This window comes from Dryobates pubescens, chromosome 3, assembly GCF_014839835.1.
Source record: "Dryobates pubescens isolate bDryPub1 chromosome 3, bDryPub1.pri, whole genome shotgun sequence".
NCBI lineage: Eukaryota > Metazoa > Chordata > Aves > Piciformes > Picidae > Dryobates > Dryobates pubescens.
In genome coordinates, this window is record NC_071614.1 from 28,603,054 (window position 1) to 28,674,585 (window position 71,532).

Here is a 71,532-nt window from a genome sequence, read left to right on the forward strand (position 1 = left end):
AGCCTCCTCTTCTCCAGGCTAAGCAACCCCAGTTCCCTCAGCCTCTCCTCATAGGGCTTGTTTTCCAAACCCCTCACCAGCTTTGTTGCCCTTCTCTGGACATATTCCAGCAACTCAACATCTTTCCTAAGCTGAGGGGCCCAGAATTGGACACAGGACTCAAGGTGTGGCCTAACCAGTGCAGTGTACAGGGGCAGAATGACTTCCCTGCTCCTGCTGGTGACGCTGTTCCTGATACAGGCCAGGATGCCATTGGCCTTCTTGGCTGCCTGGGCACACTGGTGGCTCATGTTCAGCCTACTGTCAACCAGTACCCCCAGGTCCCTTTCTGCCTGGCTGCTCTCCAGCCACTCTGTCCCCAGCCTGTAGTGCTGCATGGGGTTGTTGTGGCCAATGTTACTGATCATGCCCAAAGAGCTAAAATGTCCCCAATGATCTTGCCAAAATGTACACTGTTAATCAAATTGTGACCTCTTCTGATTTTAATTTCATCAAGTGAACATTTACTAGCTGAAACCCCAGTCCTGCACATTTTTGTGTTTGTAACTAATGTAACACATGTAAGCAACCTTTCCCCTCTCACTCCACTTCTTTATTGGCATAAATATTTGCAAGATCAGAACACTGACACCTAACTAATGTGTTTTAGGGGGCGGGGAGGGGGAAATAGCAAAAACTCATATACAAGTCTCTGCCATTACTGAATAGTTCTATAAAGTACCTGAAGTTCCTCCACGCTGCGCTGCAGGGAGTAACACATCTGCCTTTAACAATTCCATGGACTTGTTGGCTTATACTCAGCCAAGGGGAAAAAAAAGGTGAACAAAAAAAGTTATAGCAAATTCCTCAAATATTTACCAGGCTAGACATCAAAAACAAGACCTTAAAAGGGCTCTTAATGCCACGGTGAGGAATTTAAACAGCAGTTTGAGTTTCAAAAACGCTGGACAACAGCATTGTTTATTGACATCTTTTCTGAAGGTCAAACCACAAATTTAGGATCTTACTACAGATCAAACCCCTATATTTTGGCATTAATTGGGGAAATTTTCATTGCTGCTTCCCTCATGTGACATTTCATCCTTATGTTTGAGTAGAGGATACCCATCTAATTAGCACAAATGCTTTGCAACACCCAGCTATTGTGTCCTCATTAATTCCCTAACCTCCTTGGTTTTATAAAACATAGGCAACCACTGCACTGAATATGTACTGGGGACCTAGACAATGACAGTCCATTGTTACAGAGCAGAAGTGTATTTAAAAGTCTCTTTTGCATTTCCCATATTTTGCAACCACTGCCTTTTCCTCTTAAGTCATAATCTCTGCAGAGAGCTCTGTGATGAAACACTTGGCACAGTTAAGCTAAAGGATTCATTGTGATCCATTCAGAATAGGGATAACTGTATGGAATTAAGTTACAACCAGAAGGCCTTTCCCTACCATAGGCTTTTGTCAAAAATCAGACATTGCCACCCCACTTGCCTCAGGGTTCCTGAGAGATGTAAACCTAATGGATAAGTGTGGACCCAATTTCAGGTATCTCTAAATCAGTGAGAGACTGGGGTTGAACCCAAACAAAACACAGGAGTTCACTTTTTGGCCCTGATCCTGGAAAAATGAGGGCAGGAAAGAGTCTAAAGGATGAGGAAGTCCAAGATGCTGCATTGTAGTCACCACATTATGCAATTTTCCTTGTAAATGTATTCATTTTCATGTTAAGATCAACTAGTTTTTGCCCCTGCAGTCATACTGGCACACTACAAGAAAGTGTAAGGATGGCTTCACCAACCACAGCAGGTCAGACATCTACCCAGTGCAGTGTCCCATAGCTGTCGCTGTCCCTGTCCCTGTCTGGTCTAGGCAGGCAAGGTGATCAGGGCAAACATTCAGCCACATTGCAACACTGTGCTCTCCTAGCTCCTCTTGTTCGTGGCATGCGGTGTCCTGCTCCAGAGGTAGTGACTTTGAATTTACTCCTCACTGTGGACTTCTTTCTTGTATGAATTGGTTTGGCTACTTTTTGGGAATCACGTGAAGGCTTAGCATCCATAACGACCCAAGCGAAAGGGATCTTTTTGGCCTAAAGGCACCTTGTTCAATTACCTGCTGAGAGGCCCCTTCAACTTCTGCAGTGTTTCTGGAGAAAATCAAGAGACCTCTTCTTGTGGATTCCAAAGGGGATTTTTTTTTTTTGAAGTTTCAAGACATGATTTGTACATTTATGAGCCCAATGGAAAAGGTAAAAATAATCCAAAAAGTATTGAAGGAGAGTGCAGAGCACTGTAAGAAGCATGCTGGATCACACGATCACAGGATGTTAGGAGTTGGAAGGGACCTCCAGAGATCATCGAATCCAAACCCCCTGCCAGAGCAGGACCATAGAATCCAACACAGGTTGCACAGGAATGCATCCAGATGGGTCTTGAAAGTCTCCACATGCTGTCACATGAAGCTGCCAGGAGCTCATGGAAGAGTAGACACCATTCAGGTCACCCATTCAGGTGAGCTGGTGCTGGCAGATGTGCTGTGCCAGCCCAGTCAGCTGCTCAGAGAAAGGTGAGACCTGCCAGACAGCCAGCAACAGCAGAGCTTCTCAAATGGAGCAAATAAAAGGCTTGGAGAGGTCAGGAGGCATTATTTGTGCTGAGGGGTAATGTTAGCTGGAGAATAATTGCTTTCAGACTACTTTTGGACAGTTGCTTATTGACTGCTCTTAAACTGTTGCTTTTAGCTTGACCTGTCTGGGTTCATCTGGTGCTGTTCTGCCTCTTTATTAGTTACTATTAGTAATTGTAGCCTGCGGCTATGGGGCAAAGGAGCACAGGGGAGTAATAAAACACAGGAAGAGGTAAGAGGAAAGGGCTCTTCTCAGGAGGCTCTGCTGCAAGATGGCCACTACTGAAACATGGTTCATTCCCTCTCTGCAGAGCAAAGACATTGTAGACTTATCTGTGGTTGTGCCCACAGCTGTGACCACTGTGACTGGCAGGAGATGATGCAGGTTCACCCTGAGCCACCATGAGTAAACCAAGATGGTGGAGGCAGTTTAGAAGAGCAAATGGCAGCTTTGGAGAGCTCAGAGGACTCAGAGCTGTAGAAGCAGCAGCTGAGAGCCTTCTGCGGTTGCTTCTGTGGAGGTAGAGGAAAAGCTCTGGTGCCTCTACTAGGGCCAGGCAGTAGACTGGACATTCTCCACTTGTTTTCAACCCTCATTGCATGCATATTGGTAAGTGCCAATCACCACCAAGATGGATATGTCATTTCATTTCCCAGGTGTCTGCCTATCTGTATAAGGAAGCTCTAGGCAGTTGAGTTCCTGCCAGGAGAATTTCATCATGTTGAGTTAGTTTGATGTGCTGATGTGCCGCACTGTTTCAATTCAGCTCTTTCTGGTTCAGCAATGAAATCATAGACACAAGCTCCTGTTGCAAGCAGCTCTGCCATGAGACACTGGTACAGTCACCAATGCTTTGCACTGCTCTGCTGCCAGAAGTCATGTCTTCTGCTGGGCTACTGGCACATATTGTCCCCTGACTTCCCCAAATAGGTGGGCTTGGAGACAGACTGGTATCATGAACTGGTGTGGCCAGTTTTGCTGGAAAGGGGCCAGGAAGATCTCACATGTTTCCCCAGGGGATGACATGGGGCCATCCAATGAGACAGGGACTCTAGAGGGCTCCTAACCTCATTATGGAAGGAGACACACTGGAGGTCTGCAAAGCCATGCACAGCTTATGGGGCAGGCAGGAATGGATAGATGGCAGTGTCTTCAAGCCCAAGCAGGACACCTAATCCACAGGAGCCAGGTTCAACACAGGTGAAAAGAGACTATTTTTGGACTCGCAGAATAGCAGTTATGTGGTGTCTCATGCCAAAACTTACTGTGGAATCAAGAAGTTTGCAGGGCTTCATGGAGAGTCTTGAAAAAGAGCTTTGATGAGCAAGCTCAGAAAAAAAAACGGATTTTGGAGTAGCTGGAGGCTGGGAAAGTATGTGGAGAAGAGCTGTAGATATCTAGTCTTCGCTCTATCCTAGCTGTTTGCTTGAGACCACCATTCTTGTTTTTAATTATGCAAAGAGAAAAGTGAGAAGACATCAATTGAAAGGTGCTTAGGATATCTCATCACGCTCCCTCGTTGCTAGCTAGAGGCAGCAGGGGATAGTGTTTGCCTCTGTATGGGAAGAAGAGATCTAGTGTAATTCCTAGAGGGGCTTGCTTTTCATTACTCCTTCAATTTACCTAAAAAACACCCCTAGTCTCCTTAATGCAAGCTGCAAGCACTGCCACTATAAATACAAGTGACACTAATTCTGCTACAGGAGCAGTGCCTTAGCATTGCACTGCTCCGGCATGCAATACATGCACTGTTTTAACACCATGCCAAAGCATGACTCCTAAGCAAAGCAGTCTCCATTTTCTAAGTGTGGGTTCCTGGAGCTGCAGCAGATTAATTAGGGTGTGTGCACAGCTGTGTATTTCTGTGCATGCACACATGGGGCTCTAAAATCTATTTTTATATCTTCCTATATGAAAAAAGATAAATTTATTTTTGTGTCTGGATGGGGGAAAAAAAAAAAAACCAAGAGGTCATTTATTTAGTGAACTTTTAACAGCTGTAGTTCCCAGGGAGATGAGCATGGACAGACACTCTTCAGAGAACTGCTGCATCAAATTGTTTAGCTGATATTTTTTTTAATGCTTGGTAATTGCTCTGTGCAGCTGTTTTTATTTAAGAGGTTAGCATTTTGAAAGTTGAAATGAGGACATATTGCAAACTTTTCCCCCACAGTGCATTGTGCCATAGACTACACACAGCAGCTCAGACATCTAATCATAGGTGAGGGTTAAAAATTATGAACTGTTGCAACTGCAGAGAGACGTATGAGGATATGGCCAGACAGAGCAGTTTAGAGCTATAAACAAGGTTACTGGCCCAATGAAGGACATGTCTCTTGTGAAACGTGTTAGCTCAGTGCATTGTTTGGCACTGTGGTAAGTAAGGAATACTTGTAAAAGTACTGGTGCAGGTAAGGAAACTCTCTAATGCTGTCAAGACTATGTGCTTAACTTCTCTGTCTGGAGGAAGATCTGGACAGGCTCATCATGCAGGGTCAGGAGTACACAACCCTCAACCTTCTCAAGCCTGTTTCCAGGCAGTGATCCTGTCCCAGTAAATATATTGCATGTGTAGGCGCTCCCTGCAGCACAGAGGTGTCTAAACAGCTGAGAGATGGCCTGTGCTCCAGGAGGGGGTGCTTAACAGTTCAAATATAATCCAAACAACATGAATACATACACTTCCCTGAGAAACAAATAGGAAATTGCCTTTCCAACTTTGGTTTATGGATCAGATGGCACCAAATGCCAGATATTTTGGGGTTTGTATTCCTATGACTCCTGTTATTTCTGGTAAATGCATTCAACAGACAAGTCATTCAGCAACGGTAAAGTTCTGGTGCAGCTTTCCTTCTCTTCATTACACCCCCTCCTTCCCACCCACTTTTGGAAACTGAGCTAATGCATTGACGGATTGCAGAGTTAAAACAAAAATAAACAATTTGTTCCTCCTCAAGACAGTTCATATTGTAGATGATATAGGTGTGGTACAATAAGGCTGCTACAGGACAGCCAAAATCCATGACAATTTCACCAGTTCATCCAGTTGTGCTTGCTCATATCGAAGGTGGCAGCGTTTCTACAGCTTGCAAACAGGCTGCTTCTTCACCTTTGGGAAAATGGTAGAGCAGGGGGACCAAGGGTGTGTAGCCACATTCCTGCTCTGCTTAGCAGCATCCAAGGAGCTGGTAATGGCAAAGGAATGAAAGGAATCAGTGTCTTCTGGTAGTATGAATCCCTTGAGGATTTCTAGTCTGTAAGCAAGGTCTGGCTGGGCCATGTAGGAGGCAAATGCAAGTGGTTAGCTGCGAGGAATGAAACTTTTTGTTTAAAATGTTTATAAATATGTAAAGGGTGAGTCCTGAGAGGATGGAGCCAGGCTCTTCTCAGGGGTACCCAATGAGAGGACAAGGGGCAATGGGTGGAAGCTGAGGCACAAGATGTTTCACGTAAATGTGAGGAAGATTTTTTTCACTGTGAGGGTGACAGAGCACTGGAACAGGCTGCCCAGGGAGGTTGTGGAGTCTCCCTCTCGGGAGATATTCAAAACTTGCCTGGATGTGTTCCTGTGTAATCTGATGTAGGCGATCCTGGCAGGGAAGTTGGACTAGATGATCTTTCGAGGTCCCTTCCAGCCCCTGAAATTCTGTGAAATTAAATGAAAAAAAAAGAAAAGAAAAGAAAAGAGAAGAGAAGAAAAAAAGAAAAGAAAAGAAAAGAAAAGAAAAGAAAAGAAAAGAAAAGAAAAGAAAAGAAAAGAAAAGAAAAGAAAAGAGAAGAAAAGAAAAGAAAAGAAAAGAAAAGAAAAGATGAAAAGAAAGGAAATGAAAAGAAAAGAAAAGAGGAAAAGAAAGGAAATGAAAAGAAAAGAGAAGAAAAGAAAAGAGAAAAGAAAAGAAAAGAGAAGAAAAGAAAAGAAAAGAGAAAGGAAAAGAAAGGAAAAGAAAGGAAAGGAAAAGAAAGGAAAAGAAAAGAAAAGAAAGGAAAAGAAAAGAAAAGAAAAGAAAAGAAAAGAAAAGAAAAGAAAAGAAAAGAAAAGAAAAAAGAAAAGAAAAGAAAAGAAAAGAAAAGAAAAGAAAAGAAAAGAAAAGAAAAGAAAAGAAAAGAAAAGAAAAGAAAAGAAAAGAAAAGAAAAGAAAGAAAAAGCTTATTTCATTTTGTTTACTTGCAAACAGAAAAACAAAAGCCAAAAATATGAAAAGGAAAAAAAGATATTTACCTTGGTAATTTAAACCAAGCTTCAGCTACGTATTGAAGTATGACATTTTTTATTCTAGTCTCAAGAGCCTGAAAGATTATGTTCAGTATCTAGACCTCCTTCACCAAATGTGTTTCACACTGTTTTCAGTCAAAATGTGATATAATCAAAACCAGATTTTTCTAAGGAAAAAAAAGTACAAATCACATTTTTCACCTGAGGAGAATTGGCTTGAGGGGAAGTTGTTGCTACTGCATTTGCTAGTAAATTACATTGTCAAAAAATCTTGTTAGCAGACGTGGGGGAAGGTTACATGTACTTACAATCTAGCCTGGGAAATAATTTGGTAGCAAAAAGGCTGACAGTCTTCTCTCCTGCTGAAAGCTACAGGGGAGAAAATTGCTGATGATTGCTACTCTTCAGAGCAGGAACGTGGGATAAAGGACCTTGCAAAGGCTCTTGCTGGCCTCTTAACAGGGAGGTCAACTGGCTCAATTCTGAGATGTGTTAAGGGACATCCTGATGAAGAGCTGCTGCCTCTTAACCTTTTCCAACATTAAAAATATTTTTCCAATTAACATCATTATCATCCTCCAGTGGTGGACACTTTACATATATTCACGGAAGTGTCTCTTGAATCACAGCTTGAAAAGTCCTTCTGCCTTCTGGAGAAAATCAGATAAATATCAAACCTTGGATCTTGACCTACTTCTCATTTCCTTACCGTGTTTCATGCCTCGCTGTCAGCAACAATCTCAACAGAAACAATCCTCCTCTTTCCCAAGGGGTGGAGCAGTACCACCTCAACCTCATGAAGTGATGATGCTGGCTCTTGATTACACCAGTGTAACACTCAGAGGTTATACCCTTGATTTTAGAGGGGTTTGACAGAGGAGGTAGGGGTCATTGTTCCCTCCTGGTCCATCTGCAGAATCAGGGGGGGGGGAAGGTTTCTGCCCCATTCTTCACTTAGTTTAACCCTCTCAAATCACTCCTAAACCTGACTCTCTAGAGTGGCTTGTTCTGATGCTGTGGGGACATGGTTTAGTATCAGATTTGGCAGAGTCAGATAATGTCTGGATCTTAAAGGTCTTTGCCAACCAAAATGATTCTGTGCAGATGACACCAAGCTGGGGGAAGGTGTTGATCTGTTAGAAGATAGGAGAGCTCTGCAGAGGGACCTTGACAGGCTGGACAGATGGGCACAGTCCAATGGCATGAGATTTAAAACATCCAAGTGCCGCACATCCAAGTTCTACACATTGGCCACAACAACCCCATGCAGTGCTACAAGCTGGGGTCAGAGTGGCTGGAGAGATGCCAGGCAGAAAGGGACGTGGGGGTGCTGGTTGATAGTAGGCTGAACATGAGCCTGCAGTATGCCCAGGCAGCAAAGAAAGCCAATGGCATCCTGGCCTGTATCAGGAACAGTGTGGCCAGCAGGAGCAGGGAGGTCATTCTCCCCCTATACTCAGCACTGGTTAGGCCATACCTTGAGTCCTGTGTCCAGTTCTGGGCCCCTCAGTTTAGGAAAGATGTTGAGTTACTGAAATGTGTCCAGAGAAGAGCAACAAAGCTGGTGAGGGGTTTGGAGTACAAGCCCTATGAGGAGAGGCTGAGGGAGCTGGGGTTGCTTAGCCTGGAGGAGAGGAGGCTCAGGGGAGACATTATTGCTGTCTACAACTGCCTCAAGGGAGGTTGTAGCTAGGTGGAGGTTGGTCTCTTCTCCCAGGCAAGCAGCACCAGAACAAGAGGACACAGTTTCAAGCTGCACCAGGGGAGGTTTAGCTGGATATTGGGAAGAAGTTCTTCATAGAGAGAGTGATTGCCCATTGGAATGGGCTGCCTGGGGAGGTGGTGTAGTCACCATCACTGGAGGTGTTTAGGAAGAGACTGGATGGGGTGCTTATTGCCATGGTTTAGTTGATTAGATAGTGTTGGATGATAGGTTGGACTCAATGATCTCAAAGGTCTCTTCCAACCTGCTTAATTCCATTCCATTCCATTCCATTCCATTCCATTCCATTCCATTCCATTCCATTCCATTCCATTCCTCCCATCTTTCACACTCTGGGTATTCACAAAGGCCCATGAATGAAGCATTGTGTCTGCAAGGCTGACTCCAGACTCCAAAACATGTTTAGCATGATTTATGACCACTAAAAGCAAAAAGACACCTTAGGCATTATGGGGGTTTTTGTTATTGGCAGGTTGGTTGGTTGGTTTCTTTTTTACCCCAACAACACATTTGGGACTGTAACAGGTGTTAAATCAGCAGCAGGACTGCTCTCTTCCTTCAGTGGAAACCTTTTTAGTTATAGGTAAAACATTAATTCAGGAAATCAAATGCAAGGGCTAGGCAGTTCAAACAAAGCCCGCTTCCTGGTTCAAAGCCTAGTTCAGACCTTGATCTATAAACCTCCAGAATCTCTTAAAAGAGTTATGACTGGATGTTGTAATAAAAGTATTGGTGGAGTGTTTTGAATAAATGTTGAGCATTTTCAGGTAGCAAAGGTGTTTGTTGCTAAAAAGCAGGGATCTCTCTGACATACATCAGAAGACTTTCTGATCAAAATCTTGAGCATGTGAAATGCTGCTCCACTACAATATATCATTTATTTTGTTAAACATTAAGAATAAAAACAACCAGGCACTCTTCTCTAGAATACAACGAGGCAGGGTTAAATTCCGCTCTGAGATATATGGGTTTAAATCCAATGACACTTGCTGATAGGGTTATTCCAAATTTGGACTGGTACAACTTGAGACTGATGGATTTGAAACATTTGAAGTAAACGTATCCCAGTGATTTCAAAAACCATTTAGCAGTCAGTTATACAAACTACCATCAGCAGAGCACAGACATGCTAATTTGGCTTGAAAAAAACCCAAACCCATTACATTAAAATAATAAAACATAAGAGGGAGATTAATTGGAGGTCAGGTACATATTCTCAGTGCCCCTCACCCAATCTACAGATATAAATCTCTTTCTGTACATCAGACTTCACATACTTCATGCTCTCCTCTGAGAAACAAGGAGAGTTTCCTATAATTATACTCATTAGTAGCTGACTTTTTAAAACGCTTCCAATTTTATAGACGCAATGTATGAAGCATGAGTTGGATGATGTCATTTCTATCATAAAATCTACATTAAGAGCCTGCCTAATCAAGCACTGTTTGTTGTATATTAGCAGTCTCGTCTTTGTAGCCACGAGAATCAGGAGTATCTGCAGAGAGAATTTCAGGGAGAGGCAGTAGCTTTTACTAAAACCCCCACATACCTCGTTGGAAGAGAAGTTTTCAAGACAAAAATATGACCTAAAGAAGAGCTTGTGTGCATGAAAGCCTGTCAGCTGTTTCCATGTTTATCTCTGGGTCTTATAAAAGATTACCTCTCCCCACAAAACTTACCCCAATTATTTACTAAACAAGTGCTTTGATTGGCTAGAATCTTATGGTTTATGCAGATGCTTAACAGGAAAAGGCATTAATATTATGATAATATAGCAAAGATGGACAAGAAAGGTTTGTCCCCAAAATTTTGTGTCCTAATGAAAACCCATCACCATTATGCTGAGGATGAACAGGCTCTGCAGGAGTGTCAGTGTTTATTTCTTGGTTTTATGAGAGGAAGGCATTTGAAGCTGGCTGTAAAAGTGGATGGTGTTTTGTGGTGGGTTGATGTTTCCCCCCATCATTAACTTTGGCAGACTAACTCAGTTAGAAGCAAATGAAGCTGTATTTACAAGCAAAATCTACACTTTACAATGGAATGCAATGAATATGTACAAAATATCCAGTATTTACAATATTATACAGATATTTACAATTAACAAAAAATACAAACCACCCCCCCTAGTCAAAAAGACCAGGAAAGTCGCTCCACTGCCCTCCACCCCCTGTCCCAAAAGAGAGAGGAGCACAGAGAGAAGCAGTGGGTTAGATTTAGCCAAGGTCAGAGGAAGCACATTATCTCTCCCGAGCAAAGCAAAACAGCCAGACATCAGAAGAGAAGAGAAAAGGGAAGAATTGTATGGTACAGCTCCTCTTATTCCAGATATTTACCCAATGAATTTGTTTAGAATAAACTTTTGTTTTCCTTTTTACACCCAATAGTGATTTGTTTATATTTTTCTACTTTTCTGCTCAAAATCTGCAGCTAAATTTTGAAAGCATAGCCTAAAACCACCACACGTGTCAATAAATGAGCTAAGTGATTAGTCTTGTGAAAAAGCTGAGAAGAAGGAGCAAAATTTCTCCCCTTTACTCTGGTGTCATGATCTAAACTTTGCAAGTCGATGCTTTAGAGCAACAGTAGAGCTCTTTGTCTGTCTTAGCTGAGTCATACAATTATCTCAATAACAGTGAGTACCTAGCAACGGCCTCAATAAACACCCATTTATTTGATTAATCAGCCATTCTGAAACAGGTCTGGTAAACATTGCCCTTTCACTTTTGGAATACAAAGCTGCCCACTGAAGCTGCACCCCACGCTATGAATAACCACATGAAACCACAGATGTCCTGCCCAGCTTGGGTAGGTGGGCTGAGCTTAACTTGACACTTCTTGCCCATGTTAAAGCACAGAAGACAGGTAGGGATCAATATAGTACTTATCCTGGGTTTTCTAATAATGGGCTCACAATGAAACTGTTGATGTTAATGTGTGCTATCAATAACTGCACAAGAATTTGGCACTTGTGAGACCAAGATGGGAAGGAAGAAATAGAAACTTAGTTTCCAGAAATGTAAACATTTGCATGTGATATTTAAGGATAACTTACAGTGTCTGGTATGTACTTTCAGTACTTAAAGGGGTTTGAGTACTCAAAGATTATGAGAAGTGTTTGCAGTGGATTGGGATCTGGGAACAAATGGAATTTTTTGTTATCATAAAAGATATCAAGATTATTCAGGTAACCTTTGATGGACTCCTCTGAAAGGGAGGATGTAAAGTCTGGTTAGAGAGCATATATATACATATAAATACATATTTACATATATGTGTGTGTGTGTATATATATATATATGGATTGGAGGTACACTCTTCATGGGAATGCTGAGGTGGCAGCTGTTTACTGCTTTCCCCGAGCTCTCCAACCAGCTCTGTGCCTGCCCCTTTTGCAGTGATGAGGGAAATGTCCCTCTTCAGGGAACAGGGAAACTTCTTTCACAGTTATCTTCTGCTCAGATAAGTGCACCACCAGCCTATGCAGTTGGAATGACCCTCCCTCAATGCTTCTGGCTGAAACTGTGCTCTTATCTGTTCAATATTAAGTGTAGATCTCTACTTGAATAGAGAATAACAAATGAATAATTATATAGCCGTGTTCTCACTCAGCATTTCTTTTCATCTGCTGTCATAATGCCACATATATATAACCTGTTTCATTGATATACCTATATTACCCTCAATATTAAAATACTACATGGCATCAAAATTTACTCCCTTTTCTGCTGATTTTTAATGTACAAATAAATAAATTCTTTTTATAACCGTGTTCAAAGCTCAAGATTGTGCCTGTCATTAAAGCGACGACAGGCACATGTCTACATTCAGATAAGATCTAAATCTAACCTTGCTCAGCAGAGGAAAAGAAGAAGAAATAGACCTCTCTCCTACAAAATATCACCCATCTGCTGGGTGGGGGTGAAGTTCTTAGGTGCCTCCTAATCTCCTAGTTTATCTCAGCCACTCATCACACCTCTTCATGTTTTTCATGCACTTACCTTTATGCATCAACAGAGAACAATACAACACAGTTTGGTAAAGGCACAGTAGCAATAATTTAAAGTAACCTCCCCCCATTATACCAGAAATGCACACTTAGTGGCAATGAGAGTTAATTAATTACATCTTTTCTAAATATTTCTCTGGAATCATTTCATCATCATCATTTTTCCTACAAAACTCACAGCCTGGAAGGTATTGTGGCCTGCCATCCAAACATGCCTGCACAAACCCTCTGAGCAATCTCATCAAACTCTTGTTAGCCCTGCTCTGAGCAGAAGGCTAGACACTTCCACAGCTTTCTTCCAATATTTGTTTTTTCTATAATTTCCTGAAAATCTGTTTACAAAACTGACATCTGATACACAATAGAAGACAACGTTCATGCTACGATGTACAGTGTGCTCTGTTATAGCACAAAGACCCTTGAATACTTTTAAATTGTTTAGTTCCCTTAAAAGGGGAAGAAAAGCGTTTTGGCCTGTGAGTTGTGTCTATTACACCTGTATTCTTGTAAAGCTCAGTGTAACGCATGAGGAAGGACAAACAGTAGTGTTTTACCTCCCCTGGGTGTGATTACTCATTTATAGGCATTTTTATTATTTGCAGTAGACTGTACAGGAGGAACAAGTGTAATTATTTGCCCATCATGTTGGTTTTTATTTTCTTTTTTATTTTCATGTGCATCATGTCTGGTGAGCACAAATTACCCAGCTTCTTCCATGCTGATAAGTTAAAGTTCTTCACCTTCCATACAGGATTCAAGAGGTATTACAGAAGGCTGAGTGCAACAGAAAGCGAGAATAAGTCACAGAATCACAGAATGACCAAGAGACCTCAAAGATCGTCCAGTCCAACCTGTCACCACAGACCCCATGACTAAACCATGCCCCTAAGTGCCACGTCCAATCCCTTCTCAAACACCTCCAGTGATGGTGACTCCACCACCTCCTTGGGCAGCCCATTCCAATGGCTAACGACTCTCTCAGTGAAGAACTTTCTCCTCACCTCAAGCCAAAACTTCCCCTGGTACAACTTGAGACTGTGTCCTCTTGTTCTGGCTGCTTGGGAGAAGAGACCAACCCCCTCCTGGCTACAACCACCCTTCAGGTAGTTGTAGTCAGTAATAAGGTCTCCCCTCAGCCTCCCCTTCTCCTAGCTAAACAATCCCAGCTCCCTCAGCCTCTCCTTGTAGGGCTTGTGCTCGAGGCCTCTCACCAGCCTTGTTGCCCTTCTCTGGACACATTCAAGTGTCTCAATGTCCTTCTTAAACTGAGGGGCTCAGAACTGGACACAGTACTCAAGTACTCAAATGCCACAGCTTTTAGAGATGCATTTAGATAATCCATGTGAATGTGGATTTCACTCTGAAGAGTGAAAACGTTTCCCTGGGAAGGGTGTTTCTGTGGACAACATGCCACTACCTGAATAAACACACACACTACCACAGCACATACAGGAAAATAAATGTGTGCAGATACATTCTGGTTGAGACAAAGCACAAACCAAAAGCGACCATGGTGCAGGAATCTACTTGTTTCTTTTGTTCCCCCCTGCAGAGGATGTTTGCAAGCAGGCAGTCAGAGAGATCTATGGAAATAGAAAGAGGGGGGATGAGTACGTGATCTGTTCTCCTAAAAGCAGCCAAAGGTCTCTAACAGATATTTTTAAAATAAATTGAAGAGATAAAGAAAGACAAAAAAAAGGTTTCCTTTTCTTGAACACACATCTCAGTAGAGAAATAGAGCGCATTTTAACAGCTCCCTCATGAAAAGTGGTTGTTCAATTCATAGAGTAGGTTATGCAAGTCAGGACAGATGTGAAGTGCTTTGAGAAGCAACGCTTTGGAGTTACACTTTCACAAGCTGATTTCCTCATTAAAAAAAACCAAAAAAAACAAAACAGTGCCACATTGAAATAAATCTTCTACTTTTGTTCTATTCAAAGAAACTTAATAGGATCCAGATTAAGGAAAACTTCAAATGAAGTCCTCCCAGGAAGCTTGGAAACAAGATATCAAAATTGCAGGGTGAAAAGTTTCTAGATCATAGGAACTAGCCAGAACCTGTCATGTTCCTGACTGATAAACACAAAGTTCAGCTGGTCTTTCATGGAGAAAATATAGTAAATTTATCTTCTGGAGATTCTATTTACCTTCTCAGGTTGCATTATTGCCCACTGTAATGTATTTAACTTCCATTCATGAGTCACTCTGACATTATACTGCTTATCAGCTATGCAAATAATAGAGAAACTGTTCCTGGCCACAAATAAGGAAGGAGTTTTGAAAATAATGGTTTTTATCAAAGAAGTGTATTGACACTTGACTATACTAATGTCAATCATGTTTCCATTGAATTGAAAAGGAACAAGAGGAGACCAATATTTGATGATCATTTTCACCAATGCACTGCATGATCTCTGAAGACCAGGCCCTAAGAGACATCGAACACAGGCAATTCTACCAATTTGCACCAACTACAAATTTGGAGCCTATGTAATAATTGGTCATGATACATATTCCATTGTAAAATGTGTACTCTGTTTCATTAAAACACAGGATGAAGTTGAGCATGGTATATGGGAGTGTAATATATACAACTTATTAAAAATGTTTCACCATTATTTAAAGTCAGACATAAAACAGTCATGTAATGATTATTTATACTACAGACTCAGTATTATAACCCACCCAGACACAATCCTGTGCAACCTGCTTTAGCAGGGCAAATTGGACTAGGTGATCTCCATAGGTTCCTTCCCATCCTTACGATTTTGTGACAAGCAATAACTATTTTCTTAAAGTTGAAGCAACAAACAAGTGTAGCACATTAAACAGGGAATTAAATTGAGGTACATTTGTATACAGCAGAGCTAGGATTTGGGTTTGGGAGTAGCAAACTCCCATTGTTGATTTCCTACTCCATTAGGTAGGCATTGAAGTCTTTAAAAAACATGTCATTCAGATACACAGTCCTGGGTTTGTGAGAATTCCTGAGATAATAGTAGATTCTGTCTGAATTTGGAGCTTGATTGCCAGAATAGTGTGTGATGTGGTGTCACCTTTGCTCCTGCAAAAGATCCCAGCCTTTCTACTAGACTCTGTAGCTTTGATAGTCATATGCACCAAGTGGCTCCACACCTGGACTCAGCACAGATCTCCTTGGTGAATGATTCTTGAGGAAAATATCTGCTTGATTTCATCAAAACCTAACCAAGTAAATCTGGCTTCACAAAACTCTAGGGAGCAATTTGGCTTTGTCACTAATGAACACATGAAGCATGAAAATGCACTGTTTTGCCAAAGGGAAAGTTTTAGGAATGGATAATGAAAATCACACTCAGGTGCTGTGGTCGTAGGAACACCTATGCTTACTTTTTGCACTGGGAGGACTATCTTGAGCTTCCTGCCTGATGCCCAGATGGGTCATTGCATGCTGCATGCTTTGTTCCTCCTGCAGTTACAGGCAAATGAGATGTTTATTACTTTTCTCCTGAACTGCTGGGAGCCTGATTATGCACTGCTGAAGTTTCTATTTAATTTTTTAAATTATTATTATTTTAAGATTTGGCTGCATTCCAGAAAGAGATTCTGTTTCTTAATGGTTAAAATTATTTCTGTGGTCAGTCTTTATAGGCAGCTAGAAACAATGCAGCAGTGAGGTACATATTTCTTGATGTGAAAATGAGATGATGAGTTTGGAAGATCCTACTCAATCCTGCCTCCACACATACCATCAAATACAGTATCTTTTACATCCTGTTACATGGTATATAAAATAATGCAGTCCATACATTGACAGAATGCAATGAGTTATATACCTAGCATTGTTTACTCTCTGAGGTCTTTGAAAAAAATCAGAGTAAACCTGTGCTAACCAAAAATCACTGACCAAATCTGTTCTCTCATTATCACACTATCTCAGACAAACAGAAGGTTAGCAATAAATATGTAATAAATATCAGGCTGTTATTTGCTGTTTTGACACTGGACAGCATTTCTAAGGGGCATTCATTCACTTAGTGCTGTGCTCAGGACATTAAACAAGAGGTGGACTTTCCCTCTGCTCTGCCTTTGAGGGCCAAGTCAAGGAGCCCTCCAGGGAACTGTGAGGCTGCTTCAGGCTGCATGGTTGTCTGGGCTGGCGGTGGTGGCGCAGTGAGATAATAGCCCATAGACTATGAAGTTTTGTGCAGAGGGGTTTTGTGTGATTTACTCTCAGGAATTGACATACCCTCAGTGAGAACTCACCAGTGACTGCAAAAGGAGCAGATTTAAGGATGGAGATGAGCACTCCACAAAATCCCATCTGTTAATCCACTCATGGATTGTCTCCAAAAGCCTTTTAAGGAAGCATTTGGGCTGCCTTGGGCCTGGGTACGCACCTGTCTTCTCAGACAGGTTTTGCAGCTTCCTAGGAACAAAACTCTGCCAAGGCTAGAAGCCCTTTGGGCTGTATTTGTGCAGACAGTCTTGGCTGCAGCACAAGCACCCCAGGAGCCTGAATCCCACCACAGTCAAATATCTATGATTTGGGACAGCAAATAGTACAAGATATGGCACCCCAAGGTTATCTCAGATCTGCAATCTCCCTCCTTTCTGCTTTGAAACCCCAGCCTGGACTTTTTCACAAATATTCCTGTGTACTGATGCCTCTATGTTCCAGGCTTCACTACCTCCCATGTAGTAATCCATAGGGCCCATTGCCTGTCCCAAGCCTTCCTGCTCCTCACTGCATGGAACACGGAAACCCCTTTGGGAAACTAGCTTCTCCCCTTCCACCTGGAGGCACTACCCTGTCCTCATGGCTAAGCTCTCAGCAAAAGGTGGAAAGGTGGTCTGAGGAAACTGTTCCTCACTAGGGCACAATTCAAGCAGGTGCTGCAGAGAGGGAATTGTGGAGGAATAGGTGGAAGTGCATGAGAAAAAAAGAATAAATCATTTTATTTTCTTTTCCCTGCATCAGTAAAATTGCCTGGGCTAAAGTTTCATCCCTCGGGCCTTTTGTCACTCCTTTTCTGATGTTCTTAGTCTTCCCACCTGCCAAAAACCTATCTGCTGGCATATTGCAGACTGCTCACACATCTTTTTATAGCAGCTCATACTAAGGAAAAAAACTTCGTTTGTTGAAAGGTGCTTAACTGAAAGATTTTGAACTGAGTTTTGTGAAAGAAAACCCTCTTCTGAACAATGCTTCTGGAAAGATGAGCCTTGCATTTATTATAGAAGATATAACAGCAGATAAGCAGGCCCAGCATGTTTTTTCATCCTGGCTACCATATTAAAATATGATGAAAAAGCCCCTCAACAGGCCCTGCAAAAGCCAGTGGACAATCTTTTTGTAAAAAGGAAAATATAACATCACATTAAAAATTCACTTAATGCTCCCTTGCTCACACTGGCTTCAGGTTGGCTGATGAAGCTAGCAATTCCCCTGAATTCCTGGGCTCAGGTGTATGTGTCCTGGAAACATCCGTGTTTCCACAGGAAGAATGGGCAGTGGAGACTCCACTGAGGAGCGGTGTTACCATCCAGCTCTTTGCCCTATCATCACTGCAGGAGACAAGGACACTTAAGTGCACTGCACTCTGTTCCAGCAGGTTGCACATCTTTCATGAAGTCAGTCACAAAATAAAAGGATGACTGGAGCTTTGCATTCTTAACTCTGCTTGTCCTCTGCCAAAAGGTGTGCACAAGTGTGTACACTCTGGTTCCTTCATCAGGTCTATAGGGCAGAAATAATTTACACTTAGTATTTTTTAAATACCCATTTCACATTTACAAATTACTTCGATTTTATAATCACTTAACAGACTGCATTCAGTTTTAGTTTATCTCTTCAATCTTCTGATTGCCCATTGGAATGGGCTGCCCGGGGAGCTGGTGGAGTTGCCATCATTGGAGGTGTTTAGGAGGAGACTTGATGGGGTGCTTGGTGCCATGGTTTAGTTGATTAGATGGTGTTGGATGATGGGTTGGACGTGATGATCTTGAAGGTCTCTTCCAACTTGGTTTATTCTATTCTATTCTGTCCTATTCTATTCTATTCTATTCTAAATAGACCAGGGAACATTTGACAGCCCTGAGGCAAAGTGGCACAGCACAGCTCACACACATACAGCTGAGCTCTCTTTCTGCCCCTGTACACGGTGGTTGAGTGAAAACTAACCACTGAGAGCAGTCGCTGGCCGGTGGTGTAACCCAGATGGTGCCAGGGTGTTGTTGGGACTGTGCTGGCTGGTACAAGCCAACAATAATGGGGAGCATGTTAGTAACTGAACATGCCTGCAATTGCGTGCCCACGGCTGGCCACCCACTCCAGCCTCTTTTTTTTTTCACTAATATGGATGTAGATAGTGAGAATTACTTTGTTTAGTTTTAGTTCTCTGAATCCTGCCACACTGTAGATACTTGCAGTATGTGTTCCTAAGTAACATGGATTGATTTTTTTTTTTTTTTAACTTAATTTATGTCATGATTTATCTGGTTAATTCTCAACTTCATAGCTATGCTCAATAAAGGTGCCAAGTTCTGCCAGCTTTGCCTGGAAAAGCTTAAGAACTGCATCTGCAAAGGTGAGAAAGATCAGAAAAAATACATAGGCAGATGGCATAGGGGGCAGAGCACACTCTGAGTACAAGGTCAAAGAAAACCTGACCAAGGAAATTTAACACCCACACAGACAATGATACTTTTGCCCTGTAGAATCATAAACTGTGTTTGTAAACTTTGATCAAGGACCTTGTCAGCATCTTCAAGCACAAGAAAGCTAATCAGCATCCTCCAATGGTCAAGGACCAGAAAGGTTTCTTTAATAGGATTAAATGAGCTTGATACATTGTCAGGAAGACATAAAGCCCACAGAGACCATTATTCTTGCATTTATTCTTCACTAAACACCTTCACATCTTAGATAGCTTCAACCTTGGTGTGAATGTGGATGTGGGCAGGTGACATTAGCCAGGTTTTGCCAGACAGCCCCAGAGAGCTGAAGCCCGTGGGCAGGTTCCTGTGGTGATTGAGCATGGTAAGGCTTTTTGCTTGGCTCTTATGAAGCACTTAGCAAAGCAGGAATGAAATTCTATTCTTCTTAAGATGTTTTTTCCAGAGGATTTATTGACCTGTAGCCTGGCAAGCAATTAACAGGCTGCAATTCTCCTGAGGCAAGCGATAGATACTTCAAGTGTTAAGTGTATCTCTATTAGTTATTAGTTGTAACCATTTTTTAGGACTCAGGAATCACTGGGGCTGGAAGCCTGGAGATGTGTTATCTGTCATGACTTTCATAATACTCATTCACCAAAAGGAAAAAGTGCCTCATTGAATCGACACGTTTATAATATGGCTGGCATCCCACAGAGCTAATGGGTTACACACTGGCAGCAGAAGCAGGTTTAAAAGCAGTTTGTTTATTTAATTGGTAAAAGGAATGAAAAGACAGATTACAAGTCATGTAATTCACAGCCTACACCACTGATTTCTGAGCATCCCATACAAAGCCCTCCCTGTGTTAATGAAAAATAGGAGCATCTCTAGCCTGGTCACACTATCTTCAGCTGCAGGATGTCACAATTTTAGTCTCAGAAATCAGCTTTTAAACTTCTTCTGTATTAGCTAAAATGTCATCTACCACAGCTGCCAGAAGAGCTCAAAGTTAAGCTGCCCCTCCATTGTGGGTTCCCCAGGAGTTGCATCCCCTGTTGAGCTCCTCTTTTCCCTACCATACAGGTGGTCGTAAAACAGCCGGGAGCTTCAGGAGCTCTGTGTGCTGCCATACTCTGCCATAAACACAGTCACTGCTCACTGATGTCAGAGACCAGTTCACCTGCGGTGCAAAACAGTGTAGAACTTAGCTGGGACCATGTGCATTGATTGATACTGGCCATCAGTAGGTCAGCAACAGGGCTCTGTCTGCTGGTAGAGTCTAACCTTCTTGCTGGTTTTATCGGATAATTTACAAATAATTCCAGTCTCTCTGTTTTAGAGGTCTTCTGAGCATTGACAGGAAAAACAAGTCATCCTGTGAGCACTGGGGTTCATTGGTCTTGTCCTGCGTTTGAAGAATTCATTACAAAATTCTTTCCCTCTTCATTAAGTTATCTAATATAGGCTGATCTCTGATTGTGGCCTTTCCCTCAGTACAGGCACTAATGGGCTCTGCTTTCTTTTCCTATTGCTATGAAACCTTTGCAACTGCTACCTACCGCTGGCTCCTAACTGTCCATCCAAATGCAGGGGTTTGTGTAGCTATTGTGCTTGACTCCGCTTATCAACACTAGGATACCACAACAGTCAGGGTATATTCCCTAGGAAGGCAGTATTTCTTAATGATGTCAATTTAATCTACTTTGTTGTACTTCTAGTCAGAGTCAGTGTAGGAGGACTTCTCAAAGTGCTCCTGTACATGAGAAGCATGCTAAGCCTTCATCTGATGTTGTGAGCCAGGAATATAGAAGAGCTGCTAAACCATACCAGAATTCTGAAATGGTTACAATGCCACTGCAAATCAATGCCACTGAGATCTGGTAGTGCAAGTAATAAAAGAATACACCCTGTTCTCCAGATGCTCAGAGTCTAACTGGTTCTTCCACCTGGCCTGGCTTTCTAGCAGGAAGGAAAGAAGGAAGACATGCATAAGGCTCCATTAGCCAGGTTTTGACTCCAGAGACAAAACCAAGGGTTTCAGCAATCAAGACATGCAGTGCTGGTGGTGTATTTCATCATGATTCTTGCTCCAGAAGAATCTGGACAACCTTTTGGCCTTCCCCCCTTGCATAACCAGAGCCATGCAAGAATTATAGGAGCATGATAACCTGCAGAGGACAGGCTCCATCCGCCTCAGCTCTCTGAACTTCAAAAGCCATGTGCTACACAGAAACCACAGGGCAGACAGACGGGAAATGTGTGGTGGTTGCTGGCATGGGGTTGCTGTTCGGCCCCCTCAGCAGATTCCTTCCTGCCTTCTTCATTCACAGGTGATGCACACAGAGTGCATGAAACAGCACAAGACTCCAACCAAACAAGACAAAGGAAAAGACTGCAATCAGAGCATGACTGGTCTGAGGTTTTGCATTCCTTTCTCTTGGTTATGGCTCATTGCGATCATTTGCTTATTGCTCAAGAAAACAAAATGGCGCTTGGTCCAGGTTCAGTAAGTTGCATGAAACTTTTGTCCTGGTGTGCTGTCCTGGTTTGAGCTAGAATAGAACTAATTCTGTTCAGTGATTTCACTTTTCAGTTCAGCCTCCTCTAAGTAACTGCAATTTCTGAAATTAATGTCATATTTTAGCAGAAAGTGCCTGCTTCTAAAAGTGACAAAGCTTGATGCTAATAGTTGGTTCCAAGGACTGGAATGCAGAAAGGCTCTTTCTTATACTCACTCCTGTGCAGACCAGGGTGACTGCTAAATCTTGTATACCACGTTGGAGGTACAGTAAGGGGCCACACCTGCAGGGAGGAGTGGACAATTCAGGTGACCTTAAGCTGACCCAAAAGGTATTGCATTCCATGGACATCACATTCAGTATAAAATCACGACTATAATCTCTCTTCTTCAATGGTCATCATCCAAGGAGGATTTAATCCATTCTGCCTATGATCTTGATCCATGCACTCCCAAATACAGTTTCAAAATCTGGTTCCTATCTGCTGCTGAGTCCAGTCTGAGACTTTCCCAGCACCTGTTCACATCATCAGTGGTGATATAATTGTCATCAGGAAGGTTCTGTTCAATATTGGTTTTGTATATATTTGTATATATTTTGGTTTATAGCTATTATCTTCATTAAAGCTGGTTTAGTTTCCTTTTCCAATCCATAAGACTCTCTCTCTTATTCTCTTTCTGTTCTGTTTTGGGAGGGTAGAGGGATTAATAGAGAGCATATGTCAGTTGCCTAGTGGCTGCCCTAACCCTTGACATGTGGGTACTTCCATCTGTCTATTTATAGCATCTTGGGGTTTTGGTGGTTTTGTTTTGTTTTTTTACTTCAAAAGAGGTATGATATTCAAGCCCCTTAGAAACTTTCATGTTCTGAAGACACACAGGTGTCTGTGAGTTGCCCCACTCTGGCCAAAGCCAGCCACCTCCAGGGATGACCAAGCACCTCAGCTCTGTTGTTGACAGGAGAGACAGGGCAGGAAGATGACTTCAACAAAATGCAGATGTTGGTTTCACAGAGAACATAGATGTGAGAGTGGTAACTAAATAATAGTCCTTGTAGGAACAGGTGCTTATCCACTTTTTTACTTCAGCAGTGAAGTCAACTGCTGAGACTGTATTGAAGACTGAGCGCAGATTCTTTCAAACAAATGCCTTCTCTCAACTATATGCTTATAAAGACTTTCACTATGTGTTAATAAAACTTTTTGAGCCCAGTCTGTACTCTTAAATCATTACTGTAAGGCACAGATCTTTTTTCCCTGAGTAGGGAAAGGTCTCACATGTGCGGATTATGACACTGGTGGAGAACAGCATTGCCACATGTGAGATCCAATGTGGAGTAGTCTGTACTGCCCACAGAAGATATCTGCCTGATCCACATTACAAATCACAGATTCTATTAAATATGTTCAGTTGATTACTAACTAGATGAGCCCTAAAGCTCTTTTAAGATGTGGGATGACTGGACCATTAGACTGCATGCATATTTAAATTTACTGGTGATGTGAGTTTTAAACATTGGAGTTTTACAAAGGCCTGATTTTTACTGGAAGGGAAACCCAGAATGTGGTTGTGGAGTTTTGCACAACATCACCAAACTTTTAATGTCTCTGCTGGGCAGGAAGGCTCTGCTGTCATTATACTCTGCTCCAAACTGGTTAACAAATATGCTTTTGGAAACAGTAATAGCCACTGACTTCTTGAGTAGAGGAGCTTAAAGTCTGATTATTAGGAAAAGGCACTGTTGAGTTACTTCATATTGTCCCTTAGCTAATTATGTTTATGCACATCTCTAGACTTCAGGGTGTCAGACATGACTAGCTTCCTTTGACCATGTTCCATAAATAACCTAAATCTCTACTGAAACCTATTTGATCTTGAATTTGTTGTATTGTGTATTTACAGACCTGTTAAGGAACAGAATACTCCATTTAGACTTTTTTACAAGAGAAGAAACAGGGCTGTAAACAGCTCATGTTTTGTAAATTCCTCTTGCTAGGCCTGAAAACTGATTTATAACATGACTGAAGTTCCTTTGAAACAGAACTGGGCACTGTGCAATTAGCTGTTTAAAGCAGAGCATCCAGTGCACAAAGCATATACTCACTACTTTATGGTACTTCTTGCAGAATCACACAGCTCTTCTGTTTCCTCTTTTTCACTTAGGAACTTGCCAGAATTTGGCCTGGGTTTGGCTAGGATGGGGCTAATTTTCACCATAAGCTGGGAGGAGGCACAGCCAGGATAGCAGAACTAACCTACCCAGGGGATATTGAATCCTGTAGCGACATCATGCCCAGTATATATAGGGTTGCTGGCAGGGCAGGTGTGTGCAGCTCTGGAAGGTGAGCAGAGGTTGATGGGTGGATTCTGGGTGGGGAGCAGTTGTGCTGCGCTTCACTTGCTTCATACATAATATCATTAGTATTACTGTTGTTTCTTCTCTCTTTGTGTTGTTTCATTAAACTGTCCTTATCTCCTTCCTATTCTAATTCCCTTTCTCATCTCATTGTGCCGTGGGTTAGTTGTTTGGGTGGTATTTGATTGGTTGATGGGTTGGACGCGGTGATCTTGATGGTCTCTTCCAACCTGGTTTATTCTATGTTCTATGTTCTATGTTCTATGAGTTGGATGGGGAGTGAGACAGCAGCTGTGTGGGGTTCAGCTGCCAGTTGGGCCTAAACCAGGATACAGATGCTGAGAAGGAATTTGTATTTGACAGTACTGGGGTGACTGAACGTCAGGGATCAAGATCTTGCAGTCCACAACAGCATGGCCAGTCTCCACCTGGGGATTTTAAGATTAGAGCTTCAAACATCAGTGAGGTAGGGTGTATGGTTGATTGTCAATCCGACTATCCTTTGGGAATAAAGAGGCAGAGTAGTTGGTTAATATTATGCCATCTTTTGTATTTACTGTTCAAAACAGCTGCCAAGAAAAAAAATGTGAAAATAGCCTTGTTTTAGCAGAGTAAGATGGCCCAAGGCAAAAGGAGAGGGTGGAGACCTTCTTCCAGCCTCAATTACTTTGTGCAGTAAGTTAAGAGGATGATATATGCAGTGGGTGTCCTTGAGGTGTTAGTACCACTTATGCACTTTGTGGGCACAGTGCAAGCTCTCCAAGTTACAGAGAGGTCATTTACCTGTCTGTTCAAATATGAGAGCTTTTCTGTGACAGCTGTCATTACATCAGGCTGAGTTTGTAGATCTAAACTTGTTTACAGTAAAGCAGGAGCTATAAGTCACTCCTATACCACCTGGTGTATTCTGCAGATAATGGAGAACTGTTAGATATCCTTGGTTGTTTTACTTTGCCTAACTAAAGTCACTCTGGTAACAAGATGTCTGATTGTTTCCTATAGGAACCAGGTCATACTTACTATCTGACTCGTGCTATTGACTAGCATTTCTAACACTGTAGGATCATGTTGCTTAGGTTCTGTGTATTGAATGAAACGTTTTCATTCAGTAAAGTCAGACAGAAATTAGCTTGTTTGGTTCTTTTAATCTGGTCAATCAAGCCATTATTTTTACAGTTGTACAGGGAATTTTCTATTGGGAACGAGGAATGCATTTAGATGCAACTTAACTGCAAGGAACTTCATACTATTTACTAGTGAAATACAAGTGTCGTGCACTGCCACAGAACCTAGAAAGGAGCCTGGAACACTGGGGACAGCAGCAGAAAACCATTTCCACTGCGACCTGTGGGTTGCCTCATGCCTGGAATGGAGCTGGGTAGCAATGCTCATTCCAGAAGAGTGGCCTGAGATGTCATAGATACAGAATCATAGAATGTTTTGAGTGGGAAGAGACCATAAAGACCATCTAGTTCCAACACCCCTGCCATGGGCAGGTACACCTCCCACTAGACCAGCTTGCTCAAAGCCTCATCCAGGCTGGTTTTAAACATTTCCAGGGATGACATATCCACAACTTCTACAGGCAACCTGTTCCAGTGTCTCAACACCCGCACAGTAAAGAACTTCCTAATGTCTAATCTAAATCTATCCTGCTCTAGTTTAAAACCACTGGCCCTTGTCCCAAGCCTTTATCCATTATGACCTTCATGCTGCTAGCTGGGCATTGTCCATCCCAATCAGCACCTAGTTGGATATCTACCTCTCCAACTTGGTCCCAAACTGGGAAAGGCCCAGTGCCTATCTGTGCCCGAAGCCAAAGCCATCCTGAAACAGTACCTGTTGGCAGGTCCAGGGCCAGGCCTGCCCTGGTGTCGGACTGTGACACTGCCTGCTTGAGCTGGGCCAGGGACCCCACCTACATATAGTACAAGGACTTCTGCAAACATCTTTGCTTTCTGGACTAAACAAGGGAATATTTAGTTCCAGGAATGTCACTAATGCTAGGGTCGGGGGGGGGGTGGGGTTGGGGTGGAGAGGGGAGAAAGGTTTAAACACTCAATCCTAAAACTTCATGATACAATTCTGCCTTGCCAGCTGTGATACAGTCCCTCTGTGCCTGAAGAAGATGCAGCAAAGCCTGGGCATTAATCACAGCACAGAAGGCTGTGTAACTGGCTTTAGGAGGGAAAGAGGTAGCAGTGCCATATAAAGATTACACCATGGTGCTTTTCATTTGCCTTACCTCATTTCACGTGGATGAATGCAACAGAAAGGTGCTAGGGGATTAATGGAAACAAAAGCAAAATTGTCAAGAGGCAGTTGTGAAATAACATGCAAAGTGTCCTAGCTGTCCAGAGGAATTTTGTTGTGCTGCATTTGTTTTCCCATTTACAAAACTGGGGATCATTGTAGGATCCACTGCACAGGATAATCAGATCTCCTTGTTCTCTAAGGGGTTTTCTAGACAAATAGTAAGGGCTCCTTGCTCAAAGGAAAGTTGGAGTTTATGTTGCCCCATGCAAAGAAAACGTGAGGAGCCTTAGGCAACCTTCTATTACTCATTGCAGGTAGGGGAGGATGGTCTGAAACATGTGCCACTGGGGTAACAGGAAAACAAGCTGAAGCAAGCATTAAGGGCAACAGTGCTTGGTAGGAAGGGAAATAAGCTCAGTGTGCAGAAACCATGCATTTTCTCAGAGCCATTCAGTTTCTCCCATTATGGTGGTACATAAGTTTGTACTCCAGCCTAAACTGCCTTCTCCAGGCAGGAGCCAGAGTGAGGAGATGGCTTCAGAAAACAGAATGGAACCACAAAACTTGCTTCAGTCCTTAAATACAGAGACATCACTTCCAGCAATACCGGAAAGCTGCATTGCCTTCTTCCCGGTGCTCAGGTCTCCTTGATGTTCTCAATGGGCAGCTTGAGTCTAAAGGAGCCTTGCTTATTTATATGAAGAAGACTTTGTCAGTTGCTGACTTGCAGTGGGCCATGTGACACAAGCCTAGAGCAAATCAGTACCTTCAGAAGCCAGACTAAAGTATAAAGAGAATTTTCTCTTGAGAAGGCAAGGGTGGGGCAGAGGACATAGTAATTACACGCTCTTCATGAGTACTGCTTTTCTTCCTTTGCCCAAAGCAGCTTTGGAGAAAGCATTCTTATTTATGTGTTTCTCCTTTGCACTACCTTCCCCCCCACCAACAAATACATTAAGAAGGTCTATCATTCTTCCAAGAGAATTCAACAGTACTGGTGGGAAAACAGAATCCATGGTTGATGATGATCTGTGATCCTCTCCTGGAAGCCCTGAAGTGTATACTGCAGCACCAACAGTTGTCAGAGGCATGCTGTCCTCTTTCTCCTTCACCTATAAGCTCTTTAGATTTATTACCTCTGAAAGGATATGGAGAGCAGGACTTGAAAATTGAGTGCATGATCCATATTTAGCTGAAGGTTTATGCAGAATGAGGTGTAGGGACATGTAGAGAGAAGGACAACAGTAATGGATGGTGTTTTCTACCAAGTAAAAAGCAAAGGAACTTGATACAGCCTTTAGCTGTCATCTTGACAATGAGCAAGGGTGTCCTTGCTCCTTATGACATAAAGCATTACAATCACAGAGCCCTAAGTCATCATTTGGCACCACCTGCTTTGCCTCAGGTAGCAATCAAATAGTGTGGCTAAATACTGCAACAGTGTTAGTTGCCACCCCCTGCCAAGAACTGATGGTTTAGAAACATTGGCTGACTCAGTTCTACCTGCAAGATCTCAGGAGACCATCACCCATGGAAGTGGGGGAGGTAGAAGGCTGACGGAGCAAAAGCTGTGATACATCACGATAGCAAAGTAAACAGGTCACAGGTATGTTGCACAATACTGAAGAAAAATAGAACAGAAACCCACCTCTTCAGTAATAAGCATCAGGCTCAAAGGCCCACAGTGTTTGGATGTGACTTTCCCATAGACATGTTTTTACAGCTGTGGTTAATGTGTGACTAATCCTTACTGTGGAGTAACCACACAACCACTCCTTAGAGCTGTGTGAGCTCACAGAGCTGTGCTCCTGCAGTAGGGGCTTTGTTTCAAAGCAGAAAAGGTAACATCTGAAAAGAATACTTGAAACCAACGACACTTCTGAACAGGATTCAAATCATTTATGCCACGCACAAGTAACCTGCAGCAAGGCTCCAGTTTATATATATATATAACAAAAAGACAAGCCACTTCCCAAGAGCAACAGTTCAAAGGCTTCTGTTTTCAGTCAGCTGCTATTAAACATTAGCTATTTCAGCAGGAAGAGGAGACTCAACATTTTCAAGAACGTATGCAAACTGTCTTTTCCACCAGCAGTATATTAACAACAATAATAAGAAAGTCACATCTGCAGTCTACATAAAAGGCAGCTGATGTAGCTGCAAAACAATTGTATTTTCCCCTATGTCTCCCTGGGAACAATCAAATTCCAGGAAGACCTTCTTGAGTCATTGCTCTGGGTCATGAAGATTGAACTGCTGTTTTAAGTTATTCATGAAGTCAACATCAGGTGTGGATGTACTGGATGAGAAGGGCCTGATTCCTCCATCTGCAGGGCTGTGCGCTACATGTAGCTGCATGTACAGTCCCACACACTTCACGTGCCAGTCCCTGAAGGGCTGGCTAATCCCTGGTGTCCAGTCTGATGTGGACTGTGAAGGCCTCTAGCATAGAGGATGGATGATTCTATTCTATTCTATTCTATTCTATTCTATTCTATTCTATTCTATTCTATTCTATTCTATTCTATTCTATTCTATTCTATTCTATTCCTGATAGCCAGCAAAGGTAGTTTTTCAGCTATCCTTCAGGTATACATGGATAAGTAATTATAGGAGCCATCCACTTGCTTGATTGTGATACATGAAAACTTTCCTTTTTTTTTTTTTAATGCAATCTCTCCTTTATTTTAAGGGCTTCTAATCTGCTTGGTTTTGGGGTGTTTGGTTTGGTTTGTTTTTCAAGATAATACTGTGCTTTTGTGGCCTTTAGAAATAATTTCAACCTTAATTACAGTCAAATTGATTTTGTTCTGCACAGAGAATATCTTTTAACACTTTTAAACTTTTCTCCTCAAGGCTTTGTGTGAGAATGTCTGGGTGTATCAGTTTGAATAACCAAAACCCTGTATGATTCCTTTAGGTCACACCTTGCAGCAGGGAACAACGTCCAGCATACAGCTCCAGCAGGGCAGCAGCAGGTTTATGGACAGCATGTGTTCCTGTTTAGGGAGCCACAACAACCCTGAGCATCTTCCAGAACAGCCCTTTGCTCTCAGCACCTATTAATTCCAAATCTGATGGAAGTCAAGAGCCACTGCCCTGCAGAGAAGCAAGATACCTTGTTCAGAAGCTGCATTTCTCAGCTACTGCTGAGTTTCTGCTGGCACTTAAACCCTCTCCTTTCAGAAAGAAATGCAACTTCTTCTACCACCCTAGAAAAATGGTTACCCAGTCACTGGAGACATCATTTTTCAGGCCTTGTTTAGAGGGAGAAATACACTGGTGGCATCAGTAGGAGTTTCTTTCATGTTGTCCCAGTCTTTTCCTCAGTGTCGCCCCACACTTTAATCACCTGCAGCAGCTCTGTGTACAGAAGGCAGGATCTAGCTGACTCCTGTCTATCACTTCCAGAGATAAGGCAGGTGTTAGAGGTTTCAAGGCAGATTTGGGAAGGTGTGACTTTTCAGTTTAGTTTTTGGCAGTTTGTTTGTTTGTTTGGATTTTTTTCTGTATAACATTTGGAAATATATTGCATACCACACTGGTACATGTACCACAGTTTGGGGACCCCTAGATTGGTGGGACAGCTTGAGCATACAGTTCTTTCCCCACCCAGACTCTTGAGGGTCAGGAACGCTTTGATGGCTGGCTCAGCCAAATAGGAGCTTTTGCTGAGGACCTTGCTATACAACAAAGTGTCATGGCTTTAGTTCAGCTGGATCCACTATCGATACAAATGCTAATCTTTGGTTTTAAATAGTGTCTATTTATTCTTCACTTTATGACACTCTGAAATAAGTTTTTCTGACTTACTGAAATGCAGTGATTTCCTTTACATAGTTGTTGGTTTGCTTTCTAGTTAGCACATACCGATCTGTGCATGCACGTGCCTCCATGTAAGCACATGTACATACATGCACTAATAGTCCCAGCTGTGCTTTGGGAAGAGTAGTCCTGAAGGCTGCCCATCTGCCTTTCCCATGCTAAAGCAAGCTAGGGGAAGGAGAGTACTAAACCACAGTAAATAAAATAAGTGATAAATAACAGCAGACTATTGACATTAGGGTAAAATGAGACAGTCTACGTATGTAACAACAGAGCAGACTAAAGGGTGATTCGTTAACCCAGCAGTATTGATATCTGAAGCAATTCCAGATGGCTACACCTTGGGTTATCCTCTCTGTCCCCACACTTTCCTCTTGCATTTGCTGTTCTTATGCTAGGGGGACTAAATCTTATTAGAATCCCAGCCTAGCTCACTGGCACTATGCTATAAGCAATGGCAAGCGTAGAAACCTGATGGGTTAAAGTTTGATGTGTAATATTTTTGGCAGCAGTGTTTGCAGAGAGGTGTAATTTAGAAAGTTTAATGATAGACAGTGTGAAGAAACAGGTTGAAGAAGACCTATTTCATATTTTGTTCTGGCTTAGACCCAGCCAGCAACTAAGCCCCACCTGACTGCTTACCACAACCCCCAGCAGGACTGGGGAGAGAATCAGAGAAAAAGGTAAAACCCCATGGGTCAAGATAATGGAAGGTGTAAAAAAACCAACACAAAGTAGTAACAATAATACTAATGAAAAGTGAGTGATGCACAACACAAAATTACTCCCCAGCCTACCCTTCCACAAATCCTTCCTGAGATCCTCATGCCTTCCCCACCTGGCTTCCTCCTTATATACTGGGCATGACATCAGCATAGGATCAAATATCTCCTGGGCTAGTTTGGTTCAACTATCCTGGCTGCATCCCCTCTGAACAGGGTTTGGCTGTGGGGGAATACCAACCAAGACAGGCAGCTGAGCCAGCTAACAAATATTCAATACCATGCCAGTGTCATGCCCACTGCATAAGGAAGGGGCTGGCTGGGGCAAAAGGTGTTGGGGCTTGGAGTTCAGACTGTGACATGAGATGCTTCTTGTTTCCAAGATTCATTCTTCTTTCTTCCACTTTCGGATTTTGTGCTCTCTTGCTTCACCTTCACTTTGCCTCGCTTCCCTCTGCTTCTGAAAAAATCCAGTAGTTGTGGTATTAGTCTGTTAAACTCTCTTTACCTCAACCCACAGAGCCTTTGTTTATGCTTTTGCTCCCCATCCTCCTTCCCATTCCACTGGGAGGCAGGTATAGGGGAATCGTGTAACTGTGTTGAAAACTCAGCTGCTGGCTGAATCAAAACTATTACACCTTCCCAGCTCCTGGTGCAAAACCCAGGACACATTTTTGCCTACCAGAAGTCACACTGACTTGCCTGATCAGTCTAGTCTCTTAAAATAAGTGGCTTTCAGGAAAGCTTCACCTGGAAACACGGCTCAGCTCATCTTGCATTAAAAAAATTTCTCCTGAACTCACAGTGAAGTAGCCCCAAAACCTCCAGTCTTGATCCAGAGACTTTAGGAGGAAAAACATGATAGGAGGAAGTATTTCTGACTGGGTTTTGTATTCTTTGTCTAGACTCTTGGCTAAAAGACACCCTGCTAGCTGAGGATCCTTTCACAGCATAATCTTCTTGAACATCAAACCTAGCATTCAATCAAATTTTATTTTTTGCCCCCATCATTAATGGAAGGATTCTCAAGATTTTTTTTAATTACTTTGGTGTTTATACTTGCCAGCTTATTTTTTTTTTTCCTTGCTTAGCTCTGTATTTGGTATTGTCCTGTACTATATCAGGCATGCAGAAGACAGCTGTAGAATCTGTCAGTCTGTGCTTTTCCAAGCTGAACAAACCAAACATCATTAGTTTACTGTGGGAAGAGATGCTACTCCAACATCATTTACATGTTTTCCTCCATTCCTTCCCAGCATGAATTAATCCTAGAGCATGTAGGTGATGTTAAGTGAAGGGTTCACTAGCTCTTTGTATGATACTCATGATGCTGAAAGGTGCTTCTACTTGCTGGCAATGCCTTGGCCTATACATCTTGGGCTGTTGTTTGTTGTGTTGTTGCGGGTTTTTGATCTCCATTTTTTAAAGCTGCCCTCTCTCCTCTGCTCTTATTCCCAGGCCAGAGCAGAAGTTCCTGTTGTTACTCACTCCAATGCCTGACCTTGTCCTGTTGAAGTTGATCCTAATTGTTACTGTTCAGAACATTAAAATATTATACTCGATACTCCACACTGTTGAGGCTGCCCAAATTCCCAGCAGCAAGTATCATTCCATGTATCTCCTTCCATTTCAGACAATACTGAGAAATATGTCCCCAAAATGAGGTCGTCTATTCATACTAACTTCCTGTCTTGCAGAGCTTGCTGCAGGCTCCTCTTTAGCCCTTTCCTCATCACTTCACAATTCTTCCACCGATCCCCAGCTTCCTCCTTCTGATTATTCATTTTCTGTGCAGCACTGATAAATTGCTTCACTGAGGTTCAACTAGATTAGATTGACATTGACTGAAAAATACCCCTGCTATTAAAAAGCAAGAGATCTGATTAGTCTGGCACAATCTACCTTTGGTGAACCTATTTTATACTTTATTGCACATATCAGCATCCTATCTTTTAAACTTTTTTATCCTTCAGGTCCTTTTATAAGATCTTGCATACTGCTGAGGCCAAACATTTTCTCCCCTCTTTCTGTAGAGCACTAGAATGGCCACCCTCTAATGTGACAAGCTTATTTAAAACACTATCTCTCAGGCTTCCAGCTTCATGAGCTAAACACTATCCATGAATGCCAATCATTTGGTTTTGAACTTCCATCTCATCTCCTGCATATTTAAAGTTCGGTTGTTTTGTTTGTATGTTTAGTTTTACCTCAAATGGCGCAAATGTCACCCTCTAACTTTACGGCCCTAGTTATTTTCATCACTAGTCCTGATGAGGATTCAGTTAAGGCATTGATGAAGTGTCTGAAATAGCTTTTCTTCTCAGCACCCCTGTAGAGCCCTCTTTCCACACCCCACACCCCTCCGTTCTCTACTTAAATTAGAAGATTATACAGCCTTTTAGACTCACTTTAGCTTCTTTTACAGGGTTTAATGCAACCTGACAAAATGAGAATTGTGAAAAGCCCTTCTCCTCCTCTAGTAGTTTGCCTTCCTTGACATTCAGTGCATTTATACTCTCCAGCTCATTTTTCCAGAACAAAGAAGAGGTCAGATTTTCTGCCAGCCACATTCTTTGCATCTCACTTGTGAACAAGAGCAAATGTGATAATTGCTCCAGCATGGATGAAGAAAGTCAGGAAGCACAGCAAACAGAAGTGTGACTCAGGGAAACCCATACTAACCTGTGCCAGACCAGAGTCAGACTGTCCCTTCTATAGATTCTTAGTACAATGAAGTTTCTCTGAAGTGCAGACTGAGACAGTGTTTCACTTCTAAGAGTTTTCACAAAGACACTTCCCACTCCCCTCAGCAATTAAGTTTTTTTCTCTAGCTGCTACCTTAACTTCCCACTCTATCACTGACTAGAAAAGTGGAAGCAAAAGTCTTGGGAACCCCCCAAGGAAGACAGTTCATAGGAGGTAAGACACTGCTATGCAAAACAGTCAACTCTGATCTTACACAAGCCTTTTACCCAGTTTAAGGGAGTGGCAAAGTTGGCATGGAGTTAGAAAGCACTTTCCAGCTTTATCTTAGATATGGAAGCAAAATCTTCCGAACTCAACCCTTCACTCCTTTTCCCCCATCTCAAAACATTCTGATTAGCTAGCTTCCTGCAAATATTTTCTAATGGGATACACATAGCCCATATGGTTCTGGTGTAAGCAAGAGGAGATTATAAACTACAAATGCGATGGCTAGTTTACAGAACATAAAAAGAAGCTTCTCACAGCTCAAAGCCTTGTAAAAGCTAGTAACTGTGTAAGTTGCAGCAAGACCCACCCAGACAGGCAGCAGCTTTTGATGTCCCTACTTTGTGAATGGCCTTTTCCTCTACTTCTGTTTTGCTCCATCTTCTCTTCCAGCCATAGCACCACAGAGAAACCCATGCTGTACAACAGAATACTTAGGACAGGCTCACAATGGTCTCCCTCCTTGGAGGCAATCTCCAAATGTGTCTTGGGAAGGACATTTTAAGAGAACTTGGGCTTGCCCCTGCTACAGCCTTCCCTGATTTTAAACTCCCAGAGGCAGAAAACGAGTCCAAGAGGAATCCTTGTGGAAGACTTGCAACTTTTTGTCACTTTTTTTTGTGATGCACAAGTAAGGAGAGCTCCCAAAAAATCAGAGCCAGCATGAGATGCTACAGGGTTCCAACAAAGAGATTTCGTTCATCTCCACTACAGTCTGTTCACATCCCACACTACTGCCTCAGGGCAGGGTACGAGGAAAACAGACCACGCTCAGACCCGTCAAATCCTGAGCTGAATCTCTGCATGTGTGGCACCAAAATTCACATTTCTTGCTTGGAATCCAAATTCTTTAAAGAGCTGGGCAGTCTTAAAAACCACATCTACTTTGTGAAGTATTACCTAGAGCAGCACTCACAGATCAGACACATTCTTGCCAAAACGCCATTTATTGCAGTATACCTTTACATGGCATACAGATAACCAAATTCTGGATCTCCTCTTATTCATATTTCATTTGTACCACTTAAATAACAGACTGTCATGTTTGTTTCACAAACTGTCAGTTTAGACTACCAAAATATACAGGTTTGGTTTTTATTTTTTCTCCTTTCCCCCTAGCAAGGTTGTGAGGTACAACTGAAGTTTACCGCTTTATCTTCCTGTGCTTTACGAGAACCTTTTTTTATAGATAAACCTATCAAACAACATTTCTACATTTCTATACAAAGCAAAGAATTACAGCTGAAATTAACACCATCTGGTCATTGCATTAACCTATAAAAATTAATTCAGTTTAAAAAAAAAAGACATAATGGACTTTGCAGCTTTACTTAAAAGCAGCCAGCTACACGTATGCACAGGTTTTCCTTGTGCATCAAAAAAGAGTTGAGAATCAAGAAGTGTTGTGTTTGGTTTTTGATTTTTTATTTTTTTTGGTTGGTTGGTTTTTTTCCCCCCTTGGGTTTGCAGAGAAGGCACCAATTTTAGCTGCATAGCAGCTCAGGAGTGTTTCATACTTCATTTAAACTACACAGGTTTAAGTTCTACTGTTAGCTTGCAACATTTATACCAACTGTTGCCATGTTCTCCAATAGTCTCCAATCATTCCCTCTGGCTCAACAGCATAAATATTTACATCAGTTGTAAACACTCCTCTATCTACCTCATACTTTCTGCACTGAGTTATGAGGAATTGAATTCCAAGAAGCTAACCAAAGGCAAAGCAGAAGTAAGGCTTGTGCAGAAGACCACACTTTTCCTCTTACTTGGTTTGAGATACTGTGGAGAACTCCAGACCCTCAATGAGCCCTTGTATCTAACAGCACACTGACCACCACCAGCTTCAGGCATCTGGACTTTCCTCAGGTGTTTTCAGCCCTTACTAGTCTGACATCCCTAGAGTCGCTTCTCTCCAAAGTGCAGGAACAGCTTCTGAAGAGCCGTTCCAGTCGCGAGAGTCAAGCACACAAACTGTTGTATATATTTAAGGCCATCTTACACTTAGCCTTTATCAGGCTTGTTTCAGGAGCTACATACACTTCTCTACTCCTTGCTGCAAAGCCATGGTATGCTGCTTTCTACTTTCCACTCCTGTGCGCCAAGGTATCCTGTGGCATAGACGGCAGACCATGTTCCAAGACAACCACTGTAAACAGTGCACAGAGAGGTAGGTGCTACAACACGCCAGCAGCCACCTGGCCACTACACAGTAGTGTGGGATAAGAGTATGTGCAGGACAGCCCAGTCTAGATTTGGCACCAAAGAGAAGGGAAGGTCTGAGATGAAACCACTTGGAAAAAAAATAAAAATAAAATCAAATCTATTTCTTACCTAAGCCTAGAAAGAGCAAGAGGGCAGTGGGAGAGTTCAACACTACTGGTAAAATGAACTCCTCATTCTGGGGTCTGTGGGGTTTGTTTTGTATCAGCACATGCACCTTACTGCTTAGGAGCTGGTTCTCAGTATGGGATAACGCTTCCAAAATCTAAGTTATTTTAAATCATGTGAATGTCATTTGCTTACCCCCCGCCCTTCACACCTCCTTTCACCAGAAATCATGTTCAGCTTGATGTTTCATAGGCATTAAGTGCTCCAAATATGGCAGTTAAAAAGAGCTAGGGGACTGCAATGTACCAAATGTCTGCCCAGTGCAGCCATTAGTTACACTTAAAACATACCTATGAGTTAAATATGAAGGATTCCTGCTGTACAGAATTTTGAGCACTGATAGTTGTTTATTCTTGCTAGCCCTTTCCCTAAATATCAAGAAGTTTATACATCCAGTGCTCCCTTATCTTCTCCCCACTGCCAGCCCAGCAGTCTTTAGATAAATCAAAGTGAGTTTAGGAACTTGCAGTCCTACTTCTGTTAAAAAAACAAAACAAAAAAAGTTGTGCAAGAAAGCAGGGAATGTTCAACGAATCCAGATCTACTTTGTAGTTATAAACTTTCCAATGGCAAAGTGGTAAGGGCAAATAACCCAGTGATCATATGGCTTAAGTTTAATGCAAAGCACACTATGAGGTCCACGTGCAGGGAGAGAAGAGTCCAAGAAAGATGGAAGAAAAAGTGTCCTGAAGAGAAATGCTTATGCATAGAATTCTTCTTGTTTGTGTGGTTTTTGGTATCCTCCATTAGACTGTTTTGGTTCATCCAGTGAATAGCTGCCTTCGTCTTTTTTCTTCATTCTATACAGCATAAATGCAACTAGGAACACTGCAAACACCAAACCTACCAGTCCTCCAGCAATAACACCTAGAAGGGGAAAAAAAGACACAAATTACCCTAGACACCACAGTATGACTCTAGGTTCCAGACTGCTTCTTATAAAATCAGGGACCACCTAATGACTTCCAGAAATTAATTTGTACCTTTGTCCCCTCCCAAACTAATCAGCCTCCAATTACCAAGAGCCTGCTCATCTACCTAAGGAAAACCAACAGAAGCAGATCTCCCACTGGGCAACGCTGCAAAACATGCAAGACTCCATTGTTCAACTCTAGCAAGTTGATCCAGGCAGCACCAGAACAGTTTTACTTAATTTAAGAGGAATTTAAAAATAAAATTCCAAATAACTACCAGTGGCTACTTTGCTCTTAGCAGACTAAGAATTGCCCCAATGCAGAATCACAAATCCCCACCCTCAGAGATCTAACATAAAAGGTCAGCATTCACAGTCCAAGATGTACTTGCAGAACTCCAGCTTCTGCTGCCTGGAAGACTGCTACAAGAGTCTGCTTTTACCAGCTAGAAATCCAGAATATCAGGTACCTCCAAGAACTTCTTTTCTGTCCATAATTCCTGAGGCTCCTGCTGCTTTGGCATTCCTCCCAGAGTCAGGTAGAACTTCTGAGTTCTGGGTGGGGACCAAATCCTCCTCTTTAGCCAAGATGAAGTCTCCCTGTTGGGACACAAAAGGCAGGTTACTCACATTTCTCATCATGTCTGTTACTGGATACTTTCCACAGCTTTGTTTCTTGTCATCTAAAACTCTCCACCAAGGTAACCTATTAAATAATTTATTTGATTTTTTTTTTTACCAATTCTCACCCTTTCCTGCAAAATCAACTAATAAATTCATCTCCCTGGAAAGGGTGTCAAAAGCTATTAGTCCTCACCGGGTCTCCAGAACCATCTTCAGAAACCTCTGCATGCGTCGGAACAATATCCTTGGGAGCTGCTGTCGTGGGGATGGCAGCGACGTCTCCCTCACGATGGATGGTAGGGTGGGGCTCAGGCACGTCTTTAGTGTCTGGCACTTCAGAGCTTGGGATTTTAGGTTCAAGATCATGGACTGTGCCTGAGGCTTCTGAAGGATCTACATGAACCACTGAAGGGAAGTGAGTAGTGGGGCTTCTCACTGTTGTTGTAACCACATCACTTGGTTTTTCTTCAGGTGAACCCAGGACGGTTCCTTCATCCTTCACAGCTACAACTGGCTCCTCTGTCACTACGTTACTAGTTGCAAAAGGAGATACTAATTCCTTTTCAGTTCGGCTCTCAATCCCAGGAAATGGCTGTTCATTGAAATCTGTTGGTGTTGCCACTAGTGAGGAATTAGTTGGTTCTCCTGGGATTCTCCAGGTGTGAGACTGGTCAGTCAGGGGACCTGCAAAACCAAAAATATATTATCCTTATAGTTCAGGGACCCTATTACCAGTATCTACAGGATGCTGGGCTAAGGAGGATGCCTAAACTTCATAGCCAACATTCACAACAGTGTTCAGTTTGTAATTCCTTATACTTTTCTGTGGAATAGGGAAAGGACAGATGTGCTGTTCAGCAGTACTTTCTTAGTCATCTGCTTCTCCCCAGGGGGTGAGTGATAGTCTGCTTGTGGACAGGTCAACAAGGGGGAAAGGATGTTTTCAGTATCCTGGTTGCTCAGGATGGTTATCCAACACTTTTCCCATAAATATTTTTGTTCAGTTCAGAGCAGTCACCCATATATTTGCACCTTTAGTCAGTGTACATTCGGTGATGATTTCAGGGTCTTATTCCTGCAGAATTTTAGCTACAATACACGCATATGGCTGAAAAGAAGTAGAAAGCTTTAGCTTTCGATAGCTTGCTCATTCCTCAGTAGCATCTCCTAAACTTCAGCACTGAACACCAAAGGTTTATCTCATACAACTTAGTAATCTTCCCAACAGACCTCTTCCACACCCTAAAAGCCCTTTATTCTGCTTTTCAAGAAAAATTATGGCCCATGTGAAATTGCACATCTGATGACAGATAAAATTTGCGCTTGATTCATGTTGGCAGGTTGGGTTTTACACACCCTCAAATGTTATCTCCTACCAGCTTGTAAGGGAGGTTAAGGGTCCTTCTTATGGGCTCTCTTCCCCATGAGCAAAGAATTACTGCAGTTTCGTAACATTCTTCATGCAATATCTCACATTAGCAGTCACATGGATTATACCTGCTTCTGCTCACTTTTAAGTCTCCTACATCTCACTGCCTGCTAGCATCTGAAGAAATACAGGATGAATAGATAGGTGCACTGTTCCAAACTCTTATATTCTGGGGCAGGTGTGTGTGTGATTCTTCTTTCCCCTGCTTTTAACTTGGATGCTTATCAGGATCTCAATTGTCACATTCTGGAAGGATCAAGCACTAAAAGTATGAGTGCTAGTAACTCACCTGCACCTGAACCTGAGAATGCATCATCATCATCACCAGAAGAATCAAGATCTTCAGGAGGCACGTTCAGATTTGTAGTTTGCTTTAAAGAGAAGGGGAAAAGGTGTGTTAGTGATGAGATTAAAGCTATTGTGTTGCTTGCATGAAGTCTTCTAAAGGCTCCTGAAGGTTACACAAGCTTTCTTTGTTCAGTTTGTATTTTCTCATCTTTCTTCATTCCATCCCCCCTCCCCAAAACAGTAGTTCTGGTTAGTCTACCCAGCATTAGAAAGATCAGTCTTGCTGTCTCCCTTCTGTGTACTGCTTCCAGGTTGCACTTGCTTTGGGAAAGAAAGCAAGTAATCTGTTCAGAGCTGCATCCTGGTAGCAGCTGATGCTCAGTCTCTGCACAACATTACCATTCTGATTCAGGAGCTGACAGCTTAGGTCTTTGCTAATTACCAACCACTTAGTCTCTACCAGACTTGGTAGGGTTAGATAATGGTTGGATTTGATAATCTTGAAGGCCTTTTCCAACCAAAGCGAGTCTATCTATGATCTGTGAATTACTGCATTATTTCTTAGGAGCAGGAAAGAAGGTAAGACAAAGCAGTTTGGCTTCCCTGCCTTTTTCAGCCCTTCCAGCACTGTTCACATATTTGTAACCAAAGCATTTAACTGGAAGTAGAATGAGATTTCCTTTTTCTAAGTGTGGCCACTCAGACTAAGTCCTGAGATAGAAGCCAGTCTTCCCAAGTAGGAGAATACAGGTCTACATCTATCTATTTAGGTGTCGAGAAGTACGCTGAACAGCATGGAAATTCACTTGCTGAAACAAGAGGCCAGACCCCTGTTCTGTTGCATCTTTTTGTCACAACACACTATGTTCAAAGCTGTTCAGGATATCCAAAGACAACAGCAGAATAACTACTCTGAAAAGAGTAGAGTGATTACTTCTTGCATCTTTTTAGCCTCTATATTTACTCTTCCTATCAGTACAATATTCTTAACTCTCAGCTCATGACTGGCCTTGGGTTTATTTCTGCAAGGCTACCATTACTTAACCAATGACCCTTCCTTTTCAGGGAGGATCCTACCCCATCCAACTACATTCTCGGTTTTCCATAATTTAGACTTCTATCACATCCTCAGGATGACCCCCTCACCCCTGTCCAGCACTACCTAATCATCCAAGCTGATTATGGTTTTATCAGGAGTGTGATGTGATCACAGAATATATCTGACCTGCAAGATCATCCAGTCCAACCAAAAGAAGAATATGCATTCTTGCCAGCTTTGCAGCCAAGCCCACTGCATTTCTCCAGCTTGCATTAACACAGTTTCATCTAAAAATTAATTATTTTCACCCCAGGAAGAAGCTAGCCAGTACTAGCATGATCTGTCAAACACTGCAATTGAGCTCTCCCATTGTCATTGTATTACCTACATGGCTGTATTTGTTTGTCCTCTCCATTTCATTCTTTTAAGATATCAGGCGTATGCAGTTCTCTTTCACCTTTATCTATTCCCCACATTTCCATAAAACAACTAATTTCAAAGGTGAACAACCAATCCACTAGATTCAGTTTCTCTGAAGACCAAGTATGCAATCTGCCAGCATTCTAATCAGGTCCAAGATCCTACCCCTCCTAGACAATCATTGTAGGTACAACAACCCCATGCAGCACTACAGGCTGGGGTCAGAGTGGCTGGAGAGCGGCCAGGCAGAAAGGGACCTGGGGGTACTGGTTGACAGCAGGCTGAACATGAGCCAGCAGTGTGCCCAGGTGGCCAAGAAGGCCAATGGCATCCTGGCCTGTATCAGGAACAGCGTGGCCATCGGGAGCAGGGAGGTCATTGTGCCCCTGTACACTGCACTGGTTAGGCCACACCTTGAGTCCTGTGGCCAGTTCTGGGCCCCTCAGTTTAGGAAAGATGTTGACTTGCTGGAACGTGTCCAGAGAAGAGCAACGAAGTTGGTGAGGGGCTTGGAACACAAGCCCTATGAGGAGAGGCTGAGGGAGCTGGGGTTGCTTAGCCTGGAGAAGAGGAGGCTCAGGGGAGACCTTACTGCTCTCTACAACTACCTGAAGGGTGGCTGTAGCCAGGTGGGGGTTGGTCTCTTCTCCCAGGCAACCAGCACCAGAACAAGAGGACACAGTCTCAAGCTGTGCCAGAGGAGGTTCAGACTGGATGTTAGGAAGAAATTCTTCATAGAGAGAGTGATTGCCCATTGGAATGTTCTGCCCGGGGAAGTAGTGGAGTCACCATCACTGGAGGTGTTTAGGAGGAGACTTGATGGGGTGCTTGGTGCCATGGTTTAGTTGATTAGATGGTGTTGGATGATGGGTTGGATATGATGCTCTCGAAGGTCTCTTCCAACCTGGTTTATTCTGTTCTATTCTAGGTAGGTGATTTTTGGTGTGGTTTTTTTTTTACATGTTTTTTTATAACAACAAGAATGTAAGAACAGACATTAAAGTTTTTAGCATTATCCTTCTCAACTGGAAAAAAAAATACAAGCTAAACCACTTTTCCCTCACGATTCAGCAAGCATATTTCTAGAGAAGTTTCTAAGAAGAAATCAACCTTCAGTTTCTTCTTTAGCTTCATGTCATGAGGTAATTTGGATTTTCAGATTTGCCCCTGCTTGTTTGCATTGTTCTTTTCCACTCATCCATGGAAAAGAGGTTGGATGAGTACTTCCTGTATATTTTCCTTCTCGTGTCAAAGGTCAGTGACTCACACCAACTTTGAATATTAAAGAGTACGAACTGTTGGTGCATAAAGAATACAGGAAGAACTGCCAGAATTCCCAAACTCTGCTGCCTTGAGTGTCCTTTCCAATACATTCAGAAGTGAAGTCAGAGTTCCAAAACTGCATTATGGTTGATGGAGGGTGAGGGGGTGCTAGGGGACTTTCTCCCTCCTTTCTTGCACTAGCAGTGGCAATAGAGTCCTTTGTTCTCCTACTTAGCTTGGTTTTGAACACAAAAGGAGGATACATTGAAAATTGGGTACATTCTCCTCCAAGTAGGAAGACTCAACCTTGAAGCAGTTAGAAAGTTACCTCTCCAGCTTTTTATTGAAGAAGGAGACTGTTTAAGATATCACAACACACCATTATCAAGCATTGAGATTAACTTCCCTTCTAATCCTAATCTTCAAGGGTAGCTCTTCCAGGATTTCCAAGAACACCTGGACTGATTTGATGGTCTGCAAACCTTAGCAACACTCTTGAAAGGATCACAGACTGTCAGGAAACAAAATAGCAACTCTTGATCTTGACTACCCAGCCAGCACTCCTTCCCCTGTGGTGTTAATGAACGAGGCTTGTTCAGTCATGCCATGCTTCCTTTCTTATTATCCAGCATGTTCAGCCAGCCTACCCTCATATTTCTCCTCACACCTGAGCTTTCAGCCTCTTTCCAGGCTGCTGCATGTTCTGCTTCTCCATAGCCTTTGTCATGTGTTTCTTTGAAACCTAGTTTGATTTCTGTATCTTAGATACAGACAGCCAGGTCCTCCTCAGAGAAGGAAAGTCCAGTGCAGCCCAGTCTAAGAGAACTCCAGTATTCCAGGGTAAAGTTGCCCAGATGCTGCTCAGCAGCCATCCCGCAAACATAAAGGCAGATTCAGACCAGTCCCTGTCTCCCAAGACCAGCTACTGTACTTCAAGAAATTAGAGAACAAGTTTCAGGATTAATAAAGTCTGCTTTCCATGGCTTTACTTGAGTTCTTAATGAAGTTACACTAAATGTATCCTTCCGCTTAGCTGTCCCAAAGGGTCCTTCCCCAAGCTGCTCCTCTGGGAGTTAAAGAATCTCCTTTTGAGTCAGTAGTTTCAGACCTGACTGACTTTTTTTGCCCCAAATACTCAAGGGACAATGTAGGATTATGCAAATGTGGATACCAGTCAGAATACCCACCAAATGATGTAGCTTTGTGACATGGACCAATTTCAAAACACGTGAGAATTAAGGAACATTTGCCTAATTTACTTAACTACGTTTATATAAAGACTACATGTCTTGCTTCATACACTACAGCTTCAGTCAGCGTGAAAGACAGTAACCTTTCCTTGTGGCACCACCAAACACAAGTACTGCAGAAAGGTCATGCTTCTGTAATGATCTGCTGCTGAAGAATTTCAGACACAGAAAGGTTAACATAAAACACTGACTCGGGACAGCACTGGAAGGGACTGAACTAGTGGGGGTTTGCATCAGGAAGACAGACTGTGCTGTTCAGATAACAAACACCTCACAGTCAAGGTTATTCCATGATCTTTTATTGCAGCGGAGTTAAACCAATGAGAAAGGTTTTGATTAGTCAAGAGGATTAGGAGAACAGAACAGACTGAATCACCAGGCTGGGCTATCATATGAAAGAGCTGCAAATAAATTCCAGCTTGAATGAGATTAATCTACCAACAACTTTGCATAACTTCAGCTCAAAATTTTATTATCAGACTGTTAGATAGCTTCTAGAAATTACTTCTACCATAATCCAGTGTATTCTTCAGTCCATTGAGACTGTCTGTGGACCATTCACATTGTAATTGATACCAGTGAAGCTTGCACATTCACATTCAGGCAGTCAACCCTTTGAAGGAGCTCTGATGGTATTTCATGTATCCTAGTCAAAAACCTTTCAGTTCTTATACTGGACCTACAATATGTTGCTTTTTCACCCTTTTAGGTCCCTCCCCCTCCCCCCTTTTAATTAGCAGCTCAGGCAACAGATTAGAAACGCTTGTCTAGCCGTCTTGATTTGGTGTCACTGAATTCAGTTGCACCCAAGGGGCAAAACTGTTAACAGCATTTTCTATATACATTAACCAGTCCCCATTAACCAGTGGAAAACGCCTTTCTCCAAGTATCACAGCAGCCTGTTCAGGGGAAATGCCGGGGAGACTTTCAGCCTCTGCTCTTGCTGAGCACTGTATTGTTGCAGAACAATAGTCATTCAGTTCTGCTGGGACAACCAGAAAGCTGCTTAGTGGCATCTTCAATTTAATCAAGCATGGTCCAGGCTTTCACAACTCATTAACAATATTATTGGCTCCAGAAGGCTGCCATACTCAACTTTTCCTAATTATTCCTTGGTCTTCATCTTGAGCACAGTCTCAACACATGGATCTGTCTGTGTTTATCCCATCAGCTGCCACAGAGTTCCCTCCATGCTAGAGCACAGATCTGTACTCCTTTCTCATGATGAACGGGAGATTTGCAGTTTATTAGCTGATCTCACCCCACCCAAACTGGGAACCACATTTCTTTAATTTGGAGCCATGGTATATGTAAAACAAAGAAGCTTTTTTCACATTGCTCTCAGAGGTAAGCAAAAATACTGCCTTTGCCACAAGCCCTAAACTAGGCTAAGGGTGATTCGTATCCCACTTATTAATTTGAATTACTGATCAGCCTGTTACAGCAGTCTCACAAACATTAGAAATCCTCTATTATCTGAATAATGCTGTTGAAACAGTACATTTGTTTCTCCCAATAAATCCTTCTTATTCATCTAAAAAAGCTTCAATGAGCATTCTGCAAGATTCTTCCAGCTTTATGGGAGGCAAAACCAATGGCTTGGTCTGAGACATGAAACAATAAGACAAGCATTTGCTCTTTGATTTGTCTACTAAATATGGCACTGGAGCACCTAGAAAAAGACTTCTACAAGGATTTGAACAGCTCTGCAATATATTCAGAGGTTTGTCTCTCACCTTTTTCTGTGAGCAGAGCTAGTCCCTCTAACAGAAATGCTATCTGAGCCAGAGGAGCCTGAAGAGCTTCTAACACCAAAATACTAACATTAGCATGTGGGAAGACAAAACCACCCACTGAAAGAAAATTTAGCTTTGGTAAAGCTTGATATTCTGCAGTTAATAGCACAGGCAAGATTAATCCCAGTCCCAGATGTCCAGAGTCATCAGACATCTTAGATTAAAGGAACAGAAAGCCAGTAAACAACAGGCTCTCCACTTATCTCCCTCCTTTTGCAGGCATACAGACTGTTAGCATTAAGCTGACTACTCACACCTTCAGTTTTAAGTCAGCCAGGAAGTCTGGAGTTGCTGAAACAGAACTGACAGCGGCAAGTCAGAAGTGAAGCTTGTATGCTTGTATGTATTAGAAATCAACAGCAGTGTGGCATCACCGCAGCTAATGTGTCTTCTAGTTGTTTCTCCTGTTACTCCATTGCTTAAGGTAAGCTGTTTGGTGACCCCATAGGTTAATGAAGTAGTTATCTTCCTAGAGCAGCCAAAGACACAGATTAACAGCACAAGTCAAAGAGCAGAAAAACAGCCACAGACTGTCCCACAAAGAGCCCATGGACTGGAGAGTCTGGATTTCAGCAGTACTTCTATCTGTGAATGGAGTTCCAGTCAAGACTGTTTGAAGCATTACACTTATCTGTCCTTCCTATTTCAGATGGTGTTTTTCCCACTCCCTCAATGAGCTTTTGCTGTGTACCAACTGATTTCACCATTTCCACCCTTGCATCCATCAGTTTCTATCCACTGTAAGCTGCTTGGTGGCTTACAGCGCTCTCCTTCCAAAGAGAAGCAGTCTCAAGTGGAAGTAAAGGATGCTCTTTTGCTCAGGAAGAAAAGCACCATTTTAGCAGCAAGAGGCAAGTATGTCAGTTAATCTGGCTGCTTCTCTGCAAGATCATCATGAGTAAAAGAAATCTGAAAAAATAAGTTCTCACTGGCCTCCTATTTCTAGATAGTGACTTTAGAAAGAGATTGTCTTTGAGGGAGAGGCACTAACTTCAACAGCAGTTCTTTTGTTTGAAGCATGAACCTCCTGGTCATTCATACATAAGCTACCTCTTGGCACTCAGGCTCTCAAAGCAGTGAAGCACCTTCCAATGCCTACTCAAAACAGGATGAGAGCTTTTAGGATCTGGTCCCCTATGGGCAGAACAGATCAGACTGCCCACTGTCCACTAGGCTTTGAACCTCCTCTTCTGTCAAGTTTTGTGGTCACACCTATTAAAGCATGCTCTGATCCTTTGAACAATATGCAGTGGCCAAGGAACAAAAGCATTCAGCTACTCTGTATACATGGGAGATACAGTCTCAATACTTCCAGAGGCTCACCTGTAAGTACCACACTATTGCCTAATCAGCATTACATTTTCTTCTTACTGTGACAGGGCAACTTTTTTAATTAAGTAGGGCTGAAACACAGCAATCAATATGCCAAGAACAAAAAGGAACCAGCCTGTCACCATCAGGTTGCATTTCACACTCAGCAGTAGGGCCCTTTAAACTACCACCTCCCACGAGAGCGTGTCACTTCATGCTTCCTGGGCCATCCCCTGCAATCTCATGGCAAACCAGATTGGGGAGGAGGGGGAGAAAACATCATGCAAAGAATTTTCCAGCAAGACCAGTTCCCCAATCCTGCCCAGTGCATGAATGCACAAGTGTTTATATTGGCACAGGGCAGAAGGCAGCAGCCAGAGCTGCTTGAGCAATTCGTAGAGAAGTAGAGTCTGGGCTCCTGGGATGCTGAAACACATTCACCTACCCTCTGGCAGAGGGGTAGTAAAATAGCCTGCCGGTGCCATGTATTATGGAAATGCACACCACTACCCGCAGACTGCAGGCAGCATGCAAACCAGTGTCTGACTCAAAGGGCTGCACAGGCTTATAAAAAAAAGGAGCATGGAGAGGGGTTCTAGGAAGAGAACACACTTCTGCTCTGTTTGTTCCCCACAGGCAAGGTTTGTTCTGAAGTCTGACAGCAGTGCTTTTCAGTGTTCCCTGATCTCCTAAACACAGCAGCAAAGGCTGATTCAGAAAGGTAGTAGCTTTTACTTCTCTCTTGGACCACTTGAACTTTACAGGATCCAACACAATTGCAGGTGAGTACAGGACAAGGAGAATATTCCAAGTCTTTAGTAAAGAGCTGAGCAAAGCCAAGGGTAGCTGGAGTTATACAGGGCTACAGACATCACAACAGGGGAAGCTTGTGGCTATGCAACACACAGCATCAGTGAGAACACATCACTTGTGCTTGCTGCTAGAAGTGTAGAGTACACCAGTTCTGATGCAGAAGAGCTGACCTGCCTCCCAGTTCTCTCTCAGCTAGCTCCACTAAAAGTCTGGTTAGTCCTTCAGCGATACAGAGCAGTGACTCAAGTCTGTGCTCCTGCATTTTCACCTTGAGGACTTACCAAACAAATAAATTACTACACACTGCTCATGCATTCATGCCACTATGCTCCTTGCAGCCAAGCAATACAGCCCAGACCAGTGAATGAGTTATTGGTCTCTATAACTACCTGAAAGGCAGTTGTAGTGAGGCCAGTGTTGGTCTCTTCTCCCAATTAACTAGCGATAGGATGGGAGGAAATGGGCTTAACTTGTGCCAAGGGATGTTTAGATTGGATATTAGGAAAGGTTTCTTTGAAGTGGAGAGGTGCTGGAACAGGCTGCCCAGGGAGGTGATGGAGTCACCATCCCTGGAGATGTTCAAAAAGCTTATAGATGTGGTGCTTCAGGATATAGTTCAGTGGTCCTGGTAGCTGTGTTACTGTTGGACTCAGTCTTTTCCAGCCTTAATGATTGTATGAGTCCACAATTCTATGAATCTCAGTGATAGGTCAACACATCCATAGATGTGGCACATAAGCACTCAATTCTGTATTGGTGGCAGGTGCAGGTTGTCACAACATAGCCAAAAGCAGGGTGCCTTTTGTTCCCCATGTTCAAGGCAGCCTGTATTCTGAAGATGCAGATTAATGAGAAAGTCCTTTCCCCTGCAGCTAATCTCATGAGAAGCAGCCAGCTCAGTTTTACGCTGCAACTACTTTTATTTAAAGAGACTCCCTGCAGCTCTTTAACATAGTTGATGGTTCAGGCATTCATTTCTTCAGATAGCACAAGAAAGCCAACACCTGTCAACACACTGACCCTATGCCTTCAACAGCGGTCCCAGCAAAACCAGTCCTTAGCCAATTATTCCCATCCACATGTTGACCTCTTGCCACGAACAAACAGTCTCACTTGCATCTGCGTGCAAAATCTTTTCCTTTGCCTTATCTCTTGCCACCACTCACCCTGTCTTATGGAATCAGCACTGAGGACTGTCGCTGGAGTGAAACTCACTACAAAACCAGACTTCCTGGCAAGTGCAATGGTATGTTTCAGATCACCTGATTGCTCCTTGACAGCATGCATAGGTTGGAGAAGCCAGCCTATTCTCCCCATAAAGCTAAGAAATAACCCAGCTCCCAGTAAAGCAGACCAGTTAGCATTACAGCCCTGAGACTGAAGAATGTAGTCTAAGATCAGGTTTGAGGGAAGAGCAGCAAAGGGGATGGTGTCTCCATTAATCCCATGAGATTATCTTCTAGTAGGCCTGGCAGCTCAAACTGGTCAGCACTCCGATGTAGGCCGTGTGCCAAAAGGCTTAACCCTGTACCGTTCTCCTGCTAAGGCCATCACTGCAGAACAGTTGGTGCAGCACACAAGGGGAGCAGCTCAATGACTTTGGTCCCACAGGACCACAACTTTCTCTTTTCATCTTCAGCCACTCAGGTTAGGAAGTTCCAGCTCAGAAATCAGAGACATGTCTGTAGGAATGCATGACATGCATCTCATGCACACTAAGAATCACTGATGCCTCCCTGTAGCCCCAGGAAAACAGAGCTATGCTTCTGTCCTAGGGAAGCATGTTTCCTGGAGATAAACGCCATACAACTTGGCTGGTGGAACTACTACCTATTTCAAGAGGTTCATGCCAGCTTCAGTGTGATCACCAAACTACCACAAGCAACACTACAGCTTCAAGAGTGCTCTGACATGAGCAAATGTGTTCCCAGAAGTCAGAAGTGACCTCATCACCATGCTACACAGTCTTCAGAGCCAAGGGGGAAGGGAAAGGGGGAAGCTGTTCTGCTTCACCTGAAGAAGGGAGCCAATGCGCAGCCACAAATGCTTCCTGCACTTCCTGCCTCCATGAATTATCAGGCAAGAGTAAGTGCAACAGCCTTCAGTATCCGGACACATGCCTAGGAGAAGACCCAAATGCTTATCTCAACTCCTGGAGCTTGCTGCTTCTCCTTGAAGCCTAGTAATTACCTAGTGCAAGATATGCCTAGGAGCCAGAATATAAAGCTGTAAGATCTTCTTGAAGGATCACAGAAGCATTTTCACTCTGTTAGCGACACGCATATGTGTTTCTCATTTGAGCAAACTGCTTGCAGTGCTGCAGTAGGTCAATGAAATCCAGGTTTCAGATAAAACTCCCTAGTATACCATCTACCTAAGGGTTTACTGGCAGTACTTCTGGTTCCTAGCAGCTAGGAAGTTATTTAAACTTCAACAGAAAGACGAACTCACAACCCTGGAGTACTAAAGGTCTCAGCTAAAGCAGATTAGTTGGTAAAACTTAATGAGACTACTTAATCCTACAAATAATTAGTTTTACAACAAGAAAAGCACAGAACAAGGAATTCTGATCAGTTAAAGTTACAGCGGAACCACCCAGACTTAAAAGTTTTATAGAAGGATGTGTCCTATAGCAACTGGATATATTCTATAGCAACTGCCTAAGCACAAGACAACAAAAATTAGTTTCTATTTGCTGACACTTCAGTGGCAGAAACATCTGTCAACTGTACTGCTGCTGCTATCAAACTCTTGCTTTAGCTTCCCAGCTGATCTGCTCATAGCTGACCCTACAGGACATACATTAAGTCCTTCATATCATGACAACCAGCCTGAGACTCAGCAGTCCCAAGACACAGCCTTCTTGATCACTTTTGTAAACTCCACATACATTTCCTGCAATGCTTGTGAAATGTTTGGTGTTTTGTGGGTTTTTTTTTGCTAATAAGATCTATTTTCTGTACACAATCCCAGATATTTGTGACCTATGAATGTTGCATTTCATTATAAGTTTCATATCCACCTTCTTAGTTGCAGCAGCAGCATCAAGCCTTTTCAGGCAGACTCCACATTGATGAGCTGATTGATCAGGGAAATGGAAGCATCCAGGAAGAGCTGCCTGGCTAGAAGAGAAATTGTCCTAGTCTCCATCTCACATGTGCACAGCAGATGGCAGAACCAGCCACACCCCACAATGTGATCCCTCAGCGCTGTTGTTTGTCAGTCTGCTACAGAAGCCCTTGACTATTTGCAAGGGAGCTGCAGAAGCAAGCTAGACTCAGGCTGCAAAATGAGTCAATAGCATTCAGCAGCTCACTTCTGATTTGGTCATGTTCCCTATAGCTAAATTCTAACCAGTTCTAAGAAACTGTATTCTTGCACACTATGACTCACACCAGTCAGCCACCAGTCTGTTAATAAGGAACTTGCGACTCTTCAGCAGCAGCCACTTGCTGAACTCATACAGAACCTGCAAGCAGCTTTAGATTTTGGATTTGACCACATGCAAGGGCAGCTTCTCTGCCTTGGTGGGTCTTACACTAACACAAGGTTAAATGCACTTTTTACATTTGCTTCTATGCCTCACCATTTCAAATTTCATGCAAACCAGCATGGATATGAAGAAATCAAGTCTATCTTTACATTGAGGCATGCTATCACATCTCTTTTATCCACATGATCCTACAATGTTGACTAGGTCTAGAATGTTGCTAGTGCAGAAGTCATCTAGGCCAAACAGATGAAGTTAGACCAGCATGACTAAGCTACATGTGAAAGGCCCAAAACATCACCACAAGATGAAGGAACCACATCTTGGATGAGGAATACAGTGTTCCCCCATCTCAGGAGTCTCCTCAAAGTGGCACTTGCAACATAACCCCTTCAGTCCACATAGTCTTAGCAGTACCTGATTGCAGGAGCCTAAGAAAAGCAGCATGTGTTTCAGGTACTTCCAGTCTCCTTAGACTCATCAGCAGGCCAGATGGTCTTGGGCAGAGTCTGCCCCACATTTCATGGTATTACTTGAACGTAGCACAGTTCAGACTGAATGAACTCCCTTTGAGAAATATGCATGCTCATAACCAGCAAGTGATCTGCCCTTATACAATGGTGCAGAGATGAAGCTCTCAGTGCCTCTTCCTAGGACACTAAGGATCTCTGTGTCCAGGTTTGCAAAAGAGCTCATAGTCCTGCATGCAAGAGAAAGTTTTGACAGCAGTTGCCTACTATTGCCCCGTTTACAGTTAAATAATGTAACACCCCAATGAGATTATGGAAACTGGCTGGTGTACTTCCAGGCTGAGTCATGAGGGTGTTGAAGTATCATTTCAAAGATGAAGCATCAAATAAAGTAGTTTTTAAAACCCTGCTGCTGCAATCACGCTCCAGTCACCTACAGTGCTACTCATTTCAGAAATCAGGATTAGGCATTTCTTGACCAAGCATCTAGAGGGCTAGACTGACTGACCCAGAGTCACTCCGTTGCACCGTTTAGTATCACATCTGTACAGCAGAGCCCTGGAAAAGGGACTGTTACAAAGGCAGGAGAAATCAGCAGAGCTTCCCTTTGAGCCAAGTCTCACTGTAACTAACTTCAGCTACCTCATGCCTCCTCTTTTAGGTTTAGCACCTGTTCACCTGTCTTCCGCATGGCCTTGTTTCAGAGCAGTGACTGAATCAATTGAAGATGTTAGTTTAGGGGAGATGCTACCACATTTGTGGAGTCTAGATGCTCTCCTGCCTCATATGGGCAACTAAGACATACGTTGTGATTTGGACATGGTCGTGTTTTGCACATCTGTACTGTGAAGACACGAGAGACATCACTAATGCCACCTCAGATGGATCGTCAAACATTAAGATAATCAATAAAATGGTACTGAAAATTGTAAGGCAAGGTTAAGTGCTTCAGTACCAAGTTACTCCTGTCACCATGTCACTTAGTTCAGACAAGCTTCTGGCAAGGAGTACCATTGTGATACCTCGATGCTACGTAACAAGATCAAACTTGTAAGACACTGTTCAAACATCACTAAGTTCAAAGATATTTCATATGCAAATAAACTTCTGGATCTATTCACCGACTACCAACTCTAGACAGCACAATCTACCTCTAAAGATTAGAGGAGTATAAAATGCTGCAGAACCACCTTATGGGCCAATTCTGAAAGCACATAGCAGCACCCCAACTACAACACTGAATGTTTTGCTGCTCCAGGTTTGTAGTGTTCACCTCACAAACCTCAGCTGATTGTTCACACAGGATTTCTCATGCAACTGCAGTTGCTTATACTTCTGAAGCATACAAAAAGGTTCAGTTTTCAATGAGAGTCATGATCTCCCACTACAAACTTTCACTTTCTTTTACTGGATACTACAGTTTTCACAATTCCATAATATTCTGGGCTTGCTGCCAGAGACCTACTGGCTACATCCATACCAGTAAATTAAACAACATCAGGGAACATCCCCAGGCACTGGAACACAAGCTATACCATCAAGCTGTTAGAATGATCTCTGGCAGAGTTTTGAGCCTTCCCAAGTGCTATGTCCCCAAATAATGCATGTGAAGGTTTCCTGCAGGCAGGCTGGTGTGGGGGGAGTGTTAAAGGATAGGTCAGATAACAAGATTTGCTGTACAACTGGGACTCCAGCGTTTAAGTCGCCCACAGCACAATCAGTGCCCAATCTGTTTTACTTGCTGGAAACAGTGTAAGGAGCTTTGGTGGATGTTTTAAATTCTGTTTGGCTGGGGAAGTGGGGACATAGTGAGCATTTAGCACTTTTCAGCCACTACAGTAATAACTTCTAATTACTCATAATTGCATCTTCCAGTTTCTGTAGCAAGAAGCTCACCACCATTTCACAGCTCAGTGAGAATGCAGATGCAGACTGAGGAACTTTCTGCAAGTTAAACGTGCTGGAGAGCAGAGCCGATGCTGCTGGAGGATTAAGCTAGCAGCTTTCCTCTTCGAGGCCATGAGTCAGTTGATGTAAGCACCTGATAGCAGAGCACTCCTTTGCCACTGCCCAGACATGCCAGAATCAGCCTTTTTTGTTAGGCGTTTTGTTCACTGATGGGAAAGTAGTCACGACCTAGATGATTCCTCCGTTAGGACAGAAAGAGATTTAGAAGTCAAAGCTGTCTAGCTGCAGGCTGTTAGGCAGGTTTCGATGCAAGCCTCACCATCACTTCTCGACTGCAAGTAGGTGCCACTTACACCCTGTCAGAGCCAGTGAGGTGGACAAATCTGCCAGTGTGAGACTATCACAGATTCTTAAGTAAAAGCACAGGAGGAGAATGAAAAATACTGCATCTATTAGTGTTTTTGTTAGACACAAATTCAAATAAGCTTTGTGGTTTTGCTCCTCCTACCCTTCAACTTCTTGACCAAAGAAAGCCTGGGCTTGGTCCCTAAAGAAGATACCTATTAGCTGGTCAGTGGGTAACAGCCTCTATCCTCTGCAGAGACGCTTTCACCCAAGACTGATGTTTTGGTAGATAGACTGTGCTGAGCTCCTCTGGTTGTGCAGAGCACAGGCATCCAGTCTCCCAGATCATCATCCCAGGGTCAGGGCATACAGCCTCCAAATTCTGCTCTGAGCTGGTCAATTAATAGCAATGACAAAGGTAGGTATCTATAAATACACCTATCTATTTTTGTATTTTTCTACTCTGCTAGTCTCAAGGCATACAGTAAGGCAGCAATAGGGTCTTGTTCTGGGAGAGGAAAGAGCCAGGTAGCCTCTTCCTACAGCACTAATCCCCAGGGAACATACAAAGGCTCCCTACCAACACAGCCACAACAGTACCACTGCTATAAGATGGAGCTTCATAAGAGCTCTCATCTGGAAACTGTTATGTTAATCATTGATTGCACTCCAGATGAGGGACTGGCTCCACTCTCCCCTGATCACCTCTGGCTTCAATATATGGTCTGCTCATCTAGTAATCCCTAGATGCAAGGGGCTGGGCTGAAACTTCTGACTGGCTCTGACCAGGATGTGTACTGCAACCAGCATTAGAAACTAATTAGAAGAGCCTTCCTGTGCACAGCACAAGACAGTCATGGTCTGCAACACTGCCCAGAAAGCATTCCCCTTACAACTGGAACAGGGTTCAAACTTCCTGCCATTTAAAAGGCAGTAAGCTCCTCCTCACATGACACAAGCAGACAAAGAATGGCCCCTGTTCTCTAGCTATGGCTTGTGTAGGAGCAGGTGATGCAGCTGGGACACCCACAGAGAAGCTGCTGCATGAACTGGCTGTACTTTGCAGAAGGCTGGTCGACAGAAGTGTGTGCCTGTGCCTGCCTACAAACAAAAATAAAAGTCAAGAGTGTCAGTTCCTGTTCTCATGACTGGCATACAAGACAGTGTCATTACTGCACAGGAAGTGCAGAAATGTTACAAGGTGGAGTATGACAAGGGCACAGAACTTCCATGAAAGGCAAGATACCCATGAGTATTTTAAGCTGGTTGGCAGGCAGTTCCTATCTTTTATCACTGCCTTTGATTTAGCCAGGAGTCATTCTGCAATAGTAATCCTGAAGAGCCTTCAGTTATCAGAAAAGCTCTGAATGCCAAGAGTCAAAATGAGTAGATACTAAAGAGAACCATACTGCAAAAACAAGGGCTAAGGAGAAGATGGTTCTGCCAGAGAGTGCAGCAGCAAGAGCAATTCAATTGACCAATACCCAAAGGAGTTTCAGCCTAGAAGCCTAGGAGAAAAAGCCATGACTTCCAACACCTCCATGACTCAGTTGTAACTGCAGCTCCAGTGACTCAATGGGAAGTTCTATTACCAACTCCATCCAAATCCCACTAACGCACTGGTTCCCATCCAGCAAAGCAAGCCTCACTGGTGAGACTGGTCTCAGTGGTGAGATACAAACATTACAGTCAAGCATGGCAAGAAGCCCAAGCTAACAGACTCTGTTGGACCCATGCCGGTTCCACAAGACCCAGAATGTCAGCTGCAGCCAAGCACTGCTTGAGAAACTGAGAGGTTGGGAAACCACCACATTAGCAGATGTTGCTCCACAAGAGTTGCTAGTAGGAGGTCCAAATGTTATCTCACCTTGAGGTAAGGCTTCATAGTGCAGTAACTTTTCCACTAGCATCTCCACAGCAGAAAGTACACTAGCCCAAGTTTCCAGCCAAGCCAGATAAAGCTCATTTCTGTGGTACACCAGTAGCCCAGCAGAGCAGTGTTCCAATGGAGTAAGCTTGTCAACTCTAACTTCAGAGACCTGTTAACCAAATTGACACTCAGCATTCCTAATGATACACAACATGCTCTCTGCATTTTAGAGTATCTTCTCAGCTCAGAAGACAAATGAGCCTGTAAGAAACACCAGAAGTCCTTGCACTGGTGATCAAAACATCTTCCACTTTGTGAATCTACTGCTAGTATCAAACTCTAGAGAATACCAAAGGTGCTTCATTTCTAATACACAAATAACCAGTGCCTTTACACACTAAAATGCTCTTAGATATCAATACCTTACAATCCTCCCCTAACACATCCACTTATATTCCTGTTCATATTCCAAGCTTTGGAATGACGACACAGGACCCAACTATACACCCTAATTTCTCCCACAGCCTTTAGCTGAGCAGAACTACAGTATCTGAAGGAACTGATCCAGCTGCACTGGAACAGAAGTAAGCTTTTGTTCTACCTGAAAGCTGATGTTTTCCTACTGCTTTTCTAGTTCTCTTGGCACAGAAACAGCACCTGTCCAGTCTGTTTGTGGAGATTGTTACAATAAAGCTTTCACAAATAAAGAGACTACCACTTTGAGCTAAACTGCTTTCAGAAAAAGACACTAAAGTTATCTATGCTCCCCTTATAGGCAAAACAAGATCTCGTCAAAGCAGCCCCGATACAGCAACTCACCTTGAAGTAGACGTGCAGGGGCTGGTCAGATAATCACTGTCTTTGGCTCCACTGATTACATCACCAGGACTATAATGAGAGCTTAGGCACCCAGCACACACACTCCCCCCTACATTTAGGTGAACATCAACTGAAATGTTGTGACTAGTGCCATTTGAAATACCCTATGTCTCAGTGAGTGCATCAATCTCCAGCTGTTCTGGAGTGCTGTATCTGTGAATAAAGAGTAGGAAACATCTACGATGAGAATACTAATGCTGCAATACTGAAGCACCGCAATTTTATCATTGACAGCACCTCCCCAGACGAGGGGTCCCATCTTCTCTCTCCCAAGAAGCTCCCTTGTCCCTGTAGCAGGCCCTATTAAAATCCCAGCTCCCTACACGTCAGATGACCCAAACAAGTGTGGAATGTCCCTCTCAGAGGAATTAGTATGGTTCCTGGGCACAGGAGCCACTTCAAACGAGGTTAGGACAAAGTGCTACCACACAGGCCACCCAGAGACATCCAAGCTCTAGCAATGCAAAACACATATTTAAAATGGACCAATTTTGCTGCTAAAACAGGAGCCTACATTTCAGGTTAGCACACTAGCTCAATTTTAGAAGGCTTACAGGTTTCTTACACTTGCTGTAACTTGTCTTGGGTTGTTACAGAGGATTGTTTGGTTTCTAGAAGTTTCAGAGTACATCTATTAAAAATGTTAGCTCTTCTAGACACATGAAACTAAAAGAAACATGGAACACAAGACTACCAACTTGCACCAGAGCCCCCTTACATGACACAAGCCACAATTTAGAATACATATAGAATACATATAGAATACATATATTTATTTGTTTCTACTCAAATCAGAGTCAACCAGACACAACAGAGACACCATTTTACTGGAAGGTAGCCACCAGCAATCGGGTGTTCGGATGGAGCAGCACTGTTTGTAGTGCTTGATAAATAATGTGACACTGCTCTGCACATTCTATAGAAGAAAGTGTTTCCTCCTTATCCACTGCCTACATGTTTAGTGAGCAAGAGGGACTGCCTAATTTCTTCTAATTAGTTTACATTCAGATAGGAATGACATCACCCTTGGAAGGTTCTGTCTGCTCTGCTAAGCTTGTGTTAACTACCAGCATGGACCTACACCAGATGAAACAAACACACCCCTGTTTTCCCTCATGATACAAGGCAGGAATGTCCAGTGACCTCCTGCAGCAGGCTATGCATCTTGGCTCAGCTGGCTTCATGAAAGGGTTATACCCTGTAAAAATTTCCATTTCAGAGAATAACTAAGTTAATCCATCAAGATGCATTCTTATTTCAAGGAAGTCAATTCCTCTATTGTAAGAGCAGAGAGCAATTACTCTTATATGAGGTGTTTTGAGCAATAAAGTGTCACATTGAAGAATATGCACCTCCCCCAACCATTCCTGTGGGCAAGCATACTCAGAAAGGGAACAGTTATCATTTGGCCACTTTCTTGTTCCTGGTTATTACTTCTATGACAACATGCATGGACGAGTCAGGTCACCCAGCAACAGACAAGGGTCAAGTATTGTACCAACAGCAGTGGCACACTTTCCAATAATCAACCACCAAGAACCCAATAAGGCTACAGTGTTGATAGCATCTGCAAATCTATGCCCAAACTCTACTTTCTGTGCCCAGCACAAGAGGTATGCTGGAACTTGATGCAAAAGCATAATTCTTCCAGACGGGTGGGAAAGGCAGCTTAGTCCATGACACTGACGTTTCAACATGGGGAGAAAAGACACATGATCACCAGAAAGGAAACAGCCTCAGTGCTGAGTGAGGAGAGGGAGCCCCAAGGACTTCTATTCCTCCATGTGTTCACCCAGGAAACCCCTCCATGTGAAGTATCATCCTACATCCCACATATCTCTTACATACAGGAAAACACCAGAGAAGCATTTATTTCATGTCCTTATCATTTCTGGTAAGGAGCTGCACTACAGAAGCTGCAAATTAACTGCAGTTCTTCCATTTTATTCAGTGGAAATCTTATTCAGAAGCTATGAGCAGAGCCCTCTCCCCATGGAACAGGGCCGATTATATTCACACGCTTGTCATTTTTAGCCACTTCATAACCACTTATTACCACTCAGGCTAGAAGGGTGAGTGTCCAGATCTACAGCTAGAGTTCAGAGACAGAATGGTACATCAAAACTGAAGGTATTTTGAGCAGCTTAGATCCTGCCATGCACTTTGTTCTGCCACTCCTTATCCAACTGCTGCTGCAGTTCATCTCCAGACAAGTTTCAAATCAATTATTCCCCTTCACACCAGTTTTGGCTTTGATGATCCTGCCTGCTCATGCAGAGCCTCACACTCAACTTTTTCCTTCTAACTTATCCAAACAAAAAGGCTCCAAAGGTCTGGCACATGCACATGGGAAGCAGTGAACAAGCTTCCTCACCACTGTAGAAAGGCATGGCGACTCAGCTTTGTGTCCCTCGGGAAGTGGCCGCAAGGTCTCCTAGCCCAAACTCGCTAACCCCAGAGGCTGGGGGCCGATGCCGAGCCCAGGAGCACCAGCACTGCGCTTTTGCAAGGCTGTGGTGCCGAATTCCTGTGACAAGGGCCTGCACGGGGAGAGCGGCGGCGGGGTGCAGCGGGACCATCCGCTGTCCGTGGATGACATCTGGTGGCTGCTGCCGACGCTTCCCAAGTCCGAGAGGCTGCCGCAGCGCCCGGGCCGCTCCCCTCACGGTCCCCGGAAAGCTTTGAGAAAGTGCGAGCCTTCCTACCGCGGTGCCACCGTGCTCAGGAGAGTGAGCGCGGAGCGGAGGAAGGTGGTAACGAGGGGGAAAGCGGGGTGGCCACTCCAGCCCCTCCAGCGGGGAGGCTGCCCCGGGGTGGCTGGAGATAGCGATGGGGCGCCGCGGTGGCCGCCAACCGCTGCCCGGGAGGGGTTGTGGGGCTGCTGTCGGGGAGGAGCCTCGAGGGAGGGGTTGTGCGCCGAGTCGACCACTGCGATTTTTGTTGTCGTGGTCAGAAATAAAAGGCACCGGAGCGTACCCTCTGCTCGTCAGGCTCTCTGGGCACAAAGGCAGACGGGGAGCAGCCGACCTCGAGCTCTCTTCGGCTCCGGGTTGTGCCGGGAACGCACAAGTACCCCCGTTTCGGAAGTAACCCGTGACCACGGGGGAAGGCTCCCCCGCCACAGCTGAACTACAAAGGGCCACATGCGAGCGCTAACCCAAATTTACCGGTCGCCCTCCTTCAGGGCGCACCACACCGGAGGGAGGGCGGGAGCATCCCCCCCCACCTCAGACCCTTTTCCGGGCGCACCGACGGACTCCCGCTCCTCGGCGGGGGGCTACCGGGTAGCACTGCCCGCCCCACAGCGCACCGGGGCGGAGCCGCCGGCAGGTCGGGAACAGCCACATTCTGGTTTGAATTAAGGCTGCCGGGGTAGCCGGGGATAGAGCCCGCCGACAGCACAAAAGGCCACCGCAGCGATCCCTGCAAGGCAGAGCACAGTTCCGCTCCCCTGCCAAAACCTGTCGGAAGGGGGGAGTCGGGCGGCTTACGGGGCGCGCCAGCTCCCAGCCCAGCTCACCGTACCCCGCTAGCGCCCCGGCCCTATAACGTCGCCCGGGCCCCGCCGCCCCACGTGCGTCGCGCCCCGCCCGCAGCGGGCTCACCGGGACAGCAGCCTGGAAGCAAAGGGCCATCAGCCACACGGCTACCACGGTCTTCATCCTTCCTCCTCGCCAGGCCTCGGGAGCGCGCAGCCCGTCCTTTCCGTCTTCTCCTGCCCTTCTCCTCTTCGCTTTCTTTTAAGTAGCTGCGGGACTTCTTCTTTTTCCTTTTTATTTTTTTTTTTCTTTTTGTATTTTTTTTCCTTCCCCTTTTCGCCAGCCCCCCAAAACACCCTCCCAGGAGCTCTCTGTAGCAGCTAGGACTTCAACTCCGTCTTTTAATGAAGCCACTGCAACAACCTTCACCTTACGGCCACCCCCCGGCCGGCTCCGCCTCCGCTCCCCTCCCCTCCCCTCGACTCCACTCTTCGGCTCCCCAGCCCCGGCCCCGGCCCGGACGGCCCGCCCCGCCCCGCTGCCCGCCCTCGCTTCCTGCCGCCGCGCTACCTGCGCTGGGCGCGGGCCCCCTTCCACGGTTGGCGGCAGTCGCCGCTCCCCTCCCTTTGCATTCCCAGATTTCCTCTGCAGCTCCGGCATTGCTCCCGCCGAGCTTCCTTCCTTTTCGCTAAAAATAATAATAATTAATAATAATAGTAATAATGTTAAAAGTCCTCCCTTCCCTTTCCAGTGTGGGAAAATCATGGGGGTGCGCTGTCTTCTCCCCGTGCCCCGACGCCGCTCCGGGCACCGTGAAAGGAGCGTTTCGGCCGGGCAGGCAGCGTTCTCGGGACACCCCGGCTGCGCCGAGGCTCCCCATCACCTCCAGCGGTGCTTTTTCTCCGTAAAAATAAGGATTTGAAGGAGGGGGTATCCTCCCTCCTGCTCGAGGATACTCGGGGTTAGCCCCGCACCCTCTACCCGTGGTTCAATTACACCCGGTTTCTGCAGCTCGGAAGTTTTCTGGTAGCATAAAAATGCTGCCAGAGGTGTGTAGCAAAAAGCACTGCTTTGAAAGGTGCTCCCTCTTGCCAATCAGCCTTTCTTGAGTTAAAAGCAACTTCAGCACTCCTTGGTGCTGTTGCAGGTTGGTCTTTGCACAGCTCCCTGTAGAGAGCAAAACTGGAACAGTCAAAAATCCCACACAAAACATACCAGGGGCTGAATTTAATGGCCCTGCTCACAGGGTCGGGGCTGGAGTTCCTGTGTTCCTGTTCACTTCCAGTCCATTCAGCTGTGGGGTTGTTTTTTTCTCTCATGTCTGTGCCAGAGCATGTTGAAGTGTTTGCTATAAACAATGCAACTGGATGTGTGCACAAACATTAGTAATTTTTTTAAGGCAGTTTTTAAGAATTGCCCTGCTGTGGGGAGCTGCAGGAGCACATGCATGGCTGATGGGCACCACATGCCCACATTGCAGCTGCATGGATGAGGGATGTGGTCAAGCCTGCAGGCATGCAGCCATGCTGCCCCCAGACTGCTTGTGGAGGGGATCCAAAAAAGAGCCATAACTTGTGCTTCCTGGTCACTTGGGAGGCTCTCGGTGGGTCTTGGCCCGTTTCTACCAGACCCAGGATCACTTCCCATAGCTGTGACCCAAAGGCTTAATAGACCTAATTGGATATTCAATGTGGCTAAAGCTGCTGTGATTTTATCATGTCTTTAATTAGCTTGCTTTCCTTCCCTCTCTTAAATTACTCATGCATCTTTCCTACAAATGACTTCTACCATGATGCCTTTCCCTCAGATGAGCCACGACCACCATGGTCTTCTCCCCACGACTAGGCTGATACGGGGAAGGTGGACATCCATGAGGTCCCATAGCCAAGGTGGCTGCTGGCATGTGAGGTGAGGAAAAGATGCACAGTACAATTCATGGTGGCCTGCAGGTGCCTGCTGGGTGGTTGTGCCAGAGCAGCAGCTCCCGAAAAGGAGAGCATCGTACTGAGGGATGGTGCAGGAGCAGCATTTTTAAGCCACATCTTGAACGTGACACAACCAAAATGCTGGAGATGAGGCTCTGGGGATGTGGCTTGCAACAGAAACATTTGGTGCTGGGGCCTGCAGAATGTGAGGCTGAAAATGTCACCCAGGCTTGGTGGGCAGGTTGTGACATTCAGCTGTGATGGTATCACTGGGAATTAGGACATGCATGCTGGGCATGGTCAGCCTTCTCACCTGATTGTGGTGTAGCAGAGGCAAGTTTGGCCAAGGCTGCATGTGATGGACCCTTGCAGCCACGAAAGAGGGAGGAAACATTTCCATGAGGGCTGCTCCTGGGAGCAGTGGTGAGCACTGGTGAAGTTGTGTGGTGTATGGGTTTTACGCAAGTATGGGTGCATGTGTGCTTGGGGGAGATGGCAGATCAAATAGTGCTGTGGTATTTCTTACTGGATTTGCTAGAAAACATTTAGAGCTCGATCAGGATGTTCTAGTTGGGATCTGTGAATGGGGTAAGGGAAGAACAATGCTGCTTGTGGAAGCCAAGTGTTTTCAGTGACATTCTCGTGCCCTCTGCTTGATCATTGAAGCATGCTAAGAATTGTGGTTTCAGTAAAAAGAGCTCCATGCTGAAAAGCCAGATGAGACTTGTATGGAAAGGAGTTTCTTGGCAGCCCTGAGCTCAGGGGATGATAGGAGTTGGTTGCCTCTGCCCAGTACAGTGGAGCTGTGGGGATTTCCCAGAACTGGATCAAGGGCTTCCAGCAGTGTAGTCCAATTGAACTCAGCCTCCCTGGGGATAAGGGGCTGGTTTGAACTATGTCCTGTCATGGGAAGAGGGAAAACACAGCTGGTAGAGGAATCCAGTGCGCTGCTTCCACCACCACCACCACCACAAACAAGGCGGGAGCAAGAATGGCAACCATTGCTTTTGGGCAACTGCCACCATTCTTTAGTGCTCTGCAGCAGAAGCCATCATTCCTTACTCCTAGTGAATGTGAGCATCACACATCAGCAGGAACTGCCTGCCTGGCTTTCCAGGTGTTGGATCTACCCATAGCAGTGTGTGATGATGTGGCCACTGTCACTGTGTCCTGACTTCGCATCTGCCCACCAGCAGCAGTGGAGCTTTCAGGGCAGATGACTGTCTCTTCTCCTCAAGCTTGATGCCTTGTGTCCTTAAATGGTTTAATAATGGACTGTGACCAGATGGAGTGGGGTTAGAAAAAGCCAGTTCTGTTCTGAGTTCCTTAACATGGACTGGACTGTACCTGTGGCATCACGCAGGATAGGTTCATACACCACATCTCAGTGACATCATATGCTGACAAACTTGTTTGAAGATGTTATAGTTTGACACTTTGGGATGAAGAAGGGGGAGTGTATTCCCTAATACACAGTGGGGGGTTAGAGTATATGCAAATATTGAGATTATTTTAAGAGTATAGACACCCACTTTCAGGTCATGGATTCAACAGCTCACTGGTAATGGGTGCTATCTCTGGCTGACTTCAGATAGTTGGCTTCCCTGATGATGATTGCTGTTTTCTCAGTTGTTGCTTTTGTGCCAAAGAGAAAACTCTTAACTCTTTTTTTTTTTTTTTTAATTTGATTTTTTTCCTCCTGTTTATTAACTCAGATAATTAAAGGGGGCTTATAAAAGTGGGAAACTTACAGCACCTCATACATTTCATGTCTCAGCTATAATGTGCAGACAAGGCTGTGAGTGGAAGTCCTGAATCTGTGTGGGAGTTCCTGCACAGGACATAGATGAAAGATGGTGCCTTCACACACATGGAAGGATGTTAAATACATTTAGTTAAATGCATACAGATTGAGTCTGCCCCAGAGTGTGGTGGGAAATGCACCTGAAACAACTGGTGTTGTCTGGTAAGGGCTTGAAGTACTGTTACTGACATTCCCATTGGCGTCTGGTTTTTCCCATGGATGGTGCCTCAGAACAGTGAGCTGGCAATGAGAACTCCAGCATAAAAAATGGAGATGGAAGAGGAAGAACTGTTTTTCCTGAGAGGGGCAGGAGGAGGTTAGGAGGCGGTCTCTTTGGAGACTGCAGGAAAGTTTTCAAAGTTTCATTCTCTGCTATCTTGGAGCTTCTCCTTTCCATTTAAAGTCCCTCTGTCCAGTGCCTCTGTTACCCACGGCTCACACCCGTTCTCCTTTTTCTAACTCCATGCAGCAACAGAAGAGCAATCCATTCGTTCCTTAAATCAATACAGGCTGCACAGGAAGCAGCCTGGACCTTCAACCTTACATTACCAAAGTTTGTCTGCCAGTGTGCAACATTTGGCATCCAGTCATGTTGGCTCATCATCTGGGAACCTAGACACTGTGGTCCCTGTTTCCCAAGACTGCCACTCTTCATTCTTCCCTCCTCTTCCCTTGCCTTGGCAAATCCTGAGGAGTTTGCTTTGGAAGTCCTTTTGCACTGATGTAGAAATAATTGATTCTGATCTTTTCAAATGACATCAGGATCACCTGGATCCACCCAGTACGGCTTGCACAGTGATACCTGATTTTGCTTGTTTTGTCCAGCTGCCTTTGCAATGAGTCAGACATCTCTGAGCAACTTCATCTGCCACCTGGCTTTCACTCCCAGGAAGTGAGAGACTGAGGAAGGCTCCCACCCCCACCCCCTCAGTCCCCCCACCCCAAACCCTGAGGGGGTGTCTGCTCTGATCTCCCTTCTTCTGCCCCATGTAAAGCTCTGATGGAAGGGATGACCTTGCTTATTTGAGCACGAATTAAGCCTTCTCTCAAAAATGCCGAGGTTTTTGTCAGCTTCAACAATGCAACATTTAATGGCCCAAGTGTCAGCTGCAGTGTTGGCTTTATGGTTACCAACCCAATCAACTTGGCTGCCTCTCCCGAGAGTTTGGTAGCTTTATTTCTTCTCTTCCATCCCATTTCCTTGTGTCGTCCTAATGAGAACTTCTGGTTCTCATTACTGAGACATTGAAAACTATATATAAACGTGTCTGTGCCACTAACCAAGTATTTCTCAACTGAATTTAGCAGAGCTTCCTTTGGCAAAGCCCAGCTGGCAGCAACATGCCACTTCTGTAATAGTCTTCATATATGGCTGTAATAAAGCCAGCTGTGTTTCTTTGGTGCTACATGTGAGGGCCTTGTAAGATCCTGCACGCTTATTACAGAGAGCCTCAGAACAGGATTTCAGGGGATAGTGCATCAAAATCTACAGAGGGGTTTCCCATTAGCCCCTGCGGGGTTTGGCTGAAGTTATGTGAATGTTGCCCACAAGGGAAAAAGGGACTCGCTCTCTCTTAATGAGTTATTCTGCTGGTGCTTTCACTGTTCAACAATTCTGGCCCACTAGTCTCAGGACTTATGGAGTAGGCAAGTATTTCTGAAAGCACTCATCTGAATAACCACTTTTATTGGTTTGTTTGGTTTTTGGTTTTTTTTTTTCCTTGCCCAGGGAGAGACTCTCCTGCATTTCTGTGATTCACTTACCCATGTGGTTAACTCAGGACAACTCCCTTGCAGTGACTAACACTGGTTTGCAGTGTGGGATCCTTCAACCTTTGTGACCCTAAATAATTTGAGCACAGAATGGGGTTTGCCCTGGAATGAAAATGAGTGTGGAGAGAAGGGTATCACAATTCCCAGGAACACACAGACAGGATGCTGATGCTGCTGGGAGCTTTGGAGAAAAGGGAAGAAGCACAGGGATGACAGAGTCTCCCTATCTCCACAGCAACCCCTGCTTGGTATGTGCTGACCTTCTGTCTGGCAGCCAGCCTGGCTCTTCTGAGAGGGGTTCCATCAAGTCCTGTGATCCTACAAAGGACAGGAGCTTTCTTCAGTGCATTCACCAGGGAACGCTGACACCAAGACTTGCAGTTTGGATGCTTAAGCTGCAAACCCTCTGACTGTGGGTGAGATGTTGGACTGTTTATAGCAGCCTGCTGTCCTGCAAGACAGAAGCCATAATACTCAGTACCTTTTTTAGTGCTTTGGTGACTGCTGTGAGAATAAAAATATGTATAACTATACAGCTGGCTCTGGCAGTGCCACAGAGACCCATTATTTGCCTTGGAGAGGTGAGGACTCTGGGTTAAATGAGATATAATCTCTTATCAAAGGACTCCTGTATTTTCTCTGTGTAGTCCTTTACTCTCCTGGTTTGTGATAGAGGCTCCTGGATGCTCAAATAAGTCACATAAAACTTTAATAAAAGCTCTCCTTGTGGGATGCCTGTTTCTCTCTGACCATACAAACAATGTGCTCGTGAAGTTAGCTATCAGTTTTTGCATGAACCAGTGCTGTACTCCTGGTTAAAAAGTTCCAAATGAAGGAGAAAACTCAAGAGTTTTAGCTCATCTAAGGATTCAGTCCACATAAAATACGTTAACTCTGTGCTTCAACAATGTCACTTTTAAGCAGCCTGGTGACTTGGGTTAGGTGTTTCTGCTGGATGTAGAATCTGAGTAAGCACGTACAGCTCCAGGAATTCTGCCAAAGCAGGTTTCATACGCCTACAGATGCAAAAGAGCTGTGGTCTTGGGAGAAGCAGATGCTGTGGCAGATCAATCGTGAGAGCAGGGTTAGGCTGCATCAGAGGTTTTAGGTCAATTTCAGTAGCTGATGGTTAGAAGGAATATTTGCAGTGTTGTGAAAAATACTGATTTTTTTTAAAATCAAGCTGATGTGATCTGGAGTCCAGACTCACTGCAGGTCTGAGGGGTGCTGCTCTCAGGTTACCTTCAGGTTTTATCATTTACTTTTGCTATCAGCCATGACTGTGGTGTGAGTTTGATATGATATAACATACAGGCTTTCCTCCTGATTAACCAAAAGGATGCATCTTTCTGTAATTATCATCCTTCATTTAGCATTTTGAGGCCACTTACCCATTTCTGCAGATATTGGCTGTCTCAGGGCTGTCTCACTCCACTGCTACGTCCCTCCAGGCAGAACAAGTGTTTCTCAGCCCTTGTTGTCATAGTGTTGATTCATCTATTGATTCTCCACCCATCCTGCCTCATCCTGCATTCTAGACCTTCTCATGCATTCATTAGGAGAACACCTTTACCCAGCTCCTGTTGTTTCCCACCTGGGAGTGGGGTTGGTGTAACCCCCTACTTCAAGCAGATTTATGCTTCTGTGCCACAAGGATGGAGCTGGTTCAAGGCTGGAGCAGATACCAAGCTTTGCTTGAGCTGTCTGCCCATCAGCACACATTACTACTGATTAACCACCACCATGGGAATATCTGCCCAGGTGTGCGACAGGGTGCATGGCCAGAGGGAGGAGAGCAGGGTCCACAGGAAGGGACACACATGCATAAGGAACTGGAAGAAAGGAGGGTGTGGCATATTAAGGAGGGTAGCCAGGTCTGTAACTCAGGTTGGGCAGTGGAATAGTTTTCTTCGGTGCTGACCTCTATGACTATGGGGAAGAAAGAGAACTGGGGTTTTACCTTGCGTTTAAGCTCTGTGTGACATATGTGCATGCTGTCTGCCCCACTCTGAACAGCACTAACTCTGCCATGGTGAACAGAGACATTTTAATTGCCTTTTTTCCCCTGCTTTTTTGTATCCTTTTTCAAGTTTGTATTTATTTTTTTTTAGGTGATTGTGAAATAAGCTATACCATAATGGGAGGCCTGGAGTGCAAGTTTGCTGTGCATAATGATGTCTTACTACTACTATTATTATTTTTTTAAAGATAGCATTGGGTTCCCAAGGTGCTCCTCCTCCCTTCCCCACTCCCCTTCTCCAGTATTTTAAATTCAAAGAGTTATTATAGTTGTTTATTACACGGTGGTTACAGTAGCTTTGAGCAGGTGTGTGTGTCTGTATGTTTTGTTTCTCCATCTCTCATCCCATCTTGCATCTATACTGCAATACAAAGCCATTCTCAGTCCCACCCCCAACAAACCCTTTGGGCCTTATCCTGCCTCCTCTTCCCTCCCTGCTCCTTTTAACCACTGATTTATGAGAAGTTGCTTATGGGTTTCTGGTACCTTCTGGGTGAAGAGACTCATTGTCCATATGAAGGTGCCCAGAGGGTAGAAGGTAGAGGCCAGACTGAGGTAAGCACCTAGAGGATGTTCACCTGCCCTGTCCAAGTGTCTTGGATGCTCATGGGTCTCTCAAATGGCAACAGATAGCTAAGTAGGCAACAGGATCTTTTCTCAGTGCATGTGTCTGCATCTACATATCTACAATAAACAGAAGTGGTTTTGAACTGCAATGGTGTCTTCCCCATAGCTTCGCTGATGGTGTATAGATGCATGACCCCCATGGGAGTATCCCTTCTTCAAGTGGACAGCAAGAGCTGTTCAGCACTTCACAGAAGTGTAGAGAGGGTGACCTTTAACGCCTTGATAGGATCTCTGGGCTTTTGGTTCCTCACATGTGGAGGGAGTGGCACATTGGGTAGAGCTGGATGCTTTCCCAGCAGGATGCAAACTCCTATGACTCCCAAATCTGGATGAATAATCAAACCCTTGGTTCTCATGAGGCACATGATATTTCAAGGAAATAGGAGAAATCATGTGAATTTTGGAGTACTTCTGATAGTCAGTTTTAAAACAAAACAGCTTTTGAAGAGCCAAATGGCCTACTTGAATGAGGTAAGCATATAGCCTGGAGCTCTGATGGGTGAACCCTGCTCCATTCATCCCATTCCTTCATGTGGGGGGTTGGAATTGACTGTGTCTTGCATTGAGTTTGTCTGTCCTCAGCAATTCAGCCCTCAGCTGAACCCCAATTCAGCTTCAGCCCTCTATAATCCCTGGTTAACATGTGATTGCTCTGGTTATTGTAACAGCCTCTGGAAAGCAGTTTATATATAAAGGTGTGGATCAAGGAACAGCACTGAATCAGACCCATTAGACTTGAGCCTGACAGAGAAATAACTAGGCTGAATCCTTCCCCAAAATCCTAGCTTGTATGAGCAGATGGTCCTCCTGAAACCTCTTTTCCTGTATTGATCCTGATGAGGGGTGACTTGCAAATACTTCCTGATGCTGTATTTCAGCTTTCTTAGAGAAAGGGAGATAAAGATTATATGTTGGAGGAAAGAGAGGTTTTCATTCCCACTAATGAACCTCTAACTTCTGCTTCTCCTGAGGCAGACAAGGAATTGGGTGCCTATATTGGTACTGATGGGAGAAGAGAATATAGCTGTGAATGTCCTTTCAGTCATAGAATCTTAGAATCATATAATGGCAGGGGTTAGAAGGGACTGCCAGAGATCATTGAGTCCAACCCCCCTTGCAAAGCAGGATCACTTTGGGCAATGTCACACAGGAACACATCCAGGCAGGGTTTGAAGATCTTTAGAGGAGACTCCACAACCTTTCTGGGCAGCCTGTTCCAGTGCTCTGAGCGTCGTCTTCCTTGGGGGTCAGGCTGGCTGGTGCTTTTTGTTACCACTTCCCTGTGTGTTGCCTTTGCCATAACACTCCCCCGTTTTGCAGTTTCTGTTGTCTCTCAGTTGTGTACCTTTGGGGATCTACATATGTTTTGGGACCTACTTTAAGTGACCTCTGTGACAGCTCTGGTTCCCTAACACTGTGAAAGGCCCTCTAACAGAGCAGAGGGCAGACTGTGGGCTTGCAGCCTGAAAGGGAACAGCAAGCTTGGTCTGTAAGGACCAAGGCTTGGCTGATTCCTCACTAGTCCCTACTGGTGCCATTTCTCAGTGGCTGTGTACCGTGGCAGCTCTGACCTGCCGTGGATACTCTCTGTAGCCAGCAACTGAAACCATGGTGTATGAACCTGCCTTGTGACAAGCAGGGCAGGTTCCCTGAGCAGCCTCCACCACTCTAACATTCTTGTGCTGGGGAAGGTTTGTCTCCTTCTCTGTCCCTCTTAGGCTGAGCTGGGGAAGGGTTGTGGTCCTTTGCAGCTGCCAGGCAGGTCTTAAGCTTGGACTAGGTTTGCTAGGGCTGCTCAGCTTAGTGGGGGGTTTGTCCCTATGATCTAGTACATCAGCTGTGTCACCTACACCTGACTCTTGTTTGCAGATATATGCTTTAGGACTTGGGGGGGGGGGGGGGGGGGGGGCAGAAGGGCAAATTGTGCAAGAAAAAGAGGCAAAAGGCCTCTTGTGCCCAGAGTACTAATGCTAGTGAAAGGGTGGCCATTTTATTCTTGTGTTCATTCTAAAGGAATAATGGGAGGCTTTCCTACATTGCAGCTGCTATATAAAAAGCCTCTGGAGCATTTCCAATTTTTTAATGATGGGGGAATGCTGCTCCCAAGATATATTTTGCATTAAGTGAGTCTGGGAAGAATTGAGGTGGAGACGAGGATCTTGAAAGCAGAACTATCCACTCCCACCTGCGTGCTTTAGGAGTCATGCTCCATCTTGTGCTGTTTGTGATGCAAGGAATGGCTCAAGCTGTGCTAAAGCCCAGCCCAAATTCAGGAGCAGAAAGTGAACCCACCCAGCTCCTTGTGGTTAGGACATACTCCTGTGAAGTGAGGGAAGTGGGTTCAAAACCCTGAGGCTGATAAAGGAAACTAATTCAAGCATCCGATTTGCTGGCGGAGTTCCCTAACCACAGAGCTAGCACACAAAAGGGGCAGGCTCTTTCTGAAGGGCTGATAGAGGAAACACTCCTGCACCACCTCACTGAGGAATACCAGCAGTTTGGTTAACCTTGGTCTTCCCTGCTGGAGGGCAGTAGCTTCCTGATAGCCTCCATGATCTGAAACTTAGTATGTCACATTGGGCTTTGGTTCACTCTACTGGATAAAGCAGTCACCTCCTCTCCTGAATCTGGGCACTGCGCTAGCAGGGAAAAGCCCGTGTTCTGTACTGAATCTGGAGTGCCATCAACACTTGATATCCATCTTTTCCACATGGGAGGAGGTGATCTGGTCTTCCTGCAACAACACTGCTGGTTTCTAACCCCTTCTTTTGATGGAGTGAGGGAGGTCTGATCTGCTCTGCCACACAGAAGCACTGATACCCCAGGCTTATCCTGCAGCATCACTCAAATTGCCTCTTCCTGGGTGGCAGGATTTATATTTGCTAAGTTCTTCAAAACATTTCTATCCCAATTTTGTGTTCTACCCCTTGGGGAACAAAGCAGAGCCCTGACAGGAACCAAGTTTCCTCATCCCCAAGCCAAGAGATGCTTGAATTGGCAATCTTTGGGCACAGACAGTGCCTGTGAGCATTTCTGACACTTACAACCACAGAAAATACTTCAAATTGAAGCTCCTCAGGCCGAGCCAAGCATTGCCTGTAGCATACATTCAACAAAACATCACTGTTGCGTGTAGACTGATGAGATCTTGGGATCACATCAAGTGCTACCACAGTGCATGTGGTTTTAACAAACCGATAGATGCTCCTGCCACCCTCTCATGGGCTGTGGACCAGGGCTGGGACAGCTGAGATAATTTAAAGTACATGGTTCCTTTCCTTTCCTTCCTTAAGGAGCAACGCAGAGCTACCTCATCACTGAACAAAGCTTCAGAACCATCTGCCACTCTTGGGATACAGCATCTCCAGCCACCATTCTCTGTACAAAATTAAGCACCAGAGTATGGCAGCACCTGAGCACAATCATTCAGGAGCAGGTCACTGTTCTGTGGAGCTGTCACTGGGTTTTCTCCCCAGATGCACAATGTGCACAATCTGCAATTTTAACAACTAGTCACTAGATCTCAAAATGCTTTTGAAATTGTTCTCTCAGCTTCACTT

General features: G+C 44.1%; 1 protein-coding gene across 1 annotated transcript; it reads right to left on the bottom strand.

Moving 5' to 3' along the window:
* Window positions 1–35,287: 35,287 nt before the first annotated feature.
* SDC1 (syndecan 1) lies at window positions 35,288–60,140 on the bottom strand. The gene is made up of 5 exons (XM_054179883.1): window positions 59,950–60,140; window positions 39,492–39,573; window positions 37,967–38,457; window positions 37,620–37,749; window positions 35,288–37,103 (listed from the first exon to the last, which is right to left on the bottom strand). The coding sequence occupies exons 1-5, from the start codon at window positions 60,004–60,006 to the stop codon at window positions 36,937–36,939; spliced, it is 927 nt and encodes a 308-aa protein (XP_054035858.1). The 5' UTR covers window positions 60,007–60,140; the 3' UTR covers window positions 35,288–36,936.
* Window positions 60,141–71,532: the final 11,392 nt, after the last annotated feature.

Excerpts from the sequence above, each read along its gene's own strand:
- SDC1 (XM_054179883.1), bottom strand. The coding sequence starts at position 60,006 with ATGAAGACCGTGGTAGCCGTGTGGCTGATGGCCCTTTGCTTCCAGGCT. Across the intron at positions 39,574-59,949 it reads GCTTCCAGGCTGCTGTCCCG|CAAACTACAAATCTGAACGT; the intron begins GTGAGCCCGCTG and ends TTCTCTTTAAAG. Across the intron at positions 37,750-37,966 it reads AAGATGGTTCTGGAGACCCG|GGAGACTTCATCTTGGCTAA; the intron begins GTGAGGACTAAT and ends GTGTCCCAACAG.